At 33.9% G+C, this 62,884-nt stretch overlaps 1 protein-coding gene across 1 annotated transcript; it reads right to left on the bottom strand.

Annotated features, from left to right (window-relative positions):
- Positions 1–25,401: 25,401 nt before the first annotated feature.
- On the bottom strand, positions 25,402–46,393 carry LOC149796883 (glycine receptor subunit alpha-2-like). The gene is made up of 8 exons (XM_089961537.1): positions 46,280–46,393; positions 44,072–44,139; positions 41,559–41,626; positions 40,901–41,127; positions 39,836–39,918; positions 33,285–33,416; positions 32,193–32,602; positions 25,402–26,970 (listed from the first exon to the last, which is right to left on the bottom strand). Exons 1-8 carry the CDS (start codon positions 46,372–46,374, stop codon positions 26,800–26,802), a joined length of 1,254 nt encoding a protein of 417 aa, XP_089817663.1. The 5' UTR covers positions 46,375–46,393; the 3' UTR covers positions 25,402–26,799.
- Positions 46,394–62,884: the final 16,491 nt, after the last annotated feature.

The raw sequence follows: 62,884 nt of genomic DNA, 5'->3' as shown, positions 1-62,884 counted from the left end.
TAATATATATATATATATATATATATATATATATATATATATATATATATATATATATATATATATATATATATATATATATATATATATACATATATATATACATATATATATATATATATATATATATATATATATATATATATATATATATATATATATATATATATATACATACATACATATATATATATATATATATATATATATATATATATATATATATATATATATATATATATATATATATATATATATATATATATATATATATATATATATATACATACATGATTGAACTGCTTCAAATATCAAATTATACGTTTTTCTCGATTTTGGATGCAAACGAAAACATTACTAGTAATAATGATATTAAAATATAATATTTTATTATAAAATATTGTAAAAGGATGATCCTAATGACTGCGATGACAATATTGACAATTATTATTATTATTATTATTATTATTATTATACAGGTTCGCTTCTGCTCCAGAGATCACATGGACCAATCACTGGCGAGATGAAGAATGTTTACAGGTAGTTCGATCAAATTTGTCTATAAGCTATTTTAATACATTTGCTCTGTACGGGTAATAATGTAAGCATAGTTTATTTTCTTTCAGGACGTCAGGATCCCTTATTTGCCCTGAGGCAAGATGTCCGGGTGCCTTGCTTGTCATGAGAATGGACGTCAGGATGTCTTATTTGCCCTGAGACAGGACGTCAGATTACCTTTTTCGCCCTTAGGCAGGAAGTCAGGGTGCCTTATTTGCCAAGAGGCATGACGTCGGGATGCCTTCTTTACCCTGAGACAGTACGTCAGGATGCCTTATTCGTCCTGAGACAGGACGTTATGGTGCCTTGTATGTCCTGATGCAGGACGTCAGGGTGCCATGGTGACTAGTGAGTATGCTGGACTTGTAATCAGAAAGGTTAGGATTCGACTCCTATCATCGGATCAGCTATGGTAGGATAACATAGTCTGGCTACGGACAAAGCTCTTTACTCCAACTGACTTGGCAAGCCTTTGAAACATTGCTTTGACGTAAAACACCATATCAGATGAAACTGAATCTAACAATGACTTCATTCATACTAGCCACATAAAAATGTCCCCCTCAGATTTAGATTTAATCATATCTATTTTCATTTGTTTAAATTGATGAATATTTAAATAGACATTCAATACGTATCGAGAATTAAAACGCGTCTACTGTACTGACTGTCATCGGGCACCTTGCAAGGCATGCATGTGAAAGAGAATACTTAGGAATATTCAATTTCCGTCATGATAACGCTTTTCTGAGGTTTTGATTTGCTTTTGTGTTTTTGTGGTAAATCAACTCTTGAAAGGCTAACTGGTGCTGAGGCTATAGGAGTATATTCATTACATAGGCACACAAAAACTGTCTGGTGTATATTTATAATTCTCTCTCTCTTCCTTTATATATATATATATATATATATATATATATATATATATATATATATATATATATATATATATATATATATATAAAGTTAAATGGGATATATAATTTGAGAAAAATATAATAATATGCATTGATCTTTGGAAAATATTTGTCAATTATGTCATTGAAATTCTTCTCAATTTCAGCGTTATCCAACAATACGAGTATTTCGAACGTACGTAATTTGTCTTCGGTGATCTTAAAATAATCAAGAAATAACTTTTTATAATCGGGATCTCTGCTGGATGCCCTGACAACCTTAGCTCTTAAACCCTCGTTACTTACCATCGACAGATGTTTTGTTGTGTTAATGAATTTTTGTTAAGAACATCATTCGGATATTCAATCACATACAGCTCAAATAGCGTCCGTAGAGTGTGCTGTGTATTTTCTTGTTCTCGCATAATCGCGCTGGCGATTTTTATCTTTTTTTAGGAACTGGTAGTCTATTATCCCAACTTGATCATCCAGGGAAGAGTCTATTTTACTCTGTTTCTCTCATACAACCAAACGTTTCCGGTGAATAATCGAATCGCGTTGGTTGTGGTAGTTCAGCATACTTGACCATCCAGGGAAGAGTCTATTGTACTCTGTTTCTCTCATATAACCAAACGTTTCCGGAGAATAATCGGATCGCATTGGTTGTGGTAGTTCAGCATAAATCGGCGCTTCCAACGGCCATCTCAGCAGTTCTGATCGACGACTTGTATAAGTCAACAGCGTAGTCCGGAGTCGATATTACAAAGGCCGCGCTCCCGTTAGGTCGTGCACTTTAATAGCGATATTTGATTCCTTATAGATTTGATTATACGTTGAAGTTCATCAATGATTTGTTCGATTTGACATGATCCTGTTGGTGCACTGACAACTTCCCAGATAGCGACTGGATCGACAGTTCCTTCAGTGGTTGTGTTATGCGCGAATTATTAGCGTCTAATCCACTAAATGATTTTTTCTGATTTTTGGCCAACTATAATAAAGTCGTAATTATGTCAGTGCGATGTCAAATGACCGACCATTAGGAGCTTTCATTGGAGTTGGAAAACCAATATCTAATTCATGCTGTGTTGATGTTGCTGATATCATTGTGGCCGTCGGCGGTGTTGTGTTAGCGATGATCTGATCCAGTCGTGTCGTTGTTTTTTGTTTTTTTTGTCTTTATTATCTATACGGCGGATCAAAAAATGTGACGTTGACAAATTTGCGTTCTTGTGATACCAATAATAAATATCCCTAATTGTGGAAACATCCATTGTCTGATATTACACCATCGCTTAACTCCGCTGACAGTATCGATGATACGTTTATGGATGCATATGTCGCAGCGTAAGTCATTTTTGTGTGCTCGTTCAATTTTGTACTGGAACATGTAGATATTTTTTCGCGATACTAGTGAGTATACCAGCAACAAAGACAACAACAACGACGCTAATTTCAACTGCGGACGGTATCACGTTCGTACCCGATAAAGTGCCGATTAACGTCGTTGTGTGAGCGACCAGTGAGGAAACCTCCTAATATACCACGATGATTCCTCCGCGATTATTTGTTTTATCCTATGCACGTCGATTATTTCTTCCAGCGATTCCTTCCACGCACATACTTGATTATATCGAAGGATTGTTAGGGATTCATTATGATATATACTATGTTACCAATTGTGGTGTTGCCGCGACGAATTCCAGATACCACCAATATGTCGCTGCGGTTAGGGTTTTGTCTTCTATATCAAGTATTAATATTTCCTGAGCATTTTGATTTAACACGACTGAGAATGTTCTGGAAAATCTGTCTGTGGAATGACGCAATATATATGTCGTAAATATCCTAAATTTAGCGATACTAACCACGGAGAGCCTGTACACCCCGGTAACCTGAGCCGTATGTTTGATGGAATTGTTTTGTTGCGACTATGTTGCCGATCCTAACGCGACTGTGTATACCGACTTGATGAGCGTAGTTGTATGAACAACACTATCTTGAATCGCCTTATTTCGGCGGTCTAAACTAGGCGTTTGCGAATTTCAGCGAGCTTAATATCGACGACCATTAGATTTCCAAAGAAATTATCTATGATTCTATTTATATTTCTACGAAAATTTGCAAATATGGTTACGTAATTAGTTTGTTCAGATCTAAATGTGGTCAGTCCATCATTGATTGCCATTAACTAAGTTATCATCGGGATGTTGCTGTTCTCCCCCCCCCCCCCTTTTTTTTTTGCAGCGTCATGGTCTGATTCCGGTTTTCTCAAATTAGCAATGCTATTTCCACCAATATTGAGTTCACCAGTCATTGCATCGACACTTTTAGCAACGTACGTACTGATCGCAGTTCTCATCTAGGTGTTGTTGCTGTCCACGTATTATTTTGTTGCCACGTCATCGTCTGATTTTGGTTCTCTCGCATTGACAATTGTATTTCTGCCTATGTTTATATCGCCATACGTTATAACTCCAATTTTTCTAACACGCCCAGTAATCTCTTTTGTGATTGTTAGAAGTGATTCTTCCGAGTTTTTAATTTTACCGGTTTTAGTAAACACCACTAAATTATCTTCAGTAGGGCCTGACACTCGCAGAATAATATCTGTCAACGAGATATTGCTCGTCTTTAACCGTCCTCGATGATCACGAAAAACAACAACTTCACTTGGCTCAACGTTCGCAAGATGCATACTATCGGCAAGTTCATCTCGTGTTGCATATTTGGATAAATCAATGTCACGGGGACCTTTGCTCTAGTGATCTTCCGTAAATATCTACCATTATAAACCAATATTCTGTTTAAAATGACTGTTGTGTGTGACCCGGTGAATAACAGTTTCTCAGCAAGGACAATGAATTTAATAGTATCAGATCTCTTTGTAAATTCTGATAATGTTATGTACATTATGCTGATCTCACTCATGCTATGTATCTTGAAAACGATAAAGTATTTGGGGTATAAACTAATTACCCCATGGTTACCCTCTATAAAATGTATTTCCATGCCGTTTATATCTGCCCTATTAACATTATAACCATCTTCTTCTTTGCGAGAAGTATGTGTGACAGATATTCTGAAATATTTTTTTGGATAAAAAATGCACTGGGCATGGAGTTCTCAGAAAATTGACGTTGTTCTCCCTGGGAATGATGGTATATGAATCTAATATAAATGGTCTCTTCATAATGTCTCATACATCATTCATTTTAGTGTTCAGACCATCAATATTAGTAACTGTATTTGTAATATTATCAGTTATCCTGCTGATCTCTTCTAGAAATTTTTAATCGATGCTGATATTTGAGAGAACGATATGAAAAGCCATTCCATGGAGGTTTGAACTTTATACCATTGAGCTGTTTGCGAAAGTCAGCGATCTTATTGCTGGCGGGTATTGGTCCTCCAAACATTCGCAGGCGACCGGAAGAAGAATCTGATAGTTTCTGAGATGGATCGTAAACTTGGTTACATAACCCTCATACTCAGTCCGTAATGTGGTTAATTTATCACTCTTTGTTGTTAACGAATTACCACGACATTACCATCACCCACATACTTCTTCGTTGCAGCGTAATCTGCTAATATCAGTTCTCCCAAACCAGCAATTCTATTTCCAATCATGACGAGTGAATAGGTCATCGAGCCACCGGACATCATACCATATTTACGAAACTCTGGAAATGACGTATTCGAGTTTTTTATTTTTCCGTCGCCGGTAAATACTACGACGTTATCGTTTGTTGGACCTAAAACTCACAGGATAATATCGACCCATTTGATATTGCTTGTCTTTAGCTGCTCACGCTGATCCTGAAAAACAGCAACATGAATGAGCACCACGGCGAGAACTTTCACCGAGATTAATGATCCCGGTTTCAACACGATTTGGTTTTTGCGGTAATTAATCACGCATGAAAACACCTCTAAAGTTATTTTATATTTAATCGCCTATAAGGTAAATCAAAATTGGACATGGAGAGTTTTAGCGAAATCACCCCACCCCGCGTCAGTCTCAGAACTTGACAGTACCACTCTCTTGTAATCTTAGAAAGCGTCCCATTTTTTAGGTATTTATGCCGTGTCCTGATGCTTTTTTCAGTGAAATACCGGCAGCTGTTCCAAAAGCACCAAGCGCAGCTACTGAGTTAGCTCTGGTAACACCGCTAAAAACATCAACACTTTCAAGCAGCATTGTCTTGCCTGTACCTGCGTATTATTATGTTTTTGCTTATCAGCATACACTTACTATGCCTTTCATCTAGTTCCTTCATTTTTTATGCTTGTTATCATTCGTTTTTATTTCCTTACCTTGAATAATATCTTTTCTGAACTAAGGCTAGATTCTTTATCATGTCTATCACGTACTAATCAGGGGCTTGTCTTTTCTAACTCAACACCGCCATCTTCAGTGCTTAACGACCCTTTTCTCGGAGACTGCAGTCAATTGGCATAACAATGTTCTATGTAAGTGCATTACCTTTTCATCCATATGTTTAATCCATACCTTTTAGAATAGATCTTCAATACAGGCAGTGTACCTGATGACGGAAAAGCGGCATTGATGGTTTCGAACAATTCATTCATTCATTCATACCTTAATGCATTCATTCATTCATTCATTTATTCATTCATTCATTCGTTCATTTTCTTCTTCTTTACTTCTTCTTGTTCTTCTTCACCATTATCATCATCATCATCATATTATTATTATTATTATCATCATCATCATCATCATCATCATTATTATTATTATTATTATTATTAATATTATTATTATTGTTACTATCATTATTATTATATTTCACTTTCAAAGTCTCTTTAGTCTATCTCAGTATTTTCACTATTGAGAGGACTGTCGTTCCTTAACTAGATCTTGCTGTTGTATTATCCCTAGCTTCATCAGGCTGTCCACTAGCTTGTGGGCTTTTCCATCTAAGGCTCCCACCACAATGTAAGAATATCTCTCGGAGTCACAACTACTATGTCTGGCCTCCCACCACAATGTAAGATTTCTCGCGGAGTCACGACTACTATGTCTGGCCTCCCACCACAATGCAAGATTTTTCTCTGAGTCACAACTACTATGTCTTGCCTCCCACAACAATGTAAGAGTTCTTTCTTAGTCTTTAATACTATATTTGGCCTCCCATCACAATGTAAGATTTCTGTTTGGGCAAAAGTACTATTTATGTCCTCCAATGATGTATCCTATTTTTGGTCTCACTGGCGTAGAAAGAAATACTTATCCTCCCCGCTCACGGAAAATGTAATTATCGTGACCCTCACAATAAAAATGCTGTTTTAATGGAAATTCACTCCTCTCCCCCAATGGTTGCTTGGGCGTTTGTTACGCCGTTTTTTATTTTATTTTTTTCGGGGGGGGGGGAAGTGTTTTAAGATCGTTGCCTTGATTGTTTCAGCGAATTTCTCCGCTATTTGGTCATATCATTTATTTCTGCACTTAAACTATATTTCTTTCATATCTGACAAGTCCAGCTTGGATTTATTTGTCGTGACGATTTGATTTTAAATACTTTGTTTTGATTGGTGCTCTAATCTTTCATATGACTGACTGTCTCATCCTTGCTTCTTGCATATATCATCCACACTGATGAGAGCTTTTGATTGTGTAAATATTTTCATTATGTTGACCAAGAATGCACGCGGTCCTGTGCTGTCATTATAAATCCTTCTGTTCCTTGCTTTAAATCTCCAGTTTAGTTGTCTTGAATGGTGGACTTTCCTATTTTCTTACAAACTGTATATAGCTTTCTCTTGCCCTCCATGCTCATCTTCTCTCTGTACGCGTCCTCTGCTGATAATTGTGTTCTTTCTTTCGTTTGCTTTTGAGGTGTTCTTCCTGAACTAGGGCCAGAAATACTTCATTTTTTCTGAAGGTATCCTAAGTTTCTACCTTCTACCTCAAAACAACCATAGACACGTACCAGGCTTCCCTCGATTTTCCTGTGAATGTACAGTCTATTAATATTAGCTCTTTCATTCAGTGCGCCATGGATGACTGTTAGGTATTTGGTCGTTTCATTCATGCCTTCCATCCTTTCTGCCAATTCATTATGTGACTTGTGCATCTGATATTTGAGACCATCTAGTTACAGCCAGGTGATTGTGACTGCATATGCTCTAATTAACCTTGGGCTTTGTTAGTTAAAGTTGTATCAAATTCATGTCAGGGGGGCGCTTCTTTAGCACACGTGAGGGTCACTTCTCTAGTATTGGTGTTGTTTACTTGACAACCAACTCATCAAGTATCGAAACAAAATTGTAATCATTTCTTAACTTCTCTAACACAGTTGAGCATAGTTTTACCTTGTATGTAGCATTTCTTAAGTCACGCTGTGTCAGGTATATGTGCAGAGTGGCTCCTATACCAGCAGGGTAGTTTACATGTCAACCATGTTGAAAAACATATATTGATATTCTTTCTGGAACGAATAAGCTGATTTTCATTAAACTAGATAGAAACAATTCTCCAGACATATTCTAGCAGATTTTCTCCGGGATGACTACCATAGCAATGCATGGGGTTTTGTTTCAGTCATGTCGTGAAAACCTACCTTCAGCTTGTTCTTGCAAAAGGCTGGGTTATTTTGATTAGACTTGATACGAACGAATCTTAGGGCAGGTTCTAACATATCTATGTCCAGGACGCCACTCCATCTCCTCCAGCATGATGAGTCTTTCATAGCAACCGGAAAGAAATGCTTTCTCCGACTTCCTGTGAACGGTTTAGCCAATTTTGATCAGGGTATGGTTTTCTGATGCTCACTTAGTGATGCATTGACTTCCATTGGAACCAGAAAGTAAACTGCTTTCAAGTTCTCTACAATGACTGGATCAGTTCAGAAATATTTTAGGGCACCTTCCATACAAATTGTGCATGAGGTGACTTCCATATGGTCCATTAGATTTCTTTTTCTATGAGGTAGAAATATTTTCTCCCCTGTATCACATTCCCGTAAAAAAAAGTGAGCACATTTGAATCAAATTTAGCAGGGACAATTGTTTGGGCGTTTTTCTCACTGTTGTTATACGGACATGTTTTTGCTTTCATTCTATTACAAACTTGCAACTGAGTCTAAGTCACTGCCATCGGAATCTAGGTAATTGCCATCTGAGTCTAGGTCATTGCCATCTAAGTCATGTCATCTGATTTGAATGAAAGACTTGGATCTACTAGATTTCCAGATCTTTTGTAATGATCAACCTTCCATGCATTTCAAACTTGCCTACCTCATGGTCTTGTTCTTCATGTTCCTAAACTTACTAAAGTAGTACATATTTGCACATACAGTTGTCCCAGCATGGAGTGCAAATATTTAAAGTTGCCCCAACCAGGAGTGCATATATTTACAGTTGTCCTAGCCTGGAGTGCGTATATTTTCATCTGACTGTTAATGAGAATATCTCAAATGTTCTTAGAAAGTACAAATCTTTCTCATCATTTTGAGGAAAACTTTAGTATCCAATCACTTCCACCTGATGCCAAAAATCTTATATTGCAGAGTGACTATACAGTAGATCTATTTGATCTACATGCACACACATTGTTTACTTCACAACCAATGTCACTGGTTGCTGATGTTTTAATTACGTCCTTATAACAGAGACTCCTCTAGGAAGAAACAAAAAAAATAATCATCAAAGAGAATCCAAGCATAAGACACAAGTACTCAGCTCTTGCTAAGAATTATGACACCTGCTGTGGAATGGTTTGGCAAGGATTGATTTACCACACTGAATTTGTATATATTTACTTCTATAACTGAAATGATACTTTTTGTACAAATCATAGTCATCTTCTTGTCACTAATATGTGCCTTTTGTTCTATTTGAATTTCTTTTTGTATTCTCTTTGGATCTCTTTGTAATCTCTTTGGATCTCTTGGTATTCTCTTTGGATCTCTTGGTATTCTCTTTGGATCTCTGTATTCTCTTTTGATTGCCGCAATCATTTTTTTTATATCATTGTTAATAGTCTATCGTTGTATAATATTACGAAAAGTGCACATACATTTTTTGTTTGTTTTATAAATATGTATCGTAGTTCGTGTTAAACGACGTGCTGATGGTCCTTAAATTGTATAATTTATTAAACGTTTGTTTGTGCGAAGCTTTTCCGCCCTCAAATAATATTTTTACTGCGTTTTTGTCTTTCAGCAATCAATTCACGTGTGAGCAGTGCATTAATGATGTTCAGTCTTCTGTAGACTAGAATGAGTAGTGCATTAATAATAATCAACCTTGTGTACAATAGTATGAGTAGTGAATTAATGATGCTCAGTCTTGTGTATTCTCGTTTAATTAGTGCATCAATATTGTTCCGTTTTGCGTAATGATGCTGATTCTTTTGTATACTAGTGTGAGTAGTACATTAATAATGGTCAGTCTTGTATATAATAGTATGGGGTAGTGAATTAATAATGCTCAGTCTTGTGTATGCTCGTTTAATTAGTGTATCAATATTGTTCAGTGTTGCGTAATGATACTGATTCTTGTGTATACTAATGTGAGTAGTGCGTTAATGATATTCAGTCTTATGTATACTAGTATGGGTAGTACATTAATACTGTTCAATCTCGTGTAAACCAGTAAGATTAGTGCATTATATAATGCTGAGTCTTGTGAATGCTACTGTGTGTGAGTAGTGCATTCATGATGCTCAATATTGTATATGCTTGTAAGTGTAATACATTCTTATGGTCAGTCTTATCGATACTAGTATGAGTAATGCATTAATAATGCTCAGTCTCGTCTTTATAAATCAAAGTATTGTGTATACTAGTTTGGTGAGCACAATAATGATGTTCAGTCTTGTATACTAGCATGTTTAGTGCATTAACCATGCTCATTATTGTTTATACTCGTTTTACTAGTGCATTAATAATGTTTAGTCTTGTGTATAATAGTATGAAAGTTGCATTAATTTTGCTCAGGTTTGTGTATCCTAGTATGAATAGTGCATTAATGATGCTCAGTCTTGTATTTACTATTATGAGTTGTACATTAATGATGCTGAATCCTATAAAAACTGGTATGATTAGTACATTAATAATGCTCACTCTTGCGTTTAATAGTATGAGTTGTCTATTAATAACGCTTACTTTAATGAATACTACTACAAGTAGTGCATTAAAACTGCTTAATCTTATCGATACTAGTATGGTTCATTCATTAAAATGCTTAGTCTTGTGTATACTCGTTTAGTTAGGGCATCAATAACGTTCATTTTTGTGTATAATGGTATGAGCAGTGCATTAATGGCGCTCAATCGTATTTATATTAATGTGAGTAGAGCATTAATAATGGTCAGTCTTGTATATAATATTATTTATATTAATGTTAGTAGCGCATTATTAATGGTCAGTCTTGTATATAATATTATTTATATTAACGTGAGTAGTGCATTAATAATGGTCAGTCTTGTATATAATATTATTTATATTAATGTTAGTAGCGCATTAATAATGGTCAGTCTTGTATATAATATTATTTATATTAATGTTAGTAGCGCATTATTAATGGTCAGTCTTGCATATAATATTATTTATATTAATGTTAGTAGTGCATTAATAATGGTCAGTCTTGTATATAATATTATTTATATTAATGTGAGTAGCGCATTAATAATGGTCAGTCTTGTATATAATATTATTTATATTAATGTTAGTAGCGCATTATTAATGGTCAGTCTTGTATATAATATTATTTATATTAATGTGAGTAGCGCATTAATAATGGTCAGTCTTGTATATAATATTATTTATATTAATGTTAGTAGTGCATTAATAATGGTCAGTCTTGTATATAATATTATTTATATTAATGTGAGTAGCGCATTAATAATGGTCAGTCTTGTATATAATATTATTTATATTAATGTTAGTAGCGCATTATTAATGGTCAGTCTTGTATATAATATTATTTATATTAATGTTAGTAGTGCATTAATAATGGTCAGTCTTGTATATAATATTATTTATATTAATGTGAGTAGCGCATTATTAATGGTCAGTCTTGTATATAATATTATTTATATTAATGTTAGTAGCGCATTATTAATGGTCAGTCTTGTATATAATATTATTTATATTAATGTTAGTAGTGCATTAATAATGGTCAGTCTTGTATATAATATTATTTATATTAATGTGAGTAGCGCATTAATAATGGTCAGTCTTGTATATAATATTATTTATATTAATGTTAGTAGCGCATTATTAATGGTCAGTCTTGTATATAATATTATTTATATTAATGTGAGTAGTGCATTAATAATGGTCAGTCTTGTATATAATATTATTTATATTAATGTTAGTAGCGCATTATTAATGGTCAGTCTTGTATATAATATTATTTATATTAATGTGAGTAGTGCATTAATAATGGTCAGTCTTGTATATAATATTATTTATATTAATGTTAGTAGCGCATTATTAATGGTCAGTCTTGTATATAATATTATTTATATTAATGTGAGTAGTGCATTATTAATGGTCAGTCTTGCATATAATATTATTTATATTAATGTGAGTAGAGCATTAATAATGGTCAGTCTTGTATATAATATTATTTATATTAATGTGAGTAGCGCATTAATAATGGTCAGTCTTGTATATAATATTATTTATATTAATGTTAGTAGCGCATTATTAATGGTCAGTCTTGTATATAATATTATTTATATTAATGTGAGTAGCGCATTAATAATGGTCAGTCTTGTATATAATATTATTTATATTAATGTGAGTAGTGCATTAATTATGCTCAATATCGTGAGGACTATCGTATATTCGTCCATTTTACCCTGATTTTTCTATGGTCATTTTAGGAAAACATTTGCATGAAAACAAATTGAGAACGGTGATGTTTAGATATCGACATTTACATTTTTAGCTGTTAAATAGCACGTTGAATTAGTTTAATATCTTTATTATAATTGTTGTCTCCATGATAGCTTCAATAGTTGTATGCGTCAATTTGCTGCACTCAGATATAACCCTTTTAAAACTCTAGAGCACTGGAGTTAGTATTTGCTGTAAATGCCTACCATTCTAATGTGCATTTTGTATTTGTATAACTGCATTTTTCTGCCCATTAGCGTCTTTCAGTTCAGCCCTAAGATTTTGTTTGACATAAATGTTTATAATGATACACGTTAAGGAACAATAATATGTAATTCAAACTATTAATTAATGTTACCTTTGTGACATAAAGATTTAAAGTTCATATGCTTATACAGTACTGCAATGCTGGAGATTATATATTATAACCCATCCATGGGTATTTAACTTCTTTCAGGTAATTATTCTGTGTCTTCGGTTAATATAATTTTAAGTTTGTTGAATTCTTTATTCATTTTTATTTGGATACGATTTTCGTCTTATTATCAAAACCTTAGTCATTATAAAATAAATATACAGGTTCTTCCCTAGGGCAAGGCCTTGGGCCCCGCACATCCGCCTGGCCTGGAAATATATTCTATTTCTGTGCTGATCGCTTACTGATTTGCATTATATCGGATGCAATCATATCATACATGAGACAAATTTCCTCCAATCCATAAAGTAGTTTGCATCTTCTATCACTTGAGATGTTATTTACAGTGTAATTATAAATAGCAGATCATGAGTGGAAACAAAAGAGTGAATCTCAAGAAATTAAATAATATAGAATTTTAAAAAATTGAAAACTTTTATTTTTTTAATTTATATTTTCCTTTTAAAGTTAACGAACTGAAGATAATATTTCTTCTTATTAAAACTATTTTTGAATTTGGAGGAAGCATAAAAATTTATTTTTATTAAATGGAAACAGCAGTAGCAATAATATACCGAACTATTTCTGGTTTTGCATTTTACAGGAAATCTGTTAAAGGTGTTGATATTCTTTGTTCATGTTTGCTACGCAAGAAATATTTGTATTATCTTTCTCATTTAAAGCGGGACTGCTGTTATCTGTATTGCGTGCTAATTTATTTTACTTTTTAGCATTAATTACAACAGAATTTTAAGAGGAAATAAAAAAAGTGGAAGACTGTATAAAGTACAACAATGAAAAAACTGTTCGATACAGAAATGTATACTGGTTGTCGATGAATTCGTGATTTTCATCTCATTTATTTCTGTAGATGTTATTAAGTTATTATCAAAAGTACTGCTTCTTGTGCCCTTTACGTGTTCTCGAGGTACAATTGTATCATAGACAATTTGTGCCAAAGCCAAGGTCATGCAACAATGTATTAAAGCGGAAATGGACCCCAAACTGCTGTTCACAATCTCATAGGTAATGAAGTTAACCATCTTTAGTGATTTAACATTTTCACGTGATTTGCTGTTTCATCATTGGAAGACATCTTGGCATCATCTGTCCTGTATTCACTGGCTATCATATGCCTTGTATTTGAGCAGTAGAAGCATTTTCTTTTTAGGATGAACAGAATATAAACAAATGGGCACAAAGAATGAATTGATCAATGTCTAAATCATATTCGCTTAAATGTTTGGATTGAACAAGCTTGACCATCAACGGTTGATGTCCATTAATTTCACACCGAGTACTTTAAATGTCTTGGCTAACTTTGAATTTTGCCAGTTCAGATAAAATTGTTCTTCTTGTCTTCATAAATGATCTGAAGTGTTCGTCACTATGAAATCTTTCTTTTTATATTTCGTGACAAGAGTTTATTCCATTCTTTGTTTCTATCATACCATATTTTGATTGCTTTTTACAGGATCCGGTTTGGCAAGGACAGCAGCCGCTGATGGTTTATTAAAATATATATGTGTTTGTCTTCTTCGCATCCGGCAATTGCCTCATTTATTTAGCAATGTAATTTGAATTATTTTTTAATATTTCAAGTACACATGCTGTTAACCTTATTATAAAATTGAAATTATATTGATCTAACATACATATGTCATTAAAAAAAAACTGGAAGGTAAACAAATCGATAAAGAGCTTGCTTTGATATATCTATAAAGGTTTCCAATGTTCCAACTAACCAACGTTGATGTTGAAGTTGTGAAGATACTTATTCCAATTTAAATTTAATGTCCTAATTAATTGCCTAGAGGCACACGAAAGTCCCCCTGACGAACTTTTCTCAATACGTATATGTGCGTAGAACACCATGATTAGAATCAGGTCTATATATTCATACGGTGTTTTTGATGAACATCGATGAGAATTAATTTTCTGTTGACTTTGTGGTTCACCAGTCAACTTTAAAAGTTCTGATATATTTCAACTTCTACCAACCATCTGATGAACGGGTTACATACGAGTATATGATCTTTGATTTTAATGAGCATTAACATGTTTGTTGCTTACCGATTTCTCTAAAAGTCTTCGATATTTTTCCGAGCAATACACTGTAAAGAATACATCGTCGGGTAAACATTAACTCCTTGCAAGCACAAAACAATATACCAAAAGATGTTAAACAGTTTTATACAATACATCTTTGCAGAAAATATACTCTGAATGATATTTAATAATAACAAACTGTACAGATAGCAAATCAAAATGTAGTATTGATTGTCTGAAGCAGATTCTTTGTATTTCTTGATATGAAGAGAAAGAAAATTTTAATAGTGCAGGAGTTAACAGTTTGTATTGAATGCTAATGAAAGCCATCGCTATGTCTCACGGACGTGATTATCTTTTTAAGTTGAATGACTACAGCGATTTCATGATATGTAACTATTTATGATTACCTGATAGACAGAGGAAGAATAGGACCGAACAAGCATCATTAGTGATAAAGTGAGAACAATGCGATAAGGTGCACGTATTGCACAAAATACTTGCATATTTAGAGTCACATGGAATGTTTAAAATATCTCTTGACTTCGAGATATTGACAAATCATTACCCACTGTAAAAATGTGCTATTTCTCTGGATTTCTGGCAGGACCACAAATATGAACACATGTTTGCATTACCTTGCTACGTTTCTAAATCCCATAATTTGTTTACTTTTTTCTGATTAAAGCAATATACATCCACAAATGTTTTCAGGTCACACTGTTCAATGAACTTTCATTTGATACCTTTGAATCAGTAGGACTCAAGTTTAACTGTTCTTTGGGTGGCATAGTTATTTCCTCACACTTTTCTAAACTGTTCGTATTTTCATAGAGTTAAAAGTTGAAGCTCAAATAGTTTCATTTTGTGTCTAAAATGTTTCATTATTCTTGTACATTTTGGCTACTTAAATGTTTTTCACTTTGGTCAAAAGATTATCCCATTATTGTAAATCTGTCAGCAAGCCTTATTGGCTTTAGTCATACTTTCTTTTCCTTCTTTCATGAATATATCAGCTATAAAATTAATTATTAGGGAAGAAAGAAATATTGCTTGTTGCCTGGTATGATTTTTGAATCATCTGGATCATAATGAATTAATGCCCTAATGAACAGTTGAATTTCATCTGGATAAGGAAAATTATGAATAAACTCTGACATGCATTTTTGATCTTCTAAGTCAGTTTAAATTCATTATCTATTGACAAGTTAAGGAAGTATGCCTACGCACCTTAGATGCGTTCGCTTTGCCATAACAAACTTTCTTATTAATTATTTCTTTTTATTTTTGAGCTTAGATGTTTTTTCTTTTTCAATATGAACATCATAAGTTTTCCACTGAATTTGAATCTGGTGTGGTAACTTTACTCAATACATCGCAAGATACTTCACTATAATCTCTTCTTTGTGAGGTATCGGTTTATATCTCTTGTTGAGTGATGTGATGTAAATACCGAACCTCGATGGAATGTATATGGTTGTTATGCTTGTACTGTTCAGATTGTGTATGTGCGCCACACATCTCGTATAAATTCCATTTAACATAACCGTCCTGGATAATAGATAGGTTTCTGCGTTGCAGATGCTTTGCCGTTGCGTTGGAAATTGCTTTCACCTGTATAACGATGCTTTCACCTGTATAACGATGCTTTCACCTGTATAACGATGCTTTCACAATTGCAGAAAATAACGTATTGAACTATTCATTTATATTGTTTTTATAATTTACAACAGAATAGTTTCAGGATTCGTTTGTCTATCGGGTTATCTACTCTGTTGCATTGTGTTTTGTGTTCTGATACTGTTTCCGATACACTGTATATAGAAATAAATCAACCGCGAATTTACATATGTATTTCTTCTGCCCGTAATGTCTGTTTATCTGAGATGACACTAAACTTAAATTTTTATTGGTAATATAACGTTACTTTCCATCTGTCCCTCAACATGACCTTTTTTCCATTGCATTTATTATAACAGATCTGATGCAGTTTTTCTTAAATTCATCTCTACCATATATTTCCGTGCATTCTGTGTCCGTGCTTCACGTCTCTGGCACGGTAGTACGATGCACAGGCTTCACTCCTCTGTTGCTTCCTGCAATATTTCATATACATTTACAAATAACTAAAATCCTTGTTTCAACTAACTTTTTTAAAATCCTTGTTTCAACTGACATCTCAGATCAAATAATCAATAATGCATCTATCCAAATTATATACTGATGGTCTCTTAGGATCTGTTTTTGATTCCACAGCACAGCGAAACATATACTGTCGTTGTTGATGGACGCCGATATGATTTGTTCTTTTGACCCTTCGAACATGTTGACTAGATCCTACCCCACTTTTCTTATTAGAGACTGTGATCCAGTCAAACACGAGGGGAAATTAGCCAGAAGGCTCAGACGCGCTTCATTATGGCATATCGGTATATCGTAGCGTTTACTAACCTTATAGAGTGTCAGACCCGTGAGTCATCACTGCAAGTAAAGAATTCCTGCTTGCTCCTACGTTCGAGCCGAAAATCTTCATATTCTGCATCAAAGCCGTTGTAGAGAAAAAATATGGTAACAAGCAGAGTGTGATGCAGTTTTCCAGATGGCATCTGCCATTAAATTCATTCCATTGCAGCAGTGGCAATATGCTATCAAAGGGAGGTAACCATAGAAGAAACAAATATTACTTACAGTGTGTCATATCTGAACAGACTGACATATTGCGTCTAGTGACTGGACGCTTCACCGTATATTGGAGGCAATAATGGAGACAACAACAACAAATAAAGGTTAAAGGTTAAAGGTGGATTGTTAAATTAAGCAGGAAATTAAAACCGAAAGCATCAGAATATTAACAGACAAACAATGAATGAATAACATTAAACTCATAATTGTGACCCTGAACTCACTCACCGAAACTGTCCTTGTTTCTCTTGTTTACATTCGACATTTCTCACCTTGGAAATCTTGTAAGAAAAGAATATTCTCCAAATTTTAATCATCTACTTTGGAGTCGAATCATTTCATTAGGCTACTGTTACTACTACTACTACTACTACTACTGCTACTACTACTACTACTACTACTACTACTCCTACTAGTACTACTACTACTACTAATAATAATAATAATGATAATAATGACAATGTATTGTTATCATTCTTATTTTATATCATTAACTTCGATATGTACATTGTTCAGACAATATCATTAGAAACTCAGAGTAAGTGCAGATGCCGATGTTTAGATCTAGGACTAAAAGGCATCCAAAGTGAGGAATAAATGCAAAAATTTAACCGAGAAACTATTGAGGACATTTACTGTAACATATAAACAGCAACACACAACTGCTACTGAGGAAATAACATCGGAGGCAGCCATTGATTATATAGCTGTAGCCGTGATTGTTACAATAGGTACCTGCCGAACTGAAAGTCGTCCGCCGGCCAAAACAATGACGTTCATATCACTACGCTTTATATTGAACAATTTTTTGTGCCTCTGAGACAAGTTGTGTGATATCCCCAACAAAGCATATTTTCAATGTGATGCTTTCTGGATATTGTATTTATTTATTTATAATTTTCCCAGACTACAGTGGCAAGTTAAAGTGTTGTAACAAACCTGTGTTATATGTTATATGTAATTACGTCGCATTTTAGAGCTTTTTTTTTCTTCTTTTTTTCTGCTTACTTGTTTAATTATGGGGAATCGATGTTGGGAAGATATTATTGAAAAAGAAGAAAATATCTAGGTTTTAGGTATAGGCGTCATAAAGTACAGTATTTTCGAGATGTTATGGTATCATGAATTCGTTTTATAAAATAGCCACTCGAAAATGCCTGAACATAAGGAATTGTCAGTATTTTCTTACGCATACGTGTTTGGTAATTATATGCATTAGGCGTCGGGGTCATGTTTGTAGCAATGGCAGAAATTACAGATCTGCGGCGTAGAATAGCCTATTGACAATTCATATGAATGCCATGTTAAGTGTGCGATTAGAATATATCAAATGTATGGTGGTTAGTCTGAATAGGATAATGTTTTGTGCTAACAGCGCATTCTAGAACCCTTCAATTGAGAACGACTGTTACCAAGAGGTCCTTAGAAAATGAGAAGCATATACCTCGCGCCAATCTTACACGTGCTCGACATTTTTGTATCGTTCAGTCGTGAAGCTATGTTAGACCTATTGCGTGTCATAGTTCTAGCAGGCTTTTAAGTCCCGAAGTTAAATAGACAAGCTAAGGACCATATGCTAGTCGCCAGCTAAATATTTTTCCACCTATTTGTCACTTTTGACATGGATGTTAAGCGAACAAGGCATTAAAATTGCTCCATAACTAAATAAATTGTATGCTCAGATTGCCGATTGCATTAAAAGCGATAAAAAAGTGTGTTCAGGTATTCACATTTCGTCAGTTTACGATGAAAGTAACCCTTGAAATGATCGTTTCCTTTATGTAACTCAAGGATGGACATACAAGATTGTGTCCAAGGGAAAAAGAACACTTTAAGGATCGAATATATCTGGTCAATCACATATTGTTATTGCTAGAGCTGATTTTTTTTTCCTTTCGTTTTATTGTATAGCAATTGTTCACCTCTCCTGACTACTTGGATAGAAATGTCTTTTTAAAAGAAAATGAACCGATCATAGCCATTATAATTAATAGTTGAAAAGTCCAAACTATTCTGAAGTAAAAATATTCGTGTTAAAAGGAAAATCTTAGCCACCCCCAAGAAAATGGAATGGACGGCTACTTAATCCAATAACTTATAAAACCGTATTTGTTCTGTTTATCATGAACTGCGCTGTTGTTTTCGCTTACATTTGCAACCAGCAACATGATAACGACTTACTTGGAAACTGTTGTTTTAGTTGGTAGCGTGATATACATGACTAAATCCGGTAATTAAATAAATATACAAAAAAACTCGATGTTAATCTTATTTTCTTGCCATATATAAAGTTGGTATATTTCTGGGGGAAAAAACTTTCTCAGTGTAAACTTATTCTACAAGTTATATTCAACGTAGAATACATAATAGGTGAACAAAATAGTAACATTATATTTATTTTTTTTTAAAAATCATTTTAACTTCTGAACAATAAAACTGAAAAGTAGATGTGATACAGAAATATATCACACACAGAGACGCACACACAGGCGGAAATAGAGAGAGAGAGTTAACCCTCAGAATGCGGTCTTTATATATGAAGTCCGCATTCTGAGGGTTAACTCTCTCTCTCTCTCTCTCTCTCTAGGTAGGTAGATTGAACTCTGATAAGGTATAATAAAAATATTCGACACAAATAATCACCGGACAGGTAGTACATAAGTATTTAGTGGACCAAATTGCAGTCTCAAATAGTGTTGAACAGGTGGTCACTATGTACGGGCGAACTGTACATTGGAAATTGCAAGGGACATACAAATGGTGGTTAAAATGAGCATCAGTCATTATAATTATCTAACATTCATTCTCCTTTTACGTCATAAACAAATTATCAGAAAGAAGCAAACCCAACAAGTTTATAAAACTTAAAAATAATATAACTATCAAAGTTGTAAATGAAAATGTAAGAGGAACTTACAGTATTGTGTAGTGAATCCAAAATAGTCATAACAAATTATATTCATGTCAAAAAGATTTAAATGTTCCGTATACATTTCAGAAACGGAAAATGTACTGGTCCATCATGAACCGTGACGTTGTCAAAATGGCGCCCTTTAGAACTCTTTTGAATAATTCACAATAGTTCCAAAAATAATATTATAGTCAAAGGGCACTTTCTCTTTCCACTGAACAATCCAAACAAATGTTTTTCCTCTAAAATAATATATATGTACAACAGTTAAGTATGTCTGCAGACTTGATGTTACAACAAGAACACATGAAATAAGAATGATTCCAAAATAGGAATGAATCGGATTGCTCAGTTCTCTTTTTGTCTACACATTCAAGAGTCTATCACGATCATGTCACAATATACCCCATGTGACAGATCTTACTACTCAATCTAATATTTCGAAATGCGAGTTCATGTGACCTATCTCATCCAGTAGGAATTAACTTAATTATTCTAAGATACCATTTGACCAATGGCAAAAGGCCAAATCTTGTAAGCATATTTACTAATAATTATATTATTAGTAACCGACAAGACGTACATAAGCATCTATTTATGGAGTCTAAGCAATTTTACTTTCTTTAATATCTTAAAATAGACCGTATGCACGTACATAATCCAGCTATAGATAATCACTACAACTTAAGGTCATGAATAAATATTACTAAAATTAGGCATAAAACATATTAGACATAAAACATATACCAGAGTTACAAAACATTAGATATACATAACACTCTATGTAAATTCCCATCATAAAATAACGTATTATCCTGCAGTATCCAATAATATCACTTTCTACTCTGGTGTATATCTGTAACTTTCAACTATAAACGGTGATTTTGGGTAATCCGGAGTGATTGAGTAGTCAGAGGAAAGTTAATACTGGTTCTCCAGGTAAGCAAGTGTGCTGCACACTAACGCTCACACTAAAATTCATCCATTTTATATAGATGCACGCATGCTTGTTAGGGTGTTGGTACTTGTATATTGCTGACCTTGGTTTGATTTTAAGCAGGAGAATAATTAACATTTTTCAACATATCTGATGATATTCTGTCTTTCTTTCCCCGCAGCCCCCATTAACAAACATGGCAAAGGGTTGTGGAGCGATTCTGAGAGACTGCTCCGATGTCTGTTATATTTTCATTTGATCATTTGTGAATCATATATTTGATACGCCGACTTAGTTTAGTTATCGGATATTTGATATTTAAAATATCAAAGATTATTGTTATTTGCGCATATTAATTTGCTCGGTATATTTCAGTGTCTGGTTGACTGGACAACGATATGCTGGCCGCTTGTCATGCGCACAGAATAATACATAGAAAGATGCAATAGTACATTTCTCTAATTAATAAAATGCTTCTAATTAATATTAAAAAGAACTCCATAAGTCTTACACTAAGACACACACCAAAACCTGGTGTAAAATGTCTGTTTTCATTGTTTACATTTGACATCTTTGTTTAAATTAAAATTCTCTATATGGTTTCAGGTATATATCTGTTCGTTAAGTCGATTAAATGCCTGTTTAACGCTACTTCTATGTTCCGTTTTAACAACAGTGATCTGAAATTTCCTTCAAATCTCAAATTCTTCATGAATAAATTAAAAAATGATGTAGCATATTTTCTTCCAAAAATCTCCTTTTGACTTTTTTAACAGAATTTTTGAAATTACCGCTGCAGAATTGAATTCAGGTAAACACAATGAACGTACACTTCATTTACATTCATGATGGCAGGCTGGCTAAAAATTACTTGTTAGCCTTGTAAAAGAGGTAAATACAAGCACCCTTCAAATACAGTCGTGATGGCAGGTTGGCTAGCAGTACTGCAGGTTAAAGGGGTAAAGTTACCGTATAATTCAACAATGCTCGTCTTGGCAAGATCACTAACAGTAATGCGCTTTAGGAAAGTAAACTGATCAACGTAAACCTCCAACACGTTCGTGATGGTAGGTTGACTAAAAGTAGTGCATGTCACGAAAGTAAACGCAATCACCCTTCCAAGACGATCATGATGACAGGTTGACTAACAGTAAAGCATGTCACGAAGTTCGACACAATCAACGTACACTTTCAACACTCTAATGAGGGCAGGTCGACTAACATTAATACAGAGCCTAATTATATATCAAGTTCTGACGTGTATTTTAGACCCAAGCTTGAAGGAAATTATATGTCAATAACTGTCACAATTGAATGGACAGAACATCAGGCATACAAACCTATCTTTGCATAGTTCAGAAATGGGCAGAATGAGCACTTATATTTTAAAAACTCTGAAGTTTCAATTTGACTATGCGTATGTGGTTTTCACATTAGGTCCAGATTGTTTGTAAGGTCCTGCCTTCTCATTCATGCGTAAGTACTTACCCTTAAAACTGCAATGTTCGCTGGGTATGCTATCTTTTTTATTTTTGCTTAGCATGAAACTTTATTATGAGTTGTTGAGTCTCTTTTGCATTGTATTTATATTGCCCTTGTTTAAATCAAATAATTATATATAGATGGATAATACAACATTGAAATTAATAACACATGTAATATGTGAAATCTTTATTTACTGCAAGGAAAATCAGGACACAGTAATCAGACATAGATGGCGTCAAGTGGCAAAGTTACTAGGCACATTATTGGTGACTGAATGAATATATATATGAAACAAAACACGCCCCTGATTAACAAAAAAAAAACAACAACAACAAAAGAACAAAGAAATACAACAAAATCCAAACAAAACAGGATAAATAGCAATAACTGATATGCCCGTTGATAGTGACGTCTTATTTGCATGTAATCTCGTTAAGTCGTTGTTTAATCAAGTTAGATTATTCTCTAGGGACTGGTGGGTCAAAATTGCATGGCCTTTTATATGTTCCCGTTACCTATTCTGGTAAACAGTACAGGTGGATAATATTTGATTGCTGCCAGATATTTAAAAGACTCTGATGTCAGTAATAAACTTCCGACTGTATAAACAAAAAGGAATTTTGACGGATTTTTAAGAGGTCTGTCAATCACAGAAGCTTACAGAGGTAATGCCTGCATGTCATAATCATTGTGACAGTGGGGATTTAACGATGAAGCTTTCAGTATGTATTGGAGTGTTTAGTAAAACGTTTCATCGGGGTGTTTTAATTCCAACGTAACCGATGCTAAATTGAGATGTTGTGTATATAGTTGGCTGGTTGATTCTAACGGCAAGTTTGTCAAAATATTGGCTGTCCCATACAAAGAAAATATGAACAAATGCCTTTATAACGACGCTCAGAAGCTATCGATTCAGGTGGACCCGTTAAGGCCATTAAACACGCGACAACTGGATTATGATGTAATTTCTTCACCGCAGCTCCAGCTTATGTAGAAAAGGAGATCCTAAACTTTCAGTGGTTAGAATCGAGGAGACATCTAGGGGAAAACGAAGTGGTTGTGCACATCAGTATCCGCGTAGATAGTTACACTGATAGAATTACAGAATATAGGACTCAGGCTGAGGGATGTAACCTTTAGACCGTGGATTTGGAAAGCTCAGCAATGAAAAAGTAGTTTTAGTGCTCAATAATCGGTGGAGATTTTTTTTAAAAAACAGAGCTTGAGGAGCTTGCCAATGAATTTAGAGAAACTGATATTTCAAGAGTTGTCATCCTAAATAAAGAACATGTCTCAATTGGTCTCAAACAGCTAATAAATACTGTAACAATGGCATTTAAATAACGTTGCAATAATGTAATATTGTTGCTCTGTTTAAGAATAAAGTTGCAACGACAATGGTCTTAAATATAATGCTACAACGAAACTAGTCTTAAATATACTCCTACAGCGACACTAGTATTAAATATATTGCAACAACGACACTAGTATTACAAATACTGCTACAAGGACACTAATCTTAAATATAATGATATAACGACACTAGTATTAAACATGCTGCTAAAACAACACTAGTCTTAAATAAACTGCTTCCACGACACTAGCCTTAAATGTACAGTTACAACACTACGACAAAACTAGACTTAAATATACGACTTCCGTCAGACTAGTGTTATATATGCTAATGAAACGGCATCTGTCTTAAATATACTGCTACAACGATAACTTTTATCGTTGAGATGGCAAACATTATCGTTGCATTGACAAAGTCTATCTTTGCAACGATAGAGTTGCAGCGATATTTAGATACAGTTCCAACTCAATCGATACTTATTGCTCTTTTGATATGTTATGTATATTTATATTGTGTGCTTTACTTGTGTCCATGATTATAGATTGTGCTGATTATTTGTTAAGATCATAATACATAGTTGATTGTAGATTATACTTTGAATTAATGGTAATTTGCAAGCAACACGTTTACTTGGATTTGATTTCAGGACCTTGGTTTTTCAGTTGGAAATAACCATGCTCTACCAGATATTTTTCAGGTTTGTTAACATTTGAGTAAATAGACCTGACCTTGTTTACGAACTGAGAAAATGGCATACAACCGGGTCCTCTTAATGTGTCTTAGATTTTACATAAATGTTGCGATCAACATAATTATTTATTTATATTTAACATCTGTCTAGTAGAATTAGTCTTTTAGATGCGTTCACTTAAAATTTAAGGGAATTTATTCATTTAAATTATTCATTTGAAATATATAGTGATTATTTACTTTAGGACTAAAACAATATTTTGGGATTATTGTGAATTCGTTCAAGGTCATTTAGGATTATATCATTATCATAGAGCAAAACTGCTGGCACATCAGCATATTTAGTACTATTTGCACATCAGTACAATTTATTCAGAACACCGCTTGAATTAGTTCGGAAAACTCTGTACTATTGGACTAGTGAGAAAACGTTTAGCACAATCTGGGATTAAAGTCACAGTACAGAAAGTTATTTTTACATTTTCACTTCGTATGCTAGAGACATAAACTGTCTGTTAAATTTTACAAAACTTATTAATTTTGCTTAATTAATTTTGCTTAATTAATTATGTTACTTAGTTTAAGACCATGGAGTCGTAATATTACAAACATCAAAACATCTACGACATCGTAAAATGATGGTTTTCATTGTCATGCAGTGTTTTCAAAGCACTGGTTACATAAATTTCATGCTTGATAATTGTTTTAACGCAGAGGTTGATCGATAAACAGATTATCCAGTAAACGGAACAATTACTGATTGATTACTTATTTAACATCGCTATCAGATTACAGTAACTGGCATGAATTTAAGCAATATCTAAAGCAAATTACTTTACAAATTACAGGTTCAAAACCAAGTTACTAAACAAAGTATAATTTGAAGTTCCTATAATAAAGAAAGTTTCAAAAGCAAGTTAGTTTACCAAATGCAATTTCAAAAGCATGTTACATTACAAAGTACAATTTCAAGTTACTATACAAAGTACAGTTTCGATAGCAAGCTACTATACAAAGTATAATTTGAAGTTACTATAATAAGGAAAGTTTCAAAAGCATGTTACTTTACAAAATGCAATTTCAAAAGCATGTTACATTACAAAGTACGATTTCAAGTTACTATACAAAGTACAGTTTCGAAAGCAAGTTACTTTTCAAAGTACAATATCAAGTTACTATACAAAGTACAGTTTCAAAAGCATGCTACTTTACTAAGTACAATGCGAGGTTACTATACAAAGTACAATTTCAAAAGCAAGTTACTTTTCAAAGTACGATTTCAAAAGCAAGTTACTATACAAAATACAATTTTGTTGTGGAATTCTTTTAAAATAAGACTGTGTAAGTCGTAGTGGAATATTTAAAAGATTCATTGTAGGTACACAGTCATGGTAACTGTATAAACAATTGTTCTATATAACAAATTATGTCTTTAGAACACAAAAATGTCTGCTCAATACGTCAAAGAACTATGTACAGCTTAAACTACAAAGTGTATTGAATTTCCACAAAAAGTCAGTAAGTATTAAAACAACCAATAGAAAACAAACAAAATAGCACAAAACCCACCAAAAATAAATTTCTTCACTTAAATGTCAGCGAGAAAAGCCCCAACGTGTTTGTGAAGAATGTTATTTTGTAAATAGGTATTTAAACTTTCCAGTTCGTTAAATTTATATAACGTGTTTATTGAGACATTTTGGTTTAGACATGAGTTAGCTTAGAGTTTTTTTATTTTCGGCAAATAACAGTATAGATGGATCGAAGATAGCAGAAAGCATAGGAAGCCAGGATATATGCCTACTACATGTTTAAATAGTATGGCGTTAATGATATTTTAATAGTTTTGTACCGATTGAGCTGAAACTAAGAAAACAATTAGGAGGTTTTGCGCTTTGAGTGACAGGAGGATGTGGGATGTTTTCAGTTTGCGAAGCTCACTGATAATACCTTACTTTTCCAGTACCGGTTTCCAGAATACATAAACACACCAATAAATGATATTAAAAATTATAAATAATGTAGGAAATATGACCCTTGATAATTTGTCCACAATTCTAGCTTTTTCCTTGTCTGGCAGGAAAAACTGCACCATTTGTCGTCCTTGACAATTACCAGCAATCTAAAATAGAGATTAAGCAGTGAATTGAAATTATAGAGTTATCTTCCATTAAATATCAGGTTTACACCCAGTGCGTGCGCGTTTCAAGAAGAAACCAGAACAAACCTCTATATCAGTTCAAAAGCTGTATTCTCCCAAATCAAGAAAAATATTAACGGTAATACGGGTGATGATGATGGACTATCAAACTAAACTACGACTGAAATGGGCCATTAAGCTTGATAACAAATCATAATGCCCGTGTGTGTGTGTGTGTGTGTGTGTGTGTGTGTGTGTGTGTGTAAAAATCGAATAAAGTGGTAATGTTATTAAATAAATGTAATATAAACGGAATAATCGTCTTTCGCTAGATTGGCAAACTCGATGATTTAAAACTTTGAATTGTCCAATAAGTTCTTGTGTGATCAATATACATTCTTCCATCTAGTTCAATGTTTTGCATTGATTACAGAATCTAAGCCTTAAAGGTGATGCGGAAAAGGATCATGTAAACTATTTGCAAGAAATGTACTCTTCTATATCAGTGCAATTTAGGTAGATGAACATCTTTGATTTTATGAATCAGACACAGTTCTTCAAACTAAGAATAAATGAGTGTACAATTGTACGTAAAACGTGAATTTCCGGAATGCTTGTCAGGTGTGAAACAGTGTCAACCTAATATGAATGAAGCGTGCAATGGTTTGTAGTGCCAATTTTTCCTGGATAATAACTGTACCAAATTTAACAGTTTCGATATTTCTTCGCCGCTCCAAACGAAGGAAATCAGATGGTAACCATTGGGCATACGACCTAAGAATATTAATTTGAGAAAAGTCAGAAACCAGCAAGTGAAAGAAGACAGTGGAATATTTCATAGATCTGGAATACAGATTTTAAAAAAATCAAGTAAACAAAGTAAAACACGTTTTCTGTGTAGAAAATGTGAAGAGAAAATAAATCGGTCTAGAAATATACAACAACAAAACAATAAAACGGGGAGTCGACTCAATCGAATGAAGGAAACACAGACAAAATAAAAGCCAATGGTGACAGTACAAAATGTTTACCCTTCACGACTGGCTAATCCACGGATGATAGTACAGAATGTTTACACAATTGAAATATGTATATATACTTAATCAAAAAACTTATACTTTCTTTTTATTAAGCAGACGATTTGCATGGGATTTCTCCAGTCTTTCTCAATGTGATTGACAGCTGCATTACTACAATGATGAAAAGAATTTCATAATCTTTACAATAATTCTAGCTTGAACATATCATGCTTCAAATTATATTTTGTCAAAACAATGACTGTAGTCGTACCAATATGAAGAGATTCTTATTTTTTGTTTTCACATTTCATTTTCGTTCATCATTTTCCTTATTTCTACATTCAAACGTAATTTTTTTCTGGCCTTGGTAAGCTTGCTTATTTCTACATTCAAACGTAAATTGTTTTATCTGGCCTTGGTAAGCTTGCTTATTTCTACATTCAAACGTAATTTTGTATCTGGCCATGGTAAGCTTGCTTTCTAGTTCAGTAGCAGATGCTATATATCAATTTTCGATTTTCACTTAATTTCGGTTTGTAACACAAATCAGAGTATGATTTAGCCATTGTTTTCAAACACGATTATGATGCGAGCTAAAATTGCTACTTAAAAGCGTATTACTATCTTTAATCACGAATATATTTTATAATAAAGTGTACCGTTTGTCGTACAGTATCAAAGGTATAATGCTGCACGGGCGACACATATCAACCGGTCATGTAAGGTCTGTCCCTGACAGTTTCCATGATCTGCGTTGAAAAATAATTATCAAAAGTTAATTCTTAAAGTCTACGTTTTGCTTTTTGACGTTCATTTTAAGGTATTTCTTACTGGCACCTCAATGACTACATAAATGTACACCAGAGGGTCTGCAGTTGACACATTTTAAGATATGTACATACCGGTGTGGAGGAAAAATAGAGGAAAAGAGAAATCAAAGATATACTTCCTGAATGGACAAAGAAAGTACTTGTCTAAGTGATATCGCTACTGTGGCGATATCATTTTCTCCCACGGACAGATTTCAACATCTCACTACGAAATATATAATAAAGTTAAAATTGAACTGAGATAGAATAAGAGAGAAGGAGAGAGAGAGAGAAAGAGTGTGTGTGTGTGTGTGTGTGTGTGTGTGTGATTTTAATTTTTAATATAGGTTTAACAATTATTCAGTCATATCGCTACTATATCCGCAGTGTGGCAGTTTACAATGATGTCTAGCACTGGCTGCAGACATGTAGCATGATGTCCCATTTAGTCACATTATCCTGACACCAGGCCTACCAGTCCTAACAATAACCTCTTTATTCCGAGCGCCTAGCGAGGCAGCTGTGAGTACCATTTTTATGCGTCTTAGGTACGACTCGGCTGGGGTTCGAACCCACGACCTCCCGCATAGGAAGGTCTTGCCACTAGGCCACCGGAGCGGTCAAATTAGAGTGTGATGCAATTAAGTAGCACTGATATATCACACACTGGAGTATAAAGCAATTACATTAGCACTGAGACAGTATTCAATGTGTATAATGCAATTAACATTACACTGACATAGATTGCAATTTAGTGCAGTGTAGTTAAAATAGCATACACCGGAAAGCATGCCGTTAAAATAAAACTGACATAGCATATCGGTGGAGTTTAATGCAGTTAAATGAACACCGAGATAGCATAGTGGAGTGAAATACGGTTAATACAACTCTAAGATCAAATAACACTGAGTGCAATACAGTCGGAATAGCACTGTGATTGTATACAATAACGTAAGAAAGCATGCAATGGAGTGTGATGCAGATAAAATAGCACGAGACAGCATTCAGTTAAGTGAAATACAGTTGCAAGAGCACTTAGATTACATACAGTTGAGTGTAATGCTGTTTAAACAGCACCGACATACAATAGAAGTGTGTGCTAATAGCATACAGTGGGATATAGCATTCAGTGAGGTATAGGTCGGTTATTCAGTTAAAATATTGCACTATAAACAGTGGAATATATGTAGGTAAGTTAAACTAGCACAGAGATAGTATCCAGTAGAGTGTAGGTATGTTAAGTTAAAATAGCACAGTGATAGTATCCAATGGAGTGTGGGTAGGTAAATCAAATAACACTGAGATAGTATCCAATAGTGTTGGCTGGTAATTATTACTGAGACAGTTTGCAATGTAGCGTTGTTAGGTAAGTTAAAATAGTGCTCAGACAGTTGACAATGGCGTGTAAGAAGAGAAGTTGAAATAGTACTGAGCTGGTATTCAATGTAGTGATGGAAGGTACGTTACCATAACACAAGATAGCATAAATAGCTATAAAAGGTGAAGTTTAGCACAGCCCACCCTATAATGGCTGCGCAAAAATCTCTGCTGAAGCCAGAGAAGCTTAAAATAAAATTTCTTACCGCAGCAACTTCTCTACATTACTGTGCGAAAACAGTGTGATTGTGTTTTTCGTTTCAGCCCTACCTCGCTTTTCGGCTACCATATGGTGTACGACATATCAAGAGTATTGTTTCCCAGCGCTACCACGATTATTATCTAGTGGGTTTTTATAGATTGTTATCTAGTGGGATTCGGTCCGTCGTCATGACGGCTCTTGCACTAGGCTACCAAAGCCATGTTGGGAAGGCTTGGCTGCAAAGTGGGGTTTTTTTTCGGGGGGGGTGGGGGCCAGTGCTGATACATTTAGAATTCGTCTCGTTTGCCAAAACCATGTACACAATGTGACTTTCGGTGCATGCGTTTTCTCTACGTTAAATAGTGACTTTACTGGGGATACAACCCGCGCACATGTCTTCAACAGAACTGCAATTACTTGATAAGTTAAAGAACGCTCCATTTTTTGGCGACTCATGTTTCTAGTGTATTCAGTTTCCTGGTATCTTCCAAGTCATCCTTTGCTGTTCCAGCGAAATGTTGGATATGGCAAATTATTTTTACGACCTTGTCACTCTTCAGATCCATCTGATTAAGAATTTGTACTACTAAACCAAACCTTTTTTGTCTCCTACAGCACATGTTCTTCCAGGGACGATGGTCGAGAGAGAAAGAAAGAGAGAGAGAGAAAGAGAGAGAGAGAGGGAGCTGTTTAGAATACTTATGGGGCGGCAGTTACAGCAGTGGAGGTATTGGGCGCTGAGTGAGCTGTCTAGGTAACAGGCGCTGGAACACCTCCTTCGGCAACGGGTGATTAAATAGTCACTGGAACGTCGAGGGCAGGTTCAGACACTATTACCAAGCTCCATATTTTGTAGATGCTTTTAGTTCCAGTAGCATTGTTCTTCCTAGTTTCATTGGCAGAATTTTCCACGGGTGTTCTATATTTCGTGTATATGGTTGGAGAGTAAGTCGTACTAGGGCGGCATTGTTGTAGCTGCTCTTCCAGCGGTGCCGTTATCTTACTTTCCTGGGATGTACAAATGCAAACCAGAAAACAAGGAAACCGTTTTCAGCATGTTTTGGTAATCGACCCGTTTTATTAAGGAGACCCCAATATTCCTGGTTTTTTTTCTCCAGTATTCCTAGAAAAGCCCAGTATTTTTTAGTCTTACTGCGACCCTGCCAAAAGTTTCAGCAGACGAGGGCTCATCGGAGGCCTCCACCTCCAACTCATCAGCAGGTATGTAGGAACTGCTGTGTTACAAAGGCATCTAGGAGCAGAAAGGGTGTTGGCATTGGGAACCGACCAGATGTATATTTGGAATATCCCCTGCTAATACTGTGTCGCGCACCATATTATAGCCGAAAAGTGAGGGAGTACCTGGATAATAATGCTTTTCGATCCAAATATTTGGCCTTTCGTAGCACACACTATTTTTGTGCGTAACACCTTGGAGAAAAATTGCTGCGATAATAAACATCGTTTTAAGATGCTCCGACCTCAGAGGGAAATTTGACACAGGAGTGGGGGTGGGGTGGTTGAGATCAACATTAAAATACTTCAGCATGATTTGCACACAGCAGAATGTAGGGTTGATAATCCAGTTGAAATATTACTGCGACAGTATACAACAGAGTGTACATAGGTAAGTGAAAATAGCACTGAGATAACATACAATCGATCGTAGGTCGAAAAGTTTAGATAGTTCAGATGTTGCACAGATCATACATCTGTTCGTATTATAATTAAGAGTTTGAATAAGTTTACCAGAATATATATATTTAAATTTTCTTTGGAACACTTAGTCATTCCTACCTCTGATTTTGGCTTATACTCGTCATGTACCGTGGATTGTAGCTGCATAGGTTTCGATGAATTCTTTACGGTTTCACTCATTCTACGTTTTTGAACTCTACAAAGTACATTAACGAGCGAAAATTCTATCAGAGCTGCGAACACGAAGAACAAGCATATCGCCATCCAAATATCAATGGCTTTGATATAAGAGACATGTGGCAAATTTGATCTTACTCCTGTGCTATGCGTTGTCATGGTCAGCACGGTCAAAAGTCCGAGGGATATCCGAGCAGGTACGGCGTCGACGTCGATCCAAAATGAGACCCAGGAAAGGATGATAATTAGGATGCTGGGAGTATATATCTGGGTAATGTAGTATCCAAAATTCCTCTCTAAGACAATATCCAGGCATATGCAGGAGTAATTAACTGAAACAAGAACGTGAATGAAAAATTTAATACCAACCCTTTGGAACTGTGAACGTATCTCAAAAATATAAGGCCAGCCCTTTGGAACTGGGAACCTATCTGAAAAATGTAATTCCAATCATTTGGAACGGGGATAGCGTCTGAAAAAATATAATACAGGCCTTGGACTGTGAGCCTGTTGCAAATAATGATTGATTGAATCAATATATATCTGAAGTAAGGGAATAACAAGCGTATTTGTTTGTGCATTTTATTATATTATAATGTTAAACTCGCTTTACTTTGGCCTGTTCCTGACGCAAGTCAGATCATACTGTACAAAAAGGAAAACTTTATTCCAAATTTATTCTTTTATTTAAACATAATTCCAAATAAATTCATGTTAAAATGATATCGACAGCGTCGTCTAGAAATTTTGTCGGAATGGAACCAATATATTTGTTACAATCCATCAAAGTTAAAAGTAGGGATTTTTAACTCAGGATAGTACCATGCGTTGCATAAAATGTCTACTTTGTTGCATTCTTTCGATGTCCATGTTTATCAGTAGTCGTTAGCGCCAATCTGCATATTTTGCTGACCACAAGAAGTATAAAAATACCTTAGAAATCAAGACAATTGTGTATGCCACTACGTTTAGGTGAAACACTGCATGTAGAAATGCTAAAATATGTTGACCTACCCCCATAGTATGTCGCGTCACAGATGCCTGTCTTGTGACCCACTATTTCAAACTGAGGGAGCTTCATGGACAGGTCAAAATTCACTGGATCCTGGTGCCAAACAAATTTTACGTTATCGATGCTATACCCATCTGTAAATAAATGATGTTTTACAATATTTATTTGTATCATTTTGATATATAAATTGAATAATTGACTTATTCACAGAATTGGACTAAAGTGAAAATTAAAAATAGTACGACCTTTTCACTCGTCTGCAAATAACTACATACATCATGACATTTTCAGAAATTAATTCAACCCCTCTAAAACAACACTTGACCTGTCAAATTTTGAGTAGTATTTCACAAAAATAAAAGTACTACGAAACCAGTTAAAATGTGGTAAAGACAATAAAATGTCTTCTGCTCGGACTTTAAAGGTAAATATAGATTGTAGAGTCTATGCTTTAGCAAGCAGTTAGTTGCATGCATATAAAATGTTCTGTCCTATAAATGAATAAATACATTAATTAATTAACACTACTAATTAATTACAATTATAATAGTGGATCACTAACATAAGCAGCGTGAGGTGGTTATATACAAAAGTTGACTCTAACCCAAAGTAAATTTTATTTCTATTTTTTTAAGCAAACAAAGAAAACTGAATTTATGTTTTAAACACATCTTGATGGAAGCAAATATAAAATTCAGTTTTGGTAAAGCCTTACATTTTACAAATGTTAAAAGTACATTCCAAAAATCGAGGTGCATTACATTTAAAATTTGCCATATCAAGAAAAGCGGATTGACAGATTCATAAAAGAAGAATGGAGTTTGAAGAAAGGAAATGCACACAGGTGTATATTACAAGAACTCGCTTGTCAACATCTTCAATGCGACATATATTGTGGTGACGGTAAAAAAGCAAATCAGGCTTTTTTCATGTGGAATATATGTGTAGTACGAGTGAACTTAACAATAACAGTCACAACTTGTTCATGTCAATGTTTTATGTTAAAGAATGTACCTGTAACGGACATAGAGCAGCAGAAATTGTATTTCAATGAAATAACATTGTAGCCCACCCAGTAATATTTCTATCATCGTAAGCAGGCTTTTAGTCAATGTATAAAGAGGGTTCATATTTTATCAATTCTCGAAGAAAATAATTTTGTGAAATGGTAACCTCATTTGCAATGTCGATACAATTAATGTTTGAATAACTAGGAGAGAAGTGAGGGAGAAAAATTAAAACCACCTTGTGTGTTCTTAGAAAAGACTTATATAAGAAGGATTAACCTGTGGAAAATGAACAAAATGTATTGAAATGGATTAAGAAAATGAAACAGAAAATTAATTTTAAAATACAATATATGATACCATTATTATACCTAAACAACGCTTTACCGATACGATATTAACAGCCAGTACAATAAAATGAACTTTGAAGTCATTGCGGTATTCAGTTCTTGTAAGAGAATCAAGGGGAATTCTAAACAGGATCTAAATTTAGCTTTAAAATCGATTTTCGTTTCTACTAGAAAGAAGTGTTTTAAATGCAATCTTCACTTGTCTGGGAGACTAAGTGACTGAAAGAAGATTTTGCATAAGTCATCTTGAAATTTTGTGACAACACTTCAAACTAAAGCAATCAATAGGTAATTTTACTATTGCAGTAGATAAAAGAAGTTGAGATGAAAACATATTGTATACATATTAGCAAATTAAGTCAAGGCAAGTATCCTGTTTGCAATCTTTGAAAAAGACTTTCTTAGAAACAAAACTAATTGTCTTTATTCTTCACATTTACAATCAAAAACTTTAAACATTTAGCATATACAGATTTTAGTGTTTGAAGTCACTTGTTTTCAAATTCATAGTCTGAATGTGAGATAGCAAAACTTCTCAATTAAGGAAACAAAACGAGTTATGTAACTGAGATGATCTCAAAGTTTCGGCACTCAAAACAACCAAGAGAAACATGCATGTGACAGTGTTTGCAGTTAGATTGTTCTTTCGATGAGAACGTACATGTATTTGACGAAATAATATACAGCAGTTACAAACCTAAATTGAAATGCTAGTATTAAAACGCGATTTTATCACAATATACTCTCCTAGATATTTTTGAATGTTATCAAAATTTACAATTTACATTCAGTCCTGTGTGATATCAAAACCCTTTAAGGAATACACCATACGATATAATTCCGTCTCAATCTGATACGTTTGTTAATTCTACTGATATCTGTTTTTCCTCCAAAACAACATTGTTTAATATGATAAACGATGACATATATGTACACAATACAAATGCTGATGTATATGCACATAAAGAGAGACTTAGTTGACAGTAGAATGAAGATGTATTTGTACACGTGTAACAGTGACGTAAATCATGTGCTTTTTATTATTTTAAAACATCAAAAAAAGTCACCAACCCACATTATATTGAACATAACAGTTTTGTAGAAATATGATGTATTTTCTGCGTTGACTTGAAAAGACCCATTTTGGTATCTAGGAAAAATTCTTTTTTCTTAAAAGGTTGGACGCGACAAATACATGTTCAAACCTAGCTGCAGCAAAGAATAAAATTCAAGAGAATACAAGTGGCAATTTACAGAATAAACCGGAAAGCCTCATAAGCTTCAATAGCCAAATTTAAAATTATTTGACAACAGCAGCGATAGATTTCAATGAAAACAATGTTGAATTTAAAATAACACATAATGTATCATAATATCTCATTATATCAAGTAGTTGATTTAGAATCAACATAGAAAATTTGACATAAATTTAAAATCAGTAATGTCTTTGGAAGGATTGAAAAGAAAACCCTATATATTGTTGGCAAAGTAATATTTAAGATGGTTGGCTTGTTAATAGCTCATAAAAGGTAGTTGCTGAATGTTTATATACCATTTTAACCGACAGATAAAGAACAGTATTCAAAACATCTTTGCTACAATTATGTAAGTAGATTTCCGTATACAAATATCAATCAACAGAGGGAACTAATGAAAAGGGTCAAGTGAAGAATAGTGGCTTCAAACGGTTAACTAAACAATCTATTTAAAGATTACACAAGCGAGAAAAGAAAAAAAACTCATATTGAATGGTCTTTGTTAGTCAAGTGGAAAATCAGTAGCAGGTGGATAGAGGTTACTTCGACAAAACATAGAGACACATGTTGTGATAAGGTTTAATAGAACCATCAAGATTACAAAGTAGATGTATTTTACTCAAAATGAAAAGAGACAGACATGGTAGGTGAGAAATAGACTGGCACTTCTCCTTGATTGTTTGACATGATTCCCACTGAATCAAACAAAAACGGAATGAGGTCAAAAGTATTGATCAATCATTCTGGTTGTAAGCTTTAAAACACGATGAAACGGTCACGATTCTTTACGAAGAGGCTTGTACTTTCAGGTGATCTCCATTCGTGTGCGAACATGAAAACTTCAAGATGGAGAGTACAGATAGAATGTTTCATCAACATATATATATATATATATATATATATATATATATATATATATATATATATATATATATATATATATATATATATATATATGCTTTCAAGTTAAATCGTAGGAATCAGATTAAAGAGTTAAAAGTGTATTAAATTACCTATGCCCTGCAAGACAGTTGAACACTCAAGTATTGGACAGATATTTAACTATAAACATAATTGCTACAGTAAAACTCAATTTTTGACACATTAGCCGATAAACATTTTAATTAGTACCTACTAAAATATGATAATTAAGATTTTCTAAACAAATAATTGCATCCTAAAGCCCGAAACGGAGATTTTCAGAATACATTTAGAGAACAATACAACATGAGATTTTTATATACTCGATTCCATTCGACTGTTTAGATCATAATAACGGATTAGAGAAATTATTGCCGAAACAGATACAAAAAATTGAAATATGCAATCAGAAAGAAAATAAACGATACAGATAACCAAGAAAAGGATCCAATGAAATTACTTTTTAGAAGAGTGGCGGATTCATAAAGAGATTTGAAAAGCGTTGACCAGAATCTCCAATTTTGAATGTTAACTGCAAATACTACAAATTACAAACGAACAAACTAAAAGCAAAACAAACAACAACAAAAAAAAAACAATCAAAATGCAAAACAAACAAAAGCGGTCAAACAAACAAGCAAGACCTCATGGGTGGGATTTTATCCATTTGGCACAAATCTTAGCTGTTGAATATTTTCCTACGCAAATGAGATCAGATCAAAACCACCAAATGTATCTTAACAGCTAGGGGATCTATCCGTTCGATATATTTTTCATGGTGTCTTATTACATTCCTCATTAATAAATACAATTTAGTCTCGTAAACAGATTGCATATATACATAAAATAATTAAAAGGAAAAGTCAATTTTAATATTTATATAAAGTAAATAGTTACCATATGGATATTTATTAAGATAAATATTGTGATATGCAGAAGCAAATGTTTTTATTTTATACCATTGTGCGACCGGATGTTGCTTCTCCTGTAACGCTACTAACAGCGACTTTAACCTTAATAATAACCATATCACAAATGTGCGTGGTCCTGTTAAATTAACTCATGCAGTTACCCGTCGGATGGTACAAGGACGTGTTGATATTCAAATAAGCAAACCTTTGAAAGATAAACATTATAAAATATCAAAACATTGAGGGAGCATGTTGGCAATATAGTATTATCTATTGAACAGGGTGGTAATGGAAAGCTAACAAAGGCTAAAACCTAGACAACTGATCAGAAACATATTGGATTTTAGGTGTTCACATTGTCTGGTGTTGTACAAACCTTGCAACAACAAACGTAAAATTCAGCTGCGTTACTTCAAATTCAGCATCAAGATAAAGAACGAAATATATGTTTCAAAGAGTGACACTGAAAACAATGGTATCACTAAAAGACTGCAACTCTTAACACAGTTGGAACAGTTGCAGGGGAGATTTTAAATCCAGCTAAACATCTGAAAGCCAAACGAATATATTGATAATGTTAGAAATTATATTACTGATTTGATTAACGAGATAAATTGTGACTCTGATACACTCTCGAACGTGCAAAAGAAGACACATTTAACAGAGATAATAATAAGGACGGACTTGGTCAAAAAGAAACTAAATGTGTATGATTGCATGGTAAAAGCAATGAAGACGGCTTACAATTTATTTCTTATTAATTTGGTTTATATGATCACAACGTTACAATTGCTAACTTTTACGTCAATAATGTTCGGTGAGTTTGAACATACGATGAAAAACAGACAATCAAAAGAAGCATCAAAAAACGAAAATACAAACAATAAACCGTACAAAATCGTACATAGATGAAAAAGTGTTTAATACTCTCGATATCGTACAGGGTTGTATTGAAGACGAAAGGAATCTGGAAAGAATCTAATGATTTGAGGCATAAGATTAAAACAGACACATGCAATGTGAGATAGATAATGAGACTCTTACTATGAGTGGTAGAATTCATGCAATTAAACAACGCAATAGATGAAAACAGAGATAAATTCAAAACTGAATCAAATACATTTATTTTGCATAGAGAGTCCTGCTGTAAATGTGTTACAATGAATGAATTAAAGAAAGAAAATGATAGAAGTAAAATAAACTTACTGGATGTTTAATATTTTACGATTTTAGGATTGTTCCAACTTTAAATTATCCGGGTGGTATTTATCGAATGTAAAATAAATTTTTAAAAGCATCCCCAAAGTTTAACAGCATAACAATTTTAGGATTGTTAAGTATGTTTTTGTCTGAAACTTCAACTCAGACGTTAGAATTAGGAATGTACCTATGCCTTATCGAATGTTGCTCAATGCAAGTTATGTGGAAAATAATATTTGTAGAGAAATATAGTATCCATATAATAAAATCATGCTTATGCACAATTTGTGTCATCTGTAAAAATTAAACTATACAATTACATGGAATTTGTATTGACTTTTCCATTAGATTAGCGATAAATAACCAAAGTGTTGCATATTTATTAGATATTAAAAAGAAAAATAAATGTAAATATATTGTTCTTTTGGAACACTATATATGACGGTACACGTGCAGGCTACAAACCTAATCATATCATTACACGTACACACTAGCACTGGTTTGTAATTGTTTTAACGTTTGTGAAATACATAAGTCTGAATGAGGATGCATCATTTCATTGTATTTGATATTTGGACAGAATTGGGATGTGATTGTATGAAAATGTCTGTATGTGTTTATTTGTTTACTCATTAAATAAATACATGCAATTCTCGTTAAAATTAGAAGACTTGAGATGATCTACGTCAGACATGAGAACGCGCTGCACTAACTTCAACCACAACTGTTGCAAAATACGGCTGATATTTATTGAACTTTATCTTGTGGTATATAATCTGCAAATAATCATTTAATATAATGACCATGTATAATATAACAGATTCTTAAATAAAATTGGCAGATGTGGTTTATTAGATAACCTTAATTATATTATAAAAGAACATTTAATGAAACATGCTGTAACTTACAACTCTCCATAATCATTGAACATTTCTGTGAATCAAGGGGGTATTTACGGAGATCCATGTTGCACTTTAGGGTTTCTGATATCCTGTGAAGATAATGTACAAGGCTTTTAAAGTAACGTCACTAAGTTGATATTGCTTTCAGATTGCACTTAAACACAGTCGAAACGTTGCGAAAGTGACATCGTTTGATCTCATCAAGAAAATGGATACTTTAGAATTGGTCATGTGTGAAATGATGCTATATGCTTTTCTGGGCCACGAAATATTTTCTTGAGACCACGAGATACAGTGTCGTGGCTATAAGATAAGCTTATAAACCCAACAAGTCTAACATCCTTGAAATTAGACAAAGATAACATCTCGTGCCATCAAAATATCTGCCACATGATATTTTTTCTTGGGTACGACACAATTTGTGGTCTCATCATACTAATTCATAGCCACGAGATAGGCACTGGAAGAATTATCTCGTTCACACGGCTTTGAGGCAACATGAAATTATATTCGTTTACTGCAACATAATTTTACTGATATCAATTATATTACTCCTCAGTAAAGCCATACATGAATCATTATACTCTGTCAAATATTATAAAACTACAATTTAAATACTGTATATGTAAAGTTGTTAAAGTAGTTTTAAAAATAAGTTATCTGTAGTTAATGTAATTTTATCAAAATAAAGAATACTTTATATTTAAAATAATACCTGGAGACATAGGTGCACTTAAAATTTTAAAACTGAAAATTAAGGGCGATACAGATAGAGACAGTCAAATGTGGAGCATAAGCCAGCATATCACTGTATCTGATACAAACATGAATTCTTAAAAGAAAAGAATCTATAAATGCAAATTAAGGGATGACATTTTGTCAAACAATCATTATTATTCACGTCTGAGCTACCTAAACATAACATTTGTTCATGAAAACTTTATCTTTAAAAGAAACCTATCAAAAGAAGAACACATGACTATGCATTGCACATAATTTTGTTTTCATTTCATTGATTTACCTTTTCATCATTATCTCTCAACAACAATTATCAAAGTTTAATGGTGCTACCTGATACTGTACTGTGTTCGTCCGTCGGGGTAGATGTGCATTAGCTTATTTGGAACAGTGACTGTGTGAAAAGAAGCCTTCTTCTCGTTTAAAATGTACAGGTCCGGTACCCATACTTTTTCCATAATCTTGACATCTAATTCTAGAGATTTCAAATTGGGAATAGGCTCGTAAGCTAGTCTTTCGTCCTCCCACGTCTGACGCAAAAAGAGTACCATTACGTATTCCTACAATTGAAATGGAAAATTTGTCAAAGCATTTTTTGGAAAATTTGCCGAAAATGACGACTAGTAGAAATTGCAAAGAATTATAAAAGGTTTTTTTTATTAGACTACAAAAAAAATGAATGACCATTATGTCAGAGTTCTCAGAATGTCCTCTTAATGGTAGTCAGCTTTTAAAAACCCAAAGCTTACTGCACAGATCGAAATGACGCGATAATTATAACGCCATCATTATTACGTCCATTTTTACCGAGATGTATTGTAACGTTATGAACTCTGTGAATGACTGGATTTAAAGATGATACGGCTGTGACTTTGGTCTCTACTAAAATTGAATAAAATTCTGATATAATATTCATAAACGCAAAAACGGCAATGTAGAAGAAAAATCAGCCAAAATCATACGAGTCGATTTATTTACTTGTTTTACTCACCATGTCGGCTTCGCTGACTGAGTCCAAACTTAATACATACACCTGCACACTTACAACAACCGGAAAATCTGAAAATGTACACGTTTCATTGGTTAATTATTGTATTCAATGGTTCAGATTTCTAGCATGCCGAGAATTCAATACGGTGGCGTTTTATATAAACGCATTATTACTCTATTACTTTAATCGGTAAAGCTGCATCTTCTTATGTGTGTATATGACACCATCATATGAAGCCACATACTCACGACAGATGATACAGCTTCCGGATCAACCTGTTAGACTGACTATACATTTATGGTTATATTGATTGTGCATTTCTTACATACCTTTAAAGAATAAATATTTATTTAAATTAAAATTATTTCAAATATAAAGTTATTTAAAATATTTTACATAGATGACGAAAGTTATTTACTAATATGGGACGAGGTGTCGAATAAGTTGCGCGGATGAATCTATTCTATTTCTGCATTCACAACATGTAAATTCTGATGAATGTGTTTACATTGGATTTATTTGGTGTCAGGGTCAGTAATTATTCTTCATCTGGAGAATTTAGTTGATATAGTTGGTTGACAATAATATTGAAATTCACCAGTTTTGCGAATCGAAGTATTTCACCAATTTTATTTTAAAAACTTGATGCAAAATGTATTCCATCTGAAAACAACGTCTAGTGGGTAGTTCAGTATGCTTTTAAACTTTACCAAAACGACTGAAGGACTTTTGTTGCTGTTCGAATGTTTCAACTTAGCAGATCTATTTAAAAGTGCACTTATTTCTAGTCTATAAAACAAATGTCAGCTTCTCAAGAACTGGCTTACGGTTGGATAATTTGTGTGATATCATAATCTAGTTTTAGCGTTTGGGTTTCATTTGATATGGAATTAGAAAATTGTGTCTTTTATAGGCATATGAAAAAATAATTATATGGAAGTGATAATCCGAGATGAAGTTTATAAAAAATAGACAAAGATTGCTTTACAATATGCTTGGAAATCGTAGTAAGATAGAAGAAACAGTATAAATTGTAAATTTCGTGGACTTCATCCATATGCGACTCTTTTTGCTTTGCATAATCTCTTTTTGCATTCCTAGCATATCTCTTGGTTGTGCTCTATCCTAATTAATCGTATCTTGAAAGAATCATTAAGGGCCGTAATCTCCGGAATTGTACATACATATCACAAAGACTACAATGGTGAGAAGAAAGCCTTGTTAAAGACATCAGTACCTAGTGGCAATTAATAGTCTTTATCCGTTAGAAGGAATGAAATAAGTATATCGGAATATTAACAGATACTCATCAGGAAAGGAGTTTGGTCACACTATAATCAATGTGACGGTCATAGAAGCAGCAGGTGCCCGTTTTACTCTGCTCCCGTTCCTCGCAAAGTACCTTAAAATTCATAAACAAGAGGGAGCCCCACATCGTTACTGTCGTGAATAACATTTTAGCCACCATATCGTCAGTCAAATAGACTTTGTAAATTATATTATTAATTTCAATAAGAAATTATTTGCTATTGGTTAGTTATTATTGGTGCATAAAAAGCAGAACAGTACTTATCAAAGTACCGGTCATTTTACAACATGCCCTATCAAGGACAAAGACAAGTATTCAATTCTAATATTTGTCCAAATTACTAAATGTTTGTTTTAAGCTCGGCGACTCGCGCTGACATTGTATGTACGATCTCTTCAAGAAACAACTTTTAAAACAGATGAAAATGGTACACTGCGTATTCCCTTGTAGGTGCCAGAAATTCTAGCTCGTGAAGATCCTGTTTACATCAAGAAGTCACTGTGAGGTGAAGGCGATGCAATACAGAAATGGTTTTAGGTTAAATAGTACTAATGCATTCAATTTCCCATACAAAGGCCCCTTCTGACAAAATAGGTATTTTCTTTCGGGCAATTATTTTCAGCCATCATTCCTGAGAAAAACTGTATTTAATACCACCACGTATAGGCTAATTATGTGGCTCAAAAATAAAAAGATGCCGTAGCCAATAAGCATATATCTCGAGGACAAATAGTTTTCTAGAGGACAAAGGTATGACTCGCATAACAATATCATATAAAAACAAAAAAGCTGATGATGTTGAAGACATCCGGGAAAAAAGAAGCCAAATTTAAGGTGTCCAAACAGAGCACATCGAGGTGACATTCCAACCATCTTTCCAAGTAGTATCAATGACCGTTCCTGGGTCACTGTATCGAAGTCAAGTCACGATTACCTATATTCAGAAAGTAAGACTAAAGATGAAGCTTTAAGATCTCTTATGTTCTTTTCTTAATATTAGTAATATTATATGAGCATAGTCAGAAAAGGTAATAGAAATAAATCGTATAATACAAATAGAAATGAATTTGTCAACACAGTTTTACATTTTAAAAGGATAAGTATTTACCGCTCATGCTGGGCTATATTTTTACACTTTTTGTTATTTTATGGCGCATTGACAAATAGTTATTTTCCACACGGAGGAGAAATAGTTTTGACTCACCTTCTTCATAATTTGGTGGGATTCTGGAATCGTACGGAGGCTCCAAAATATGATCAATGATCTTCTGTCTAAAAATCGATGCATATTACGACATCAATACATGTTAAATGTGAATTTTTAGCTTAACGTAATGTACACATTTCAATCTGCATTAATACAGCTTCTTGCTCAACGGTCACGGTAGGTATTAACATTTTTCATTGTCAAATCTATGTAACAAATATATAACTTTAACTGAATTATGGTCTTGTGTCGAATCAAAGTATTTTTCATAAGTATTTGAAAATTTAAAAAACATGAAATGCTTGAAGGTACGAGCAAGAGGTGCAATCATGGTTTGTTCAGTTTGCCTGTGTTAAGATCGATTTTTCTTACGTCCAAATTGAATTTCATCGACAAAGAAATATACATTTGTCGTAGAAACTTTCTAAATTAGAAAATATGATTTACGATGACGTTTAACAAATACCATGAGGGAATAGCACGGCCATGAGCTCGAATTTGAACTAAGTGTCGTAACTATATTAGCTTCGCGAATAATGTTAATAAACAATTAAGAAAGGTTAACCAGTTTTCTTTTTTAATATTATTTGTCCTCATCAAAACATATATATATTGAAATAAAAATGTAGAGACAAACAGTTTATGTATAAAGGATATACAGCATATCAATTCTTTTATTAAAATTTAAGTTGTAAACAGTGCCTTGGTATTAAGACCATTAAGATACATCTAACCTATGAATCCAGATACTTCTTTAATCAGTCTATTAATCTCTTCATGCACAATATCAATTGAGATGAAAGAACAATCACTTACATAGTGATTATTTGTATTAATTTGCATTGAAAAATTAGAGAGCTGATGATTTATAACATTTTATATTAATGTGATGATTATTCATTTTCTTAGAAACTTGATGAAGTGTTTCTCCAACATATTGCATGTTACATGTCTTACGGGTCATTAAATAAATCACATCTGTTGATATGCAGTCAATATTGAAACGTAGAGAAAAGACTTCTTTTGTATTGGAGCTACTAAAATAGCACTTTCTCTTATATTTGTACATTGTGAGCACCGACGCTTATTTCATTAGAATGATGAAAAACATCTTTATATATTTTCTGTCGGTTTAGTTTTAATCAGAAAATCTAGCAAATTCTTATGTCTTCTATAAGCAAGAATTGTTTTGCATTTGTAAAATGTTTTTACTATGCAGTTCTCTGATAAATTGAAGAGATTCCAATATTTATTAATTACAAGGCCTATAATATTTAGTGAAGGATATTATTGCATTGTGAAACGAATTATATTTTTCTCTATCTTACAATTTGCTGTGTTTAAAGCCTTTTGAATATATAGCTTCCAGTGTCTTAAGCATTTTACTGGTAATGCTTTCATTTACTAATTTCTGATGAAGTAAGTTACTATCAACATGGTCAAACGCTTTTTTATAATCAGATAAATAATAATAATAATAATAATAATAATATTATTATTATTATTATTATTATTATTATTATTATTCCACCTTGAGAAAAATGAAAGACTTTTATACAAAATGATACTAGTAAAATTCTGATGACTAATTTATCAATATTTACTATCAAAGCCTTACAGATGAGATAAACCGTTTTAATCATCGACTCAGGCTACATTAGACTTAAGATCAATATCACAAAACTTGCTCCATGCAGGCTTTAGGGTTCTGTTTAAATTAGTTTTTGTGATTACTGTGTAATATATATTTGCATTTCACTCAATTCGAGAAAATGATTACTGTCATGTATATCACTTCCAATAGATACGATTTTCTTTTGTTACGCCTAAAACATTCTTTTTGTACCGCATGACTGTGCGGATATGTATCATGGGCCAGAAGCCTGTAGTACAAATAAACACCATTATCATCATTATAGAAGATGATAATGACATTGATGACTGAGGCATAATTTCAAAGTACATGAAAAAAGTTAACAGAACTGATAATTTTTCAATTACTCAATGGCTATAAGTATTTGTATTTCACATCCTATGAAACTTGAGATATTGCAACCTAATTTTGATTGTGCACTTATATTTACTTTAAGGAACGATTTGAAAATAAGAACTTATAGCACGTTACAGAGCAGCGTAAGTATTCAGGACTAATCTTCAGAGTTGAATTTATCCTTGGACACGTTTAAAACGACAGAGGAAGCAAACCTGGATATTCCTGTAGTGTTTAAAGGCACGACCGAATTACAAACCAGAAGTAAAATCCATGCGCAAACAACGCACTGCCAGAGCGCCATTTTCATTGATCAGGATTATTAGGCTGAAAACAGAGAACAAACTGAAGGACAAACCTGTAAATTATTTATGTTTTTGTAATAGATGATTTATAAAGGAAAAGGAAAAACTGTTAATTTCTGTCCGCTCTGAAACTATTCGATGCATTTGTAAAACGGTAAATAAAACTTGTACGCACATATATCATGTAGGGCTGGTCAATTTCCAATGGTACAAAAACTTAATTGCACTAGGGTATTGAGTTAATTATGAAATGTTATTTATAGGTTGTTGTTAATTTCGTAGGTATTTGCCACAAAATACACTTATACGCGCGTTTAATGGGGTATTAGTGGGTCACGATATATGATACTTAACCCTGCCCCAAACACCAATACCTCTCGCCTAGCTCGTCTTTAAATTTAAATCTTGCAAAGATAAACTGTATCTCGTAAATTTCTATTTTTTTCAGTCACTACTAACGTGATTTTAAGCTAAAATTGCTACACGGGTGTTTGTGTGGTGCTTATAGCAACGCCGAATGACAGTTTTTCTTTTATCTTGTAATTCACTGTTAATGTGTGCATCAGATTTACACGTATGTTTTTAATGCATCCCGACATATGAGTATTTTATTTCAGAGACCAGAGTAGTGTATAGGGCCCATAATTATCTGTGGTAGTCTGGTGCGCTGTTTAATGTATTAGCAGTTGTAATTAGCATGCCAAGTCAAATAAAACAAATATTCTGCTGCTCAAAAGAGAGAACGATATGAATCGACCAAAGAGATATTCAGTCCTAAATTTAATGTCTCTGTTGCCTTCGTCATGTAGATCTATGTATGCAACTTGCAGATGTATTCGCAATGATAGCTCTGCAAAGTGTTCCCATGCCACTGTAATGACGAAGAGTTTAAAACAAGCAATAGAAATCGAGCCAGCTCTCTCTCTCTCTCTCTCTCTCTCTCTCTCTATATATATATATATATATATATATATACATACATACATACATACGTACTTTCAGACATATAATGGTCCCATGGTGTAGAAACATTAACAGACGGTGATGTATTAACTGCAAAATTTCCCTGTTACTGATAAAATCCTTCAGTTCCACGTAGATATCAATACGTGATTCAACGGATATCAAGCCGCTCTTGTTGAAATTATTATGTAAACATATGCCCCCCATTGTCGTGTGGATCGAATATCCGTTCGCATATATGGGTAAGTAAGCTATATTGCTGTCTTTCCAATCAAAAGTGAAAGAAATGACAGACTATTCTTTTAGAAAATATACGTATTGTAAGGTCCGGTCATTGTAGTCCAGAAGAAATGTCAATGCAATAACGTATACGTCTTCAAAATCGTCAGCTACCATGTATACAATGTTAATGAAATGAGACAAGTCATCCAAAGGAGCTGAAAACAGTAGTAGCATTTGTTAATACATGTTGAGACATTACAGGTCTATGGGACTCTATGGAATATTTGAGACAATAATTCAGAAAGATATTTGAATCTAGTCTTTTGAGTAAGCAGGTTCGTGTGTGTGTAAAATCGACCGCCGAGACAGAAAGAGGGTACACTTACCTTCAAGTAAATGAATGTTCAGAGTAAATAAACGTTCAGACAGAGGTAGAGTTGTTCCTTTCCAGCACAAGTAGAAGCTGACCGAATTTTGTTGACAATTTATAACAATTATTAGTAGTCCAGTTTTGACGGGCTTATGTGTATGTACATGTGCTCTAATATTTTTTGGACCTTGCCAAACGAGCAAACATCTTAGTTAAACCAGCCAGACAGTTTCAGTATATGAACTGTCGCTAAATAATTAATTGACCTGACGTAAATGAGGCACAACCAGTTCCACCTGGTCCATTTATCATGAACGTTGCTGTATGCACTGCCGTAAGCTGTTATTGATCATGGGATATGTATCGGTCCTTCATGCTACTGACTATATTCAAATTTTCTTTTATTCCATTTTCACATATCTGCATTTTTTTAAATTTTATTTTGATAAAACTGGATATATGCTAAAATCTGCTCATGTGCTAAGAACACATGCATGCTCGTAGTTATTTTAATTATCATTCTGAGCCAAATTACCAATCTAGATGAGTTTTAATGCGGTTATCAAGATATAAGTACAAATATGATTCCTTTATAATTTAATCCCATGGTGTGTATAAAGGAAAGCAGAATAATGTGCTTGTAGGACTTCCTAACATTTGGCTTATGCCAAGAAATTATCATGGTTTGAAACAATTAACAGTTCTAGCGCAATATCAATTTCATGCAAACCAACTTTTATAGAAGATACTACCATACAAAAAGGCGAGCAAAATTTATAATGCCAAACACCAACAGACTTTTATGCCTACGACAATACCAAATAAAAAAAAATATCGATATTCACTGTCGCGCTGAGATTCGAGAGAGTAAATTTTCCACACAAAAAAACGATTATCACTGGTGCAGTTACACTAGTTAATCATATTGTACTAAACTCGACATTCACTGGAGTTTCGGACATATAATTAAACGTCGTCTGCTAGGATATATTTGAAGCAAAGAATTTATTTTTGAAAACTGATGTCGCTTGCTCTAAACGCACACAACGGAATTTACAGTTCGGGAACTATGCGGTTCGAATCTCGGTAGAGGCAAAATACGTTATAGTGAGGACTACACCATATATTCAAATGAATACGTACTTTTTAATTTTTCATCAGAACTTTTATAACAGTCATTCAGTATTGGATGTTTTTGGTTTGAAACGCATCATTCAGGTAGAGTAGGTATAGCGATGCCGTAAATTTTGCTCTCTCAATCCTTTAGTAATGTAATCCTGTGTCTTAGCTCGGTTTTCATTTAACTCTGTAATTTTACCCTACACACCTAATTATTCTTTCTTAACTCCATCCAGATAAAAGATATTGAATAGATGGACGTTTCCTGCCCATGCCAGACTGTAAGCATATGTTTATTATTTATCAAGGATATTTTTTCTCTAACACGGCATTATTGTATCAAAAGATAAATTATCATAATGTCACCAACTTTTATCTTACGTTCTGAAGGAGTAGATCCTTTCTTGTATGACTACATAAGCTGAAGAAAACGATTTGTAAGTTTGATTTTATTTATTCTGAATGAAGCTAAATATATTTATATAACTATTATTTAGAAAAACAGGATAGAGCGTTCCAAAAACCATAGTTATCCGAGTTCCCTTGATTTGGTGCAATGCAAAAAAATCGAAGGCAATAGTTAATTTTTTCCTCGAAATTCAATCATTTTCACGTCTTAAACAAAACTCTATCCATATTTCCATGTTCAATTTTCAGTTTTGAATATATATATGACTGGTTTTATTTCTGTTTTAACTGTCTCAAGTCTAACACTTGTATTACAGCTTGAACCGCACCTGAATCTAGTGTAAATGTTAGTGCATTCTTATTTAACTCTTCTTTCATTTTTTTGTGGATTTCATTCACATCACCTAGTACAACACCGATATTATTTAGGATTGCTCGATCAACATATTATTGGTACATGTGTTTGATCGTATTGTTAAACTTAATCACATAACGTGTGGCAAAATTCAGTAATATGATATAAAATTGTACATTGTCTGTATTGATTTTATCGTAATTTCTTTATCTTTTCTTTTCGTTTTATTCCTTCTGTTTCTGTGGTTATCTCGTTTAAATTAAGTTGTATCTGCAACTCTGATAGAGTGTTAGCGTTAGCTGTTATCTTCTTGTGAAAATCGGTAATGTTTTGTGCTAAAATGATTTATTTCATTATCATTCGTTGAATTTCATTATGAAAATTGATCTGTAACTGTTCCAATTCTGACTGCAAAGGAGAGCAATCTGAAAGAAAGTCCGTTACCTTTTACATATCACTTCCTAAGGCAGCTGTTCCACACTTTATCCTCAGTTCATTTGATTGCAGACATTTTTTTAATGGTTTATATCTCACCTGATCTTTCTCCAAGTGTTTGGAAAGTTTGTATAAATTAAACAATGAGTTGCATTGTTGTTTGACAAAACCTGAGCAACGAAATTTTTGTAGTTCTGAGATTTTATTTCCTCATACATTATAGGTCGACAGTGATATTTTATTGTCAAGTTAGTCTCTCCAGGTCTTAACATCTTTCAAATAATTTATCTGCAAAGTCTAACGTATTTGTTTATTAATACGTTTGTGTACAAACCAACTATTTGTTCCGTCAGTTAATTCAACGTGATATTATAAATATGATTCGGTCATTAGCGTAGTTTAAGTCACTGTTACCTATTTGACCTGGTGTTACATTATCCTCGGTTGTTTTGCCTCAATATTTAAACGAAACCCCATTAATATATATGTCATCATGTATTTCATAGAACGCCCTATAAAAAAAGTTCTGCTCATTCAAATCATACTGTTTAGTATGCACGGAAACAGATGCCATAATTATAGGTTACTGCATTTGTATGGGAAAATATGAACGAGTTTTTTTTGGATGGAATACTGCACGACCTTGGGAGTGCAGTATATCCTTCCGACAAGTCGAGTTCATATTTTCCCATACAAATGCAGTAACCTTTTTATTATATGCTCATTTATTTGTTCTACCTAAGGCTTAATTATATAAACAAAATACACTACAACAAACAACGTAAATGAATGTATGCCACATGCCAAACTAAATACACAAGCGCATATTCATCATTACACAAATGAACATTATTACTGCGCACATAACTCCGCCCAGATAAATTTGAACTTAGTTGCGCGCTCGACATAACTTTCGAAAGAAAATGGCGTGTCTAGTTGAAATTTGGAGTCATCTTGTGAATGACTGTGCATTGCAACAACTTTTCCATTTGATCTGGAATGAATAGATTTTGGTATTTTTCTCGATTCTAGGAAATTTCGTGATTATGGACTGGATTTGTATGTAACAATTCCACATGAAATACATGAGATTGAAGAAGATAGGGAGAAGCGTGTTGACATCTGCAAATATGTTTCTGTTTCTGTCATTGAATGTTTGAAATCATAATGTGGGGAAAATATGAAGTATTTCAATTGCAATTATCAAAAAGATGCTATGGAATTTAATGCTTATTTCATTTTGAGTGCAGTAAGGAGGATTGTAATTGCACTTATCGTCGAAATTACAGTACAATTTCAAGATGTGTAATCCAGATTGAGAACCTAAGACATGGCTCATGTAGTTCGGATTTTCAGAATTAACAAAATACATTTTGAGGAAATTCAGAATCTAAAACTGTAATTATATTTTATTTTGTCATTCTTATCGCCAGCTAAAGAAGAAGGTATATGACTTGTCACTTGTATTTTATTTGTAAGAACCTTATCTTGCGTCTGTTATATATTGTAGCTAGCCTAAATCCGAAACATTGTATCAACGCGGAATGTGCCAAAGCAGCTTGTATGTGGCAGTGCACGAAACATGTTTTAGTTCATTCTGAAACAAATTTAACCAACCACAACGTAAAGAGCCTCTTACGCGAGTGTACATGATTTGTGTACAAATCAAAAGTGCTGGCGTCTGCGTCCATTGTTTATTTACAATAGAAAATAGTTCTTTTATGCACGTGAATGTTATATGTTTATTGTCGCGCGGGTTCAATATCGGGTAATACTGCACGATTCTCACAATGTAAAGTTAACGGGGAAATAAATGAGCATATAATAAGTGAAATTCTATCACTTTCACAAACTCATATTTTATGCTGATATTTGATCTGTTCACTCTATAAATTGCATATACCTAATGCCCATTAGAATTGGATGACAACGTTGCTGTGAAATACATGTTTGCTGTAGCAAAGCTGAATAGTTCAACGTTACTAAGGATGTACCGTTGTCGCTAAGCTGCATTTAAGCTACCATTTGATCAACGTATATATGTATAGAACACCAAGCAGGCCTTTAGGCCGAGACGTATTCATAAGCAATAACAACTGATTTGTTTCAGGAACAAAACACGAATGCGGTTTTGTATAAATTATCTACCTCTCTTTTACGCTTTCTAAATATTCTAATATTTTAGCATTGATATTTGAGAGAAATTGAAACTAAATTGGGATTTATGAGAGAAAAGGCAGACTCGTTGCGTGTAAAAATGGGAGTGCTTATACGACCTACGGGTATATGTTGTTTTTTGTTTTTTTGTCTCTAAATTACTATATACCCGACGATAGTATATTTATAGCAAATTTGTACAAGTAAGAACATAACAGTCCGGTTGTGATCGTCTTGAAATACATACCACACACTGTATTATCAAATCTTACACTGGATGTTGACATACAACCCTGGAATGATGTCAGAATGTTTTCATCGTGGTCGTAGCATTGATCTCTAAAATTAATGCCTTCTTTGTATGTTTAGCAGTGTTACGAGCAGTTGAAACAGAATTTGTAATAGATGTTTTGTGTTGAACTCGTGCACCTAAGATACAGATTGTATATGAATTGACTCTTTGATTTCGTCTTAGAATAACATGCAAACGAAGCATATGTTGGATCAGATTTGTCTGCCACAGGATTCATCATATAGTGTCAATGTTAAATATGGAACTATCACCATCAAGCTTAAACCAGGAAAAATGTTTTTTTCAAAATGATATCATTCTCCTTTTTGCACCATGAATATGGCAACATGCATTATCCTTTACTTTATTTTTTTAGATATTTGTCCAGTCTTGATGTGGCTGATTGTTTCAGACAAAACACTTTTATATTTATTTTGTTATATAAAAAGTTAAACGACCTTGACCTGGTCAGATACAATTTTCTTATATGGTAGTAGTCATGAAACATGTAAACAGATTTAATTCAAACTGGAACGCTTTTGTTTATTAAATGCGAGGAAGCAATTCCATAACTAGTTATTGCCATCAATACTGCCAAATTTAATTGATTTGATTAAACTGTGCTTTGATTTTCATCTATAGAGTGATCACGGTCAAAGTTTTAAGGAATCAAAATGTTGCATGGTCTGCATATAAAAACAGAGGTATAATAAATGTATGCTTCATTAACAAATATGTTGCAATTATTAGTATCAACATAATTGCTTTATCTTTGTTGTACTAAAATTATTTTCGTTCGTCAGACTTTGGTTCTTCAAAGAGTTCTTTAAAAGCATCGTGTCTGTTATGGCTCTATTGTCTTACTTTTAAGCTGATAAAATACATGTCCCCGTAATTTGAAAGTGATATTTGTCAGTGATATTTGTCTCCTTTGCTGCCTTTTCGATATATGTGTATGTCATGAATAATAATGATATTATCAAAACGCCAAAAGGACAATCGTATAAAAGAGGTTTATTCAACAATACGTAACATGTCTTCAGTCTTTTCATACGCATGAATGGTTTTTGTATCTGTTTATGATACATCATGCAATACGAATAGTAACAACAAGATCAGGTTAGCACTATGCAAGTTTCCATTTCGCTGACAGCATAATCAAATCTGAAAATCGATACGATCGCCACTTGAAATGACTGAGACACCAATGTTATACAATTCTGAGTTGATGTGTATTACAAACCAGATTTCATCTACTTTAAATTTTAAGTTCAAATAACGATAACACGTGATTTACTCATAGATATTTAGATGCTTCGTTGACAAAACGAGAGAGTGTGCCAGTATTCTCCCTACCACACCCACCCCCGAAAACTTTACCATCATCTCAGCGTAACAGTATAGTTACTTCACTGCAATGCAGGAACTAAATTATTTTCCCCGAATAGCCATTACCAGCAAGGCGTTCAATTTGACCAACACCTCGACCATGCATGGAAGTAATCCCAGGAGTAAGAAATAGACTGTTCACACCATTTAAAACAGCAACTAGGTAATAATTCCATTTGCGCCACCACTAATATGTACGTCAAAATGAAGTAAACCGAAATAGGATTCACTGAGGATTTTCGACATGATGTGTTTTTTTCATTCAATCATGTAAAAATTAGAAATTTATTTTATAAGTCTCTATTTATATTGAGTGACGGTTGCACAAACTAACGTGTTCATATCTTTATTTTCTTTAAAGTAACGATAAAAAGGCGATTGAAGTCTGTACTGAAAAAATATTCCTGTGGAATCAGTTCTGGTAGGCTTATTCAGAAGCTCGTTAGAACTATTCCTGTAGACTTGCAAGTTTATCAGCCACTGTCAGTACAAATCAAACAACCCATACATATTCATTTAACTGCAGAAGCAATTCAGCCTCTTTAAAACGAATAAAGCAACACAAGTAAATCAAACCAACAAAGAGAATTCTTAACCTTTCCTACGAAAACGATTTATGTCGACAATTTTCCGTATTTTTAATTTTCTTTTTTAAAAAAATACTATGTACCACGCCAATCACAAAGGAATTAAGGTTGTCAAATATTCGTTCACTATTCCTGTTTTGCGTCAACAAATTCATACCAACCGTTTGAAAATATCGATTCTCATCTCAACAATTAAGCTTGATAAGATTAACTGCGTCGCCTCTGCCTTTCATGTGTGAGTGTGAATATTTTATATCAATAGGATTATTTTTTGTCGTGTAAATCATCAAAATATAAGGCAATAGAATTTTCAAAACCCTATTAGCCTGCATATGGGGCACCTTGGTGGGTGGCATATTCTCAAACATATACAAAAGCACAGAGGAAGAAAATGAACTGATTTTGTTTGGTTTGGTACCGATTTTACCGTTCGTGGGTGTTTTACAGAGAGAGAGAGGAGAAATGCTTTGATTTGGCACAAAAGTTGGTTATTTATTGCCGAGGCAGTCTGTGTAAAGTACTTGACCAAGGACAACACCACGGTAGCTGACTGGACTGATCCAACTGTAGCTTACGAACTCGTTCACTCACGAATCCTGCATGCTAATCACTTAGAAAATAAGATGACGTGTAATAGACTCGTTGTGTTGTGCAGCTGTGTAACTGTAAAGAAACGATAACAGAAAGAAAAGGAGAGAAACAAGGAATGTTATCCTTAATTGGTTTGCTTCTTGCTTTCAAGGTGGTATACGACAATTATTACTCGTTGCTGCTTGACACCTTCAGTGAGTTACTTGATTTTGAAACGCTAGAGTATCGTCAAATATTACATCTCGATAGTACTATCTAAAATAATGATCGGCATGAATAAAAATGGAATAAAGTGCATTTTAATAAAACCTTCATAGGTCAAAACTAGCTTCACCACAAAAGATGGCGGCAGTTTTATTATCCAACAGATTAACTACTTTAGCGAACGGTCAGTGGGAACAACTGGCCCATGATCATAAATATTAGCATCATTAGAATTTTATATATATATATATATATATATATATATATATATATATATATATATATATATATATATATGAATATGATCACTTTGTGATTCCAGTGAAATATTTCAATAAATAAATCCTCTAAAATATTAACTGAAACACAACTTAAATTGTTTGATTATGTAGCTGATTAACTGCCTCAATGATTTATCCCTTTGGTCAGTGGGAGCAGTGTTTGTCAGAAACATAATTTATTCATCCTTTATGTGCATTTTTTCAGCGTTTTTTTCCAATTAATTATTTATGTTGAACTTAACAGAATTGTTTGAAACTATTAGTGCCTACAACAGACAGGCGACTAGGCTATGTAATCAAGACTATAAAGGGACCTTCCTAATTGACATGTCCAAACATTTCCAAATATCACGGCTGACTTCAAACGAATGTACCATTATGCTAAACTAAATTGTACTGCACAACTGGGACGATTGGATTGGTAGTTTCGTGTTTCAGATAAACAGATAAATCGTAAAACTCTCTGGGAGTATGGTAAACCTTTAACTTCTCGTAAAAAAGCGTCAGTATTACAAAAAACAAGCCGTTGTATAGTTTCTAGTTTATGTGCAGACATTTTAAGAAATTAAGTATGTCCAGAGACTGAAATCTGTAGTTCAGATGCAAAAAGGTAAATATAACCGGACTTTATCAGCGAGTGTTTTTCATAGTCATAGAGGCTGTTTGCTTCCGATCTTGCGTCACATCTCATACGAATCACCACAATCCATATATTGCTTTACATTCCATTTTAGACTTTACTTGGTGGAAACCTGCTATTAGTATTAATTCTGAAAGAACGTCAACTGAGATGCCAGTAGAGGGGCAACGTGGCGACAGCTGGAGGACTCACGGTACTAATTCAGCTCTCGAGTAACCTATGTAAACACTATGATATTACATATTCAATAACTTTACATTTCTGAGTGCTCATGATCAAACCTATATTTATCAGTGTTGATGAAACCTGGATGTCAGCTTCCGTGTAGAGAAAAGGATATGTGCCGTGACATTTTCTGGACCAACAGGTGTTGAAACATGTGCTTTCAATACCGCACCAACGAGTAAGGTGCTAATTTCAGTAATGAGTGTTCCAAATTCAAGACTTTTAAAGGACTGAAATTCCATCAGTAAAACAATGTCTTTTTCAGTTTCAACTAGGATAAGCTCTCAAAAAGATTCTTATTCCTAAACAATAACGTACGTTATTAACCAATCCTAGCCTGCCAAACCCATATATACTCAATTTTCCCATTTACAGACTGGTTCCTTTTCTTCACACCATTTAGTACTGTGAGTCCTGGATGAAACCCAATGGTTTGATAACATAGACACCGAGAGACAAACTAGCAGCTTACACAACGTAACTAGCATGTCAGTGCACTCTACAAAAGCTATCCAGTCCACCTAAGCTTCAACGGATTGGTTGTTGTTGTTGTTGTAGGGGTTAACCCCGTTTTTCAGCACACGATAGGCTATACATGACGGTCAGTATTAATGATGGAGGAAGAACCCTGGGGAACCCCGGGAAGAACCACCTACCCACGAGAAGCTACTGGTAAGCTTTCTCACATACCCACACTGGGCTTTCTCACATACCCACATTGGCTGAATCTGAGACTCTAACCCACGCAAAGATGAGATGGCCGTGTCCACGGATTGGATAGAATCAGATGTTAGGTTTTGCATCTGAATACGTATACTGTACTCATTTATATTTTGTGACATTTCCCCATAAGTTATACATCAGAAACACAAAATAAAATCCCCTTTTCGTTTGCAGGTTAAGATTTTCCATTCCACACAAGTTTGTATATGCAACTACACATCTGCGGTTGACATATTACTTTGGTTTTGATTTTTGGTGAAAACCAAATAAAACTTGTGAACAACTTGTATTACTTGGTGAATATAACACATAAAAGAAAGAATGCTCATTTTGTCAACCCACTGGCTAAAGTACGTGAAAATGAATATGTATTATAACGCTATGCAAAACCTTTCCCCACCACATCATACAAAACAAGTTGTCTATTTAAAAATCTAGATTCTTTGACTGGGAGAAGAAAGGGCACAGTACACTACAAGCAGGGCATGTTGAAGTACAATAAGCATAAGCATGACACACTACACTAAAACCAGAGCATAACACATTAGACTACACGCAGAGCTTGACGATACACTATAGGCAGAGCATAACACAGTACATCACATGCAGAGCTTGACAATACTCAATAGCCAGAGTACGACAGTACACTATAGGCAGAGCACGACACTGCACACTACAAGCACACCATGACATTACGCTACAAGCAGAGCATGTCAGTATACTACAATCAGAGCTTGACAATACAATATAGGTAGAGCGTGACACAGTACACTACAAGCAGAACATGACAATACACTACAGGTAGAGCTTGAAAATACAGTATAGGCAGAGCATGACAAACAATATATGCAGAGCATGACAGTACACTATAGGCAGAGCATGACACAGTACACTATGGGAAGAGCATGACAGTACACTACAAGCAGAGCATGACAGTACACTACAAGCAGAGCATAACAGTACATTATAAGCAGAGCATGACAGTACACTACAAGCTGAGCATGACAGTATACTACAAACAGAGCATGACAGTACACTATAGGCAGAGCATGACACAGTACACTATAGGAAGAGCATGACAATACACTACATGCAGAGCATGTCAGTACACTACAATCAGAGCTTGACAATACAATATAGGCAGAGCATGACAGTACACTACAAGCTGAGCATGACAGTACATTATAGGCAGAGCATGACACAGTACACTACAAGCAAAGCGCGACAGTCCAATATTGGCAGAGCATGCCATGGTACACTAGAAGCAGAGCAAGACACATTAGAATACAATTAAAGCTGAACACTGACCACAATAGGCAGAGCATGACACAGTACACTATAGGAAGAGCATGACAGTACACTACAAGCAGAGCATGTCAGTACACTACAATCAGAGCTTGACATTACAATATAGGCAGAGCATGACAGTACACTACAAGCTGAGCATGACAGTACACTACAAGCAGAGCATGACAGTACACTATAGGCAGAGCATGCCATGGTACACTACAAGCAGAGCAAGACACATTAGAAGACAATTAAAGCTGAACACTGAACACAATAGGCAGAGCATGTCACATTACACTACTAGGATAACAAGAAAGTATAAAACAAGAAAAAGACGTCACAATAAACAGTAGAGCATGCCATGGTACACTAAAAGCAGAGCATGACACAACACACTACAAGCAGACTCTACTACCATTCCAATCCCATTACTACTGATACCATTGTTACAAAGACAAGTAGTCCAGCTCCGACTTCCATCTCTTATTAAATCATATAAAAAATGTGTACACAATTTTATTAATTCCAGAAAGTCCAACAAAATAAAATGATAAAGAAATGAAAAGTGCCATATACACATTAAGTCCTGTCCAACTACATGGACCAAGATCTGCTATCACATATTGCATTAGCAGATCTGGGTCTATTCAGTTTGTTAGGAGTAATAAGAAGAACAAGAAACATAGACTCTGATCTGCCAGCACATTATGCGACAGCAAATCAGGGTCAGTGTTGTTTGCTGTCGGACTGGACTTTTATACATTTATATCCATTGGTACACAAGATCTTTGGAAATCATTATCCTTCTTTAGAGATATAAATCAAAAAGAAAAAGCACACCCTACATTTTTAAGTTATTTTATATCTCTTGATCCCTTAGTTATGTTAAGATACCATATTCTCAACAAAAAAAACCCCTGAAAATTGTCTGCCAGTCATCTACTATCAAAACATATCCAGGAACCATCATTATTAATAAAATCATTCATAAATCTTGTACCTTTCTGAATCCATACTTTGTAATACACTTTTTTGATACATTAAAATATAAGAAGTAAACCATATTTATATTTCTAAACAAGGTTCAGCTGTGACAATTTTTAATATCTAGTTAGGTCTTAAAATGCTTCAAAAACCTCTTTCTTAAAGGACAGAAATACTTCTTTTACCAAGAAAATATATTCCAAATTTTCCAAAATAAGTTGTAACCAAATTTTCCTATTGACTCATCAGATAACATTCTTCTAGGTCATGTAAGTTTCAAAGCATTGACAAAACTAAATTTGTTAATCATATTTATTCACAACTCGTGATAAATCTTTACAGCTATGTTACTTTTTATTGTCCCTTGACTCATGCAATACAAACTTGGCCAAGAGTGTATTTAGTCCTCAACAAGCCTGTTCGAATGAATTTGGTAACGACAACAAAAAAGATAATCCGAACTTGATGGTACAGTTATCCTTCTAACCTCTTATTCTGTTGAATCTGCAAGTTTTACATTTCCAGAATTTTTTACGGATAATTAAGAGTTGCAATTTTTTCCAAGCTAGTTTAAAAATGTATACCTAAGACAACAAAATTAGTTCAACCCCAATTAAGTTTATATTTTCTGGTTGGTACCCATTCTAGGTCTGAGCCAAGCTACTTTTGTTGTTTTCATTACTTTTACCAAGACCAGAAAATTTGGAATATTGACGTAAAAGTTAAAGCAGATATCATATATTTCTCTGAACCATGAAGAACAAATGATGCATAATTTGCATGCTGAGAAATAACATGCATATAATATTACCTCTATTTATTTCTCTTATTTTTCTATTATAATATGGGCTGAAACACACTCCCAGAATATAGTTTTTAAATTTAAAACCTTAAATCATGCAAGTTTCTTGTACTCTCTCCCATGTCTTTTTAGAAACCCTGATTTATCTTTATTGCAAGCAGTTTTAATCCTACTTGCAATAAGTGTAGTAGCAACTTTGTATGATACATTTAAAAGTAAAATGGGTCTCCAGTTTGAAATGTACTGCTCAGTTTTATCACCATATGGTATATACATAATAACTCTTTTGTGTGTTGAAGATAATTCCCCAAATTCACACCCAAAGTTATCATATACACATGGTTATAAGTCATCAAACTGCAAACATAAATCCTGATCTGCCATTAATATAAAGCACCTGCAGATCAGGGTCTGTCATTTATTCTCCTGATTACATGTACTCCAAACTGCACAGATCAAGCTCTGATAGCATATTATGCAACTGCAGGTCTGGGTCTTTACACTTTGCAGTTGGAATTGACTTAAGTGAGTATATAGGGTAATAACCTTACAGGGGCCCCGAGTGGCCGAGTGGTCTAAAGCGCTGTCCGTTACGGACCACTGCCATCTCACCTCTGTCTGCGTGGGTTCGAGTCTCGGATTCAGCCAATGTGGGTATGTGAGAAAGCTTGCCAGTAGCTTCTCGTGGGTCGGTGGTTCTTTCCGGGGTTTTCCCGGGTTCTTCCTCCACCATTGATACTGGCCGCCATATATGGCCTATCGTGTGCTGAAAAATGGCGTTAAACCCTACAACAACAACAACAACAACAATAACCTTACAAGCTGTCCAGTATCTCTCCAAATAAATATATAAAAATTCTTTGAATCCTGGTCTTTATTCATTAGGCATTTTGTTCTCAATATGCCCTCTCCATGACAACTCTCCAGTGGTCTAAGCGGACTGAGCATCCACCTCAGATGCAGGATGCCATGGATTTGAACCCCAGCCGAGTCATACCAGTCTTATAAAAATGGTACTAACAGCTGTCTCACTTGGTGCTCAGCATTAAGAGGTTAGTGTTAGGACTGGTTGGCCTGGTGTGAGGATAATGTGACTGGGTGGGACATCATGCTACATATCTGCAGCATGATGTCCCAGTGCTTGATATCACTATAAACTGCCACAATGCAGACATCATAGTGATATCCCTGAAAATTTTTATAAAGCTACGTTAAAAATCCAAATGGCACACTCACACACACACACACTTTCCATGACAAAGGACCATTTATGGAATGTTTCTGTAAATCTTGCAATCTAGAATAATTAAGTAGTATTACTAGATTGATGGTATCAACTTCATGCATTTTATATATAAATTCATATAATTTTGCTACATCCAAGAACCATTGCTCTTAAAAAGTGGCAGCATCATTTTACTTAATTTCTATTTTCTAATTTTTTAAGTATTTCGGTTACTTTCTCTACTTCTTCAATCCATAAAGTTTGAGTCTTTACCATCACTTCAACCATCATTTTCCTCCAAATATTTTCACTTTCTTTTTATCTAGAGTTTTTAGAACTTAACTGACACTGTTTCTTTCTTTAAATTGCTTATATCTGCAATCAGTTCATTTTCCTGTCGATTTCAAATCCTTTTTCGTAAAAAATGCATACAAAATTGTTGTTCCTATAAATATTTATTCAAGCATTTCAAACAAAAGTTAATCCATTATTACACATACAAGATCAAATAAAGGTGCATTCTCAGAAGTAAATTTTCATCACATACATACTTACGTTCAACATTTATGATAGTTTCTTTAATTCTTCAAACATATTGCAGGTCTTCTGATAATGAATTATTAAATTTCCAGATTGTTTTTCTTCTCCTGTTATTTTGGAAAACATTTATATTTTCAATAATTGAAATAAATTTTCTAAAAAAAGGAACAAGTCCAGTCTGGCTTGTTTTACTGCTTACATTTCCTCCAAATATACTTATGGATCCCTATGTTATGTTCCCTCCTTTCGTCCAATTTATATTTTGTACATATATCTAAAGCCAATATCTCTTGCTCTTGGATTACTTAAAGTACAATAATTAAAGCATCTATATCTGGATCCACCAGGAAACTGCAATCTTCCCTAATTATAACAAAATTATTTTAAAATGCAATGGTTTCCAATAGTTATGTTCATGCGGAGTTTTGTCCGTATTATCTTTCTTTCTTTATTAACATGGCTACAACACTTGATTTAGTATAACATAAACCAGTAGTCATTCATATTCCCAGGTAGTCTATGTGAAATTTTCCTATTTTCAGTTAGGTGTGTATTTTGAAGAAAGTATATTGAATATTTTTTATTCTTCAGAAAATTAATTAATATTTCTTCCTAAGCTCCCCCAACCTCTGTCAATGAAGCAAAATTTATCAGACATAAGCTTAAAGAAAGTCATTACTATTATTACTGCTTGTGTGCAGACACCATAAACAAAA

This window comes from Sinohyriopsis cumingii, chromosome 6 (assembly GCF_028554795.1).
Source record: "Sinohyriopsis cumingii isolate HCF-2022 chromosome 6, ASM2855479v2, whole genome shotgun sequence".
Classification (NCBI taxonomy): Eukaryota; Metazoa; Mollusca; class Bivalvia; order Unionida; family Unionidae; genus Sinohyriopsis; species Sinohyriopsis cumingii.
This window is presented reverse-complemented; position numbering and strand designations above follow the sequence as displayed.

Coding starts and splice junctions, on each gene's coding strand:
- LOC149796883 (XM_089961537.1), bottom strand. CDS start 46,374: ATGAAAATGGCGCTCTGGCAGTGCGTTGTTTGCGCATGGATTTTACTT. Junction 32,603..33,284: donor TGACGCGACATACTATGGGG/GTAGGTCAACAT, acceptor TTCTTGTTTCAG/TTAATTACTCCTGCATATGC. Junction 26,971..32,192: donor AGTATAAGCCAAAATCAGAG/GTAGGAATGACT, acceptor TCTCTATTTTAG/ATTGCTGGTAATTGTCAAGG.